The 60,948-nt window shown below is 36.1% G+C and overlaps 1 protein-coding gene across 1 annotated transcript; it reads right to left on the bottom strand.

Moving 5' to 3' along the window:
• Positions 1-4,326: 4,326 nt before the first annotated feature.
• On the bottom strand, positions 4,327-12,017 carry LOC149945885 (uncharacterized). Its single transcript, XM_090170629.1, has 4 exons — positions 11,939-12,017; positions 11,705-11,847; positions 11,403-11,645; positions 4,327-4,347 (listed from the first exon to the last, which is right to left on the bottom strand). The coding sequence occupies exons 1-4, from the start codon at positions 11,988-11,990 to the stop codon at positions 4,327-4,329; spliced, it is 459 nt and encodes a 152-aa protein (XP_090026755.1). The 5' UTR covers positions 11,991-12,017.
• Positions 12,018-60,948: the final 48,931 nt, after the last annotated feature.

Below are 60,948 nucleotides of genomic sequence, written 5' to 3'. Positions count from 1 at the left end.
AATAGATAAGGGAAGCAAAGAGGCGCAAGTCCAAAATCGAGTAAAATTAAATGAGTAAAATAATAAAATTGAATTAGATTAATAACCATGTCAGGTATTTGGAATTTAGGCCCTGAACATTGAGTTAAAATTTCAAAGCTCTATTGCTAACCGTTCTCGAGTTTTATGGAACATGACATACGTATAATTAATAAAAGGACAAACTTTTAAGACTTCCAGGGTGACAACAGTTCCTATGTTTCCTATAATACCCTATATTTTAAATCAAAAGTCTGAAGAAATTAAAATTGTTGATATTTTACCCTTAGAAGTCTTTAAAACGTCCTAGTTTTTAATGATGCTTATTTCCAACACTGTTCGCCGATAGTTTTAGAGTATTTATATCAGTTATCAACTTTATTTTGAAGGTTATACCCATTTCAAACAATTTTGGCAACCGTGTTCTCTTATTACATAATTAATGTTCTCCTATATTTACTTTTTATCCGAATTTTCTTCCTTTATTTCACTGATAAATTTCTTATAATTCCGTTAAAAGGATTTTAAAATATTCTGTGGTCACTCTGGACTTATGGCTATAGATACCAAGACTATTTATTTATACTCAGGGAGAATGACTATGTCAAGACAATATTCGCGTAACACCCATTCCACTCTTTGTGCCTCTCGCTATGCACCTTCCTTTGAAATAAATCAAATCGTCCCGGTTTTTCATTGGTTTTATAAAAATTTACGTATCCTGTCGCGATTGAAACAGTCGCTGGTGACGTTTTGTCTTGCCCCCGTTACGACACGAGGAAAAGGAGCCCAACGTAATCTCAACATATCCATTCTTCCTAAATATAAATAATTACATTCTTAATAATACTTAATTAAAAACAATAAAACCAAAAGCGTTACCAACGAAATTACTGAACAAAATGTACTCTCCGACTCACGCAAATCAATGTCATTGATTCAATGATAGAATCAATTTTTGGTTGAAGTTTTTGTAAATTAAGAAAACGTTATCGTAGTTTAAAAACATCGTAACTTGAACTTTTAAAGGTGTGGTTTCATTTCTTCTGGTCGAAAGAGGGTTCAAACATAATTATTTTTCCCCATGTAAGTGACGGTCCTCTCGCTCTCCCGATCTCGCGTACCATCGCTATCAATGGAGGGTTGTAATGTTCCGCATTTCTTAACACTTACGGAACATTTATTTTAGGTAAAAATAAACTTAATGGTTTAAAGGCAAAAATATTTAATAAACACTAAACGGGGATAAAATACAGAAAAATACAAAAAGGGTATCATAAGCCGAGTAGAACTTCACAGATTGGCATTCAAGTTCTGACTGGGGATAAAAGGAGAGTCGGGGAACTATAAAACATTCCCTAACTATATTGTATATACACACGGCAATTATCTATTGAAGAAGAACTGAAACCGAATCCTTCTGAAGATGTTACATTATCCGACGTTCGTGACAGTAACAAAAACAAAATAAGAAAAATAACACAAAAAAATATATTTTAACGGCATAGTGTGAGCTCCGAAGGGCAAGGAAGAACCACCACAATTCGGCTATACAAAGGGACGACTTAGCGGGGTATTTTTGGGGAAACAAACAGAGGATTTTATTTTGTTAAAAAAGGGGACTGCTACAGGGTTACGAAGATGAAAAGCAAACCCTATCTCGTCGCTATCAATCAATCTGACTATTCTAATTTGATGAAAGATGTAATTTATTTTTTAAGTCGAAACTTAATTTTTCAAGTTAGATTGTTTTTCTTTCAACAAAATCCAAAATATTTGAAGATAGTCATGGTGAACTTTGTGTTCAATATGCCGATTAAAACGTTTCACACCTTTGGATTGGCTTAAACATAAAAGATTGCTACACTCTCACGTGCCAAATCTTCAATTTAGGTGCGCTTTTACCGATTGTTCAACGACACTTAATAACTATGCGTCTCTTAAAAGTCACGTCTACAGAATTCATAAAATTGAAAAAAACTTTGTTGCCGAAGTTAATGTAAACAATGATGATGATAATATTGCATCTTATGATAGTGATAATTTTGCAATCAATGACAATGATTCCCAGCCCATTTGTGAAAATAATGCCGATAAACATTTAGGGATATTGGAAAGAAAAGCAGCTCATATGATGTTAGAACTTCGAGAGAAGCACAAACTACCATTAGTTGTATCTTCTAATATTGCCAAAAGCTTATCCGAATTATTAGAGGAATGTGTGTCAGTAGAAGGAAAGTGAGGGCGAGGCTCCGATCCTAGGATCGAGGATCGAGGATCCAGGATTTTAGGGCTGAAATGGGGGTAAAATCGTCGAAAAGTCAATGTATTTATGATATTTCTCGCGACGATTTGTTTTCCCGTATATCAACATATTGTGTCCAGGCCAACTTGTTCATTTATCTACGCTTATCTCGAAAGATACTTGAACGTATATCTTATCGCATTTTATCGTACGGAATAAGTTGAAATGATGTAAAAAGTTATAACCTAGGCGGCGCGCGTGCGCGGATTACCCGGGGGACGCGGTTAATTTGAATTTAAGAGTTTTTTGACGTCATGGAATATGGGACGCGGTTAACGTGCGCGGATTGGGGCGCGGTTAATTTGAATTTAAAACATGGATTTGAGTGTTTTGACGTCATGAAATATTTGTTAAAATGACGTAGAATGGAAATATTTTTAAACTTCATTTTAATATCATTGTAGTACTTAAATATGCTTGACACTTGAACCTTTCTCACGAGTATTTCAAACGAATATCTAAAGTTTAAGTATGAGAAACGTATCGTTCTCAAGTATTGTAATTGTACACGTGATTCCGTATGAGGACCGGGTAAATTCCTATATACGTAACGCGATACACTTCAAAATGCGTATACGTAGAATGGAATTAATTTTAAACTCCATTTTAATAAATAAGATATCGAAGATAAATAATTTCAGAGTATAAAAAGGGAAAACCGTATAATAGTAAGACCATATTTAGAAAGTTCACCATCTGAATTGTATTGGAAGTGACTCCGAGGAACCTTAAAATGTAAGTAGGAATACTAAGTGATAATTCTTAACTTTGTCTTAATGTATTTATTTTATAGGAATTGTTCATTTCCTGTGTCTGCTGACAAAGGGTTAATCGTTTATGCAGATGAAACCATCCACTGCGGTCTATTAGATTTAACAAAGGGTATCAAACTAACAGAAGCGGAACTGCAAGAGCTATGGACAAAGAAAGATGCCATTGAAGCTTATTTCAATAACGAAGCTGAAACTTCGTGGGTTTTCACAGGTTCTGAAACCAAACGGTTTTCGGTTCATAGATTTGCCGAACAAAAGGTTTTAGATGTTAGACAAATGTACCATGGTTATGGAGTAAACTATGGAAAACTGTTACCGACTAAAGAGGGGGTAGCTTTCGCTCAATCTTCTTGGTTGAATTTCCTCGACCAGTACGAGTCGATTCAGAAGTGTTTAAAGAAAATCAAAGAAATAAAGGAGGCGATGACTAACGTTGTAATTAAACAATTACACGAAGCTCTGAAGAAAGCGTGTAATGGCTGTCAAATTGATCATCCATCTCAACTCCAGCATGATTGTATCATGACGGATTATTCTAAGCGTGTAGATTTGCATTTTTATGAAATAATTATGTCGGTAGATTGTGAAAATATTATTGAAATGTTTACTATTCGCTGTGAATTGTCGAAAGAAATTTTAAATAATATAATGTCACTAATAATATGCAATGCTAAAAACCTGTTAAAAAACTAATAAAATTGATTGCACTAATGTTCCGATTCTCATTTACCATTATGGATTTAAGCTTACAACATCCAATGAATGGGCTTGTAGCCGGGTCCACCCAATGCGGAAAGTCATTCCTGGTGGGACGGTTGATTCAATATAAGAAGACCTGTATATCCCCTCCTCCGGAGAGGATAATATGGTGTTATACCGAGTATCAACCGAAACTATTTCAATCAATATTAGAACACACACCTTCAGTCGAGTTTCACGAAGGGTTACTCGATGTTAATATATTAAACCCGCAAATAAGGAATTTAGTTATTTTAGACGATTTGTTATGCGAGATATCTAATAATAAAGATGTAACTAATTTATTTATTCGCGGATCTCATCACAGAAACTCCTCCGTACTAATTTTAATGCAAAACCTTTATTACCCCGGAAAAGAAATAAGAACATTAAATTTAAATGCTCATTATCTATTTATTTTTAAATCACCACGAGATAAATCAACAATTTATCATCTCGCGAGGCAGATATCTCCAACCAATAGCAAATACGTTATTGATGCGTTTCAACAAACTACGTCACGGAAGTTTGGGTATTTATTAGTTGACTTGAAACATCACACCCCAGATCAGTATTTACTACGTACAGGTTTAATACCGGGTGAAGAATCGGCTGTCTTTATTCCAAAATGAAGTGTATTATAGAAGGGAATTTTTTTTTGGGTTAATCGAGAGTGGATTATTAAAGAATTAGCTTACGTAGTATTAGAAACTGAAGAATCGGAAGTGTTTACTTTCAAATCTCCATGCCCTTTCAAAGAGCTTTCAAACGAAGATAAAAGACAATGCAGATGGATATCTCATAACATTTGTCACCTTCGATGGGATGACGGCGAACGTCCTTACAGAACGAGACGTGACATTTGCAATCAGATAGCGGAAAAAGCTGCAGTATTATCGACACTCCTCGGTGTTCCAGTAACTAACATCGAAGATACCGGTTGTCCTAAATTATCAGAACTAGAAGACGTTGATTTAGACCATCCTTTTCATTCCGAAACTGTTCATTGCGCTTTAAGAAAGGCTAAGAAAATCTCTAAATGGATGTCTCAAAACGAGTTAAGAAAAACATAGACTTTCTACGTTTCCTAACATCCTGTAATCTAAATCAAAGAAAGACAGCTATTAAATACGCTAGCAAGGAAGCTATATTGGCTCTCGTTGAATGTTGTATAAATGTATTGCACGGAACAATTGAACTGTCAGAACGTCATCTTAAGCGGTTAAAGAAACATAGCGCGGTTATACGAAACGTGTCGAAGAAGAACCCTATATCAAAACGACGAAAGATACTGGTACAAAAGGGTGGTTTTCTTCCATTTTTATTAGCGCCACTGCTACCTATCGTTAGCTCAGTCGCCGGAAGTGCAATAAGCCGAGCTATAAACCGATGATGGCTCGAAAAATCATTCTAGTACCTGAAGATGTAATGGAGAGATTAAAAAACACTACACCTTCCAAAACAGAAGAAACACCTGAACTTCAAAAAGAGAAGACACTCGATGATGAAATGAAATCTATTCTAGATAATCCAGATTTAAACGAATCAGAGAAATTAGCATTATACAATCAAACTCTCCAACGACGGTTAACTTACGTACGTAAAGAGCAAATCTCTCCCGTTATTGAAAACTCTGAACGACCTAAAACTTGGTTCGCGCAAATATCTTATTCTCTACCTGCAACTTATGTTAGTGATGCGATTTCATTATACCGAGCGACTACGGAAGATCCGAGATATATTAGATGGACTAACTCGGGAGAGCTTTCTATTCGAGGACAAGTGATTGGAGGATCTAATATAATCGATCTTTTGTATGACGCTGTGAGAAAAACGCCTGGAACAGTGATTGATCCTATAGGAGTTACTGAGTTTTACGAGGGCATTCATAAGTCAAATATTTCAAAACGTTTAATTAAAAATCCTGTAAGATTGACACTGTTAGAAACATTCGCTGTATTTCATACACCACCAAGTAGTTCAATGTTATCATCATCTTCACCTAGTCCTCTAAGACCTTGGATACATACTAAATAAAATATATTAACCTGATAATGTTGTTCTCATTTCATAGTATAAGCCTACAATGGAAGGTTGTACAGAAACGGTCTCTTTGGGACTTTTAGCCTATTTATCACAATCATTTTCAAAATCACCGAAAATTATCACAGCTGTATTAATTATCATAGTTATTATAATATTAGAATTATTTAATTTCCTTTTTTGGCGTTACATGCCATTACATCAAAATATTACCCGATATGGAGAAAGAACTTGAGAAAATCTATACTAATCCCGCAGACCCAGGGTCATTCGCTGGAGTTCGAACGCTCTATAATTCAGCTCGACATAAAGGTTTAAAGGTTTCATTGGAAAAAGTAAAACAATTTCTAATAAAGCAGGATACATATACGCTGCATAAACCTGCTTGAAGACGATTCAAACGAAATCGAACTATTGTTTATGGAATTGACGAACAGTGGCAAGCGGACTTGGCAGATTTTCAGAAGCTGTCTAAATATTATTCAGGATCTCGCTACGTATTATGTATTATTGACATATTTAGCAAATACGCTATGGCTGTAGCGGTTAAAAATAAGAAAGGTGTAACAATTTTAGAAGCGTTACGTAACGTTTTTGAAAAAGGCCGTCAACCGAAAAGAATTCAAAGTGATCATGGAAACGAATTTGTCTGTCAAGAAGTGCAGAGTGAATTACAACGAAGGAACATTAAATTTTTCGCTTCCCGATCGGAAATGAAAGCGTCCATTATTGAAAGATTCATTAGAAGTTTTAAATCTCGTTTATATCGCTATTTCACGCAGAATAACACCCTTAAATATATCGACGTTTTAGATGATATTATAAACGCTTATAACAATAGTTATCACAGATCAATTAAATGTAAACCCGCGGAAGTTACTCTAGATAACTCTGCTAAAATATGGAAAAATCTTTACGGTTCGGTAAATTTTTCTCCTCCGTTAACATACGCGTTTGAAATTGGAGATATTTGTAGAATAAGTAGAAATTTATCAATTTTCGATAAGAAATATAACCCGAATTTTACTACAGAATTGTTTAAAATAGCTGAGAGACTACCACGTGACCCACCGGTATATAAGCTGATGGATTTAAATTCTAACCCCATTTTAGGAGTATTCTATCGAGAAGAGGTTCAGATTGTTGGTCGAGATTTAAAAGACTGTTACTTCATAATCGAAAAAGTAATAAAAAAGAGGAAAAAATCGGACGGCCGCGTAGAACTGTATGTCAAGTGGCAAGATTACGACCCTACATTTAATTCTTGGATACAAGAAGTGGATTTAAAATGAGTTTTTACGTAACGCTCCCTTCAGATTCCTCGTCATTATATTACCAAGATAATAGCGTTGGTAAATTTCGAACGTATTTAGCTGAACCGTTAAGATTTGAGGAACAGTACGAAGTTGGGTTAGCGGAAATAAGCTATCCTCGGACATGGCATAACGTTCGAAAACCTAATCTATTGGTTATTAAAGACCCTCTCGAATATGATAAAATGACTGATAACCCTCTAGTTAAAGACCCTCTCGAATATGATAAAATAATTGAAGTTCCCGCGGGTTTTTATAAAACTCCGGAAGAACTATTACATGTTATGAACGTCCACAACCAAGAAGAAGAACAAGTTACATTCGCTTATTTAAATTATTCTAATCGAATTAAAGTTAAATTGCAACCGAAAATCAGAGCTGTGATTGGCCCCGATCTATCGATTTTACTAGGTTTTAAGGATTGAAGAGATAATGATTTCACCATTTTAAATTCAATTATAACCCCCTACCCAGTTGATATGAACGCTGGGTTACATTCCTTATTCGTTTATTCTGATCTGGTTGAAAATAGCGTTGTTGGGGATAGTTTAGCACCTCTATTAAGAATCATAAGCGTCGAAGAGAAAGCCGAGTCTAATGGGAAAACAACTACAAAAATATTTTCACAACCTCATTACCTACCAGTCGTGTGTAATAATATTAAGACTATAGAGATTAATATAACAGATGATTTAGGTGAGCCAATACAGTTTCATAGTGGAAAAGCTCACGTTGTATTACATTTTAAACCCCGTAAAATGTGGACTTCACTATAAACCTTTAATCATTCAGGACACACCTTCATTCTAGCTTAAGAGAGCGAACAGTTAACATCATGAGGTCTGAATATTCACCTTCAAGAACTGATTATGAAAGTTACTATTTAAACCAGGTTGGTTTCGGTGGAATACCTGTATATAGAGGTTTAGCCGTGCAAAGAGGACATGGACTAGGAAATATATTATCTTCAGCGTTTAGATTCGCGGTACCTTTACTGAAGAAAGGCGCTTCTTACTTGGGAAAAAAACTTTTAAGTACCGGAGCGAAAGTAGCGACCGATGTTGTTAGCGGAGTCCCAATTAAAACAGCGCTTAAATCGCATTCTATTAACACTGGAAGGGAAACTTTAGCTTCAGCAGCTGATGAAGCCATGAGACTAACATCTTCAGCTACGGATCATATTAAAAGAATGACCAGTTCCGGAAATAAAAGGAAACGAACTCAGTCGAAAAGCGCCATTTCAACAGCAGGCAGGATAGCGAAAGGACGGTTCCCTAAACGTTCCGATATATTCTCATAATGTCCCTTTTACACCCGCACACAGTTGAGTGTATAAATTCCGAGCTAGATTTGTTTCAAGTACCTATGACACAATCTTCGATTATTGGTGGAGAATGGGTTGAGTATAATCCAATATCAAATATAGTTGATAACGCATCAATTACATTTTCTATCAACGGTAACTCTGAAACGTATATAGACCTTTCACAAACTTTGCTGCACGTTCGAGTTAAGGTAACTAAAGATAATGGTCAACTACCGCAACCCGCGGTTCCAGGTGTTGCTGCCGGAACTCCAGCTGACAATATCGCCCCCGATAATTTGTTTCTTCATTCGCTTTTTAGCGACGTCCACGTATTTCTTAATGAAAGATCAGTAACACCTTCCAGTCAAAATTACGCTTATAAAAGTATGATACAAACTTTATTAACGTTCGGAGATTCTGCGAAAAAAAGTTATTTAACGAGTTCACTTTTCTATCGGGATACGCCTGGAAAGTTCGATTCATTTTTCGATAACGATGGTTTCTCTAAACGAGCGAGTTTAGCGCAAAAAGGGCCGATTGACTTGTTAGGCGTAGTCCATACTGATTTATGTCAACAACCACGCTTTTTATTAAATATGGTTGATTTGAAATTTAAATTCGATAAAAATAGAGCAGCTTTTTGCGTTCATTCCGACGTAAAATGTAAAGTGGAGATTTTATCAGCTTCCCTTTATCTGAGGAAAGTTAAAGTGATACCGGAACTGTCGCTCGCTCAAGCCAAGGCGTTACAATATGGAACCGCTAAATATCCTGTAACTCGTTCGGAGTGCACTTCATTTTCTATACCCGCTGGTCTTATGGCTAGTGTGCAAGATCATTTATTTACCGGACAAGCACCTAAGAAAGTTGTTATCGGGTTTGTGGAACAAAAAGCGTTTCTAGGAGATTTGAAAAAATCCCCGTACAACTTTCAACATTTCGATTTATCAAGCATTGGATTGTACATTGACGGTAGCAGCGTCCCTCATAATTCGTTATCTCTAAACTTTGAGGAAAATCAATATATTCAAGCGTATTGCAATCTTTTCATTCAAACTAATAAGTGGAACGTAGATGAAGGGAATCAGATAAGTCGGGAAGATTATCGTAACGGAAATTGTTTATTCGCGTACAATTTAACCTCGGATCTTAATAACAACGCTAATCACTTGCATCTTGTAAAAAGCAGTAACCTGAGATTAGAATTAAAATTTGCAAAACCGTTATCGGAGACGATTTCCATTCTAATTTACGCTAAGTTTCAAAACTTGATTGAAATTGATAAAAATCGAACCGTGAGTTTCGATTACAGTAATTAATGGATTCGCTACAGATAACTAAAATTCTTGAAAAAGATTTAAGTACTAAAAGTATATTTCAAGGCGTGTTCGCGGCTGACAAGCTACCTAAATACGTATAAATATTCCCTTCTCTATTTATTGTAAATACCGATACGAGTGCTGAACCTGGAGAACACTGGGTTCTAATATATTTTTCTAAACATAAAAATTGTGAATTCATGGATTCCTTTGGAAACCCACCAGATTATTTTAAATTTAATGATTTTATTGAACGAAACAGTAAAACTGTAACTTTTAATTCTAATCAATTACAGAGTAATTCTAGTAATACGTGTGGAGCATTCTGTATCTATTTTGCTATAAACAGGTGTAAAGGAATAGAAATGTATAACATTGTGTCTAGGTTTAAGAAAGATAAATATGTAAACGATAAAATGATTAAAGAGTTTATGTGTAAAATGTATCCAATAAAATAATTTTTTACAATTTATAGCAATAGCAGTTTTTTTATATATATACATAAATACAAGCATTCATTATAATTTTTCAATATCTTTATGACCGTGCGCTAATGTACGAACCCCGCAGGGTAGAATGTATATCTTATCATCATTTGGTGATAAACAAAGTTTTCTAGTATTTAAAGTAAATAGTTCATGCTTGAAACTAGCTATACGCATCATCTCGGCTGGCATGGTTTCTTGATTAAAAAGACAACGTTCATAGTCTTCGTGGCGGATGACGTTTCTAATAACGTTCATGGCAACGCCCTTACAAACCTTTTTATGCTTTAAAATTTACTCTAAAGATTTCCCCAATCGCAACTCCTTTTCTATCTCTTCAGCGGTCTTAGACTCCCCGTACAATTTAATAGAATAAAGCTTTGGACGAAGTCCTACAAAGCTTTGAATTAACTGCGAATTTGTCTCGTCTTTAAAATAACCGAGAGCTTTTTTATTCTGATTAGAATGAAGGAAATGCGAAGGTGGATAATCAGAGAAGTCAAAGCGGTTTTTATGAACTTCAAAGTCTTTATAAACATCATCCGTCTTAATGTTGTACGTTAAACTGGCTGTAAATATTTTATATATTAGTACTATTTAAATAAAAAATGCATATTAAATTAAATTACCAGTGTCTGTAAATAATAGTGATGCTTTGTCCCCGTACGTATTTTTTATGAATCCATAATGGAACCGATACATGAGCTCCTTTGATAAATCTAGAATGGTGAATCCGGTAAATATAGGCCGGTTAAGAACAATTTTAGCTCTCTTCTTATGAGCGCCGGCTAACTCTTCATTAAAGATGGTAAAGTGTTCAAACTGCGGGGAACTTGTAACTTTTAACATTCTTTCTGGTTTATGAATCAACTCGAAATTTATATGCTTCCGTAAATTTTCCATTGTTTTTCTAAAGAATTAAATGAAGTAAGGGAAAAAACAGCAATAAATTATTTAAATTGATTTACCCGAAAACAGAGTTAACCATTAGTTTCCAGAAATTCTTTTCAAATGAACTCTTGGATAATTTCCTCTGTTCAGTGTTGAATCTAACATATTTTTCTAACCATTTTCCTTGAGTGAAGGTTAGAGCTCGATGAACCTTGGTTATTTTCAAACCTAATTCTACATAATATTTTAAATTGCAGTAATGTACTATGTATTTCTCTTTATTATTTAAATTAGGAAGAAGTTTTGGTAGACTTTGATTCTCCTTAATATTTAATTTTCCTAAGAGATCTTTGGAGTATGGAGATAGCATATCATGTGTAATAACTTTAGATTCCGCCGCTACTGGGAGATCGTTATGTAAGTCATGCAACTCTGGAGGATATTCAAGATCCACCTGCAAAGGAAACAATTCTTTAAAAATATAATTCAATAATTATAACACTTGTTATTTACCTCTAAAATGTATCCGTTTTCAACGTTATTGGGAATACTCAGAATATTTTCACAGAGTGTTTGCAAATCATCCTCCTGAACCCACTGGAAGTCGCCTAGCGGTAGTGGTTCACACATAACAGCACCGTACAAATTATTAGCATCTTCAATTAAATTAAGTTAATTAATATAATTAAAATTAAAATAATTAAAATAAAAAAAAATATATATATATTTTTTTAAAATGTAAATTACCTAAATAGCATATATAACTGCTCTCTTTAGACGAATCATATGTGTCGGCCATATATTTGTTATTCGCTTCAGAATAACGAGTTGAGATCATTGAAACACCGCCTCGAATCCCTAAAAATTCAATGTAAATACAATAATATTTAAAATATCCAAAAGCGTTACCCTTTTCAATAAATAAGTGTTGATCTACAGGGTCTTTTTTTTTGCTCGGAAAAGTGTTTTTTTTTTCAAAAACTATTTATAGTACCGATTTCAAATTTGGAAGGTCAATTCTCTATACCGGGGGACATCAGTTTGAGAAATTTGAGCGTTTTCGGTAATGTTTTTCACCAATTTTGAAAAATTATTTTTCGACCACTAGGTGCGAGATAAAAAATTTCTATTATAAAGTTGTAGGCCGTCATCGAAAACCCTTAAAAATTGTTCACTCGACGAAAAACAATTTATTTATCAGTGAAAATTCGAGCTTGAAAAATTTACAAGTTGGTGAAGCCAAATTACGATTGTTTGAAACGATAATTGAAACCGAATTACCTAATCCAGTTGAAACTTTGGTTAAAAAAACGACCGGATTTAAAAAACACGAGGCTATAGGTCAATCCTAAACATGCATTGGGTATTTAAAGGAAAACTTTGGGAGATTATTATCAGTGTTTGATAATATTTCGAACAATGCCTCGTTATTCAGTAGCTGAGCGTACCGAGATAGTTGCCATTTACTATGGAGAAGCAGCGCAAAACCTTAGAAGAGTGACTGAAATCTTCGCAGAAAGACATCCAAATGGAGCACCATCTGTAAATACAGTAAGACGAGCAATTCACGATTTCAATCAATTTGGTAACTTGCAACCTAGGTTTCGCGGATTGGGTCAACCGGATTTAGACTTCGAGAACAATGTACTCGCGTACTTTGTGGCATATCCTCGTCACAGTTGCGCTAACGCCGCTGCTGATTTGGGTTGTTCTGCAAATCGTGTGTGGAAAATTCTTCGTAAGAATCGCTATCACCCATACAGAGCTACGCTCCACCAAGGACTAATTGACGGAGACCATCAAAGACGTTATGAATTTAGCAACTGGTTACTAAATGCTGTCCAAGAAGATAGACAATTTTTGCGCCATGTTTTGTTCTCCGACGAAGCGTCATTTTCTAGAGATGGGCCCTTTAATCATCAAAACAGCCATCTTTGGTCTGACATCAACCCACATTGGGGTTTTGAATATCATCACCAGGTTCAATTTGAACGGGTCAATGTTTGGGTTGGACTTGTTGGAAACCGTTTGATTGGTCCCTTTTTCCTGCCGACGAACCTCAACGGCCAAAGGTATTTACATTTTCTACAGAACGAACTGAGTGATGCAATCGACGACCTTCCATTGGCTGAAAGACGTCAGTTGTGGTTTCAGCAAGATGGCGCCCCTCCGCATTTTTCCCGGCAAGTAACTGAGCACCTCAACAACGAGTTTCCTGAAAGGTGGATAGGGAGAAATGGCCCAGTGCATTGGCCAGCAAGGTCACCTGACCTAACACCGCTGGATTATTTTCTCTGGGGATTCGTTAAAGCAAAGGTATACGCCACGCCCATTGAAACGGGTGGAACTCATTAGACGAATAATCAGTGCTTGCCGAGACGTCACACCAGAAATGGTAGAGAAAGCGTTTGAGAACTTAATTGTCCGCGCACAAACCTGTGTTGCAGCCAATGGTGATATTATTGAAAATGTTTTGTAAAAATTTATGTGAATAAAATATCTGCATTTAAAAACCAAACGTGTACATTTTTTCAAGTGTGAAAACTCTACTACGTTTGTATTAGACTTGTTCCCTTTTCAATTATCGTTTCAAACAATCGTAATTTGGCTTCACCAACTTGTAAATTTTTCAAGCTCGAATTTTCACTGATAAATAAGTTGTTTTTCGTCGAGTGAACAATTTTTAAGGGTTTTCGATGACGGCCTACAACTTTATAATAGAAATTTTTTATCTCGCACCTAGTGGTCGAAAAATAATTTTTCAAAATTGGTGAAAAACATTACCGAAAACGCTCAAATTTCTCAAACTGATGTCCCCCGGTATAGAGAATTGACCTTCCAAATTTGAAATCGGTACTATAAATAGTTTTTGAAAAAAAAAAACTTTTCCGAGCAAAAAAAAAGACCCTGTATATCAAGTATGAGATCGAGGCGAACATCGGTCATCTTCAAAGCTGCTTGCCAGGCTAAACCTGGTGCGGTGTAAGCGTGAGCGGGATCTAGTTTATAATGAGTTATAGATAATGTTCTAAAATTTTCCAAAACGTCGGCTAAGAGCAACGCATCGCTTTTCACATAGAGGTCGGTGTATTCTCCTACGAAAACCAAGTTTAAGAGATTTGAAATATTTATACTATAGTAATTTTACCTAATGTTTGAATATTAAACGCTGTCCAAACATTTTGGGCGTGTAAATAATCAGATTCTAAAATATTTTGATTTTTCAATGAACTGAAAAACGCTTCTCTAGGTGGCAGCATCGTCTCGTCAAATTTCTTTTCATCGTCCATATACTCGTACGGGTAGACTCTCTTCCGCAAAAGCAGTTGAACTTTCTCACTTTCAAAATATTTCTTAACAATCTGAAATTTACTGGCTCCTTCCAAAACGAGATTAGATACTAGAGCATCGAGGCTATCGCTTAGAAATCGATAAGAGTCTAAAAACCGAAATCTCCCTAAAAAACAATAAAATTAATGTTAAGGTTAAAAACACAATAAAATATATTTACCTAGTTTGAGTGAAATATAATTTTCGCTTGTGGAAGGAATACAGTCAAGTGTCTGTTCCTTAAAATGACCAATCTCCTGACATATAAGATGTAAATCGTATCTGTGAAGATTTATTATTATTATTAGGTTTATTTCCTGGATAATTATCTTAATAAATTCACCTGCTAAGGTTATGAAGGAAAATAGGGATAAATTCTGGAACTTTCTTTTGAAGATTACAGAGGTTATGCGCTGGCCCCCTATATTTACCGCTGAAATGACAATGATCTCGAACAGCGGGCATATTTCCCTGATTTAGCTGTTTCTGACAAATGTAGCAATGCGTAGCAGCTTGAAACTGTTCATCCTCAATCCAGGGTAATAATCATTGGTACATTGGTCTCAATGAGTTCCATCAACTCCTTCTCTAATTCTAGAATAGACTCCAGAAATCTTCGAGTTGCATCTTGACCTCGATAGCAATCGGTTCGAACAGGTACACCTATAAGTCTTCTCTTATAATATATCTAAAAGGGAATTTTGCCAAATAACTTACCGTTAGGTCCAACAAGCACCCACGAATACGCGCAGCTGATGTGCATGTTTACTTTGCTGGTATTTAAATCGGGATCTAGATCACATCCTTGAACTCTTGGTAGGATTGCTTCAAAATCGGCGTAAAATACATACTGCACCTAATAATTTCATTTCATTAAGAGTTAAATTAAATAATTTTTATTTTTACTTTTTCCGTCCACTCATATTTATCAAAATAAAGCGTCTTCTTCTTGGTAGGGAAAACTGTTTTTTGGACGCCGTGGGTGACGCATTCTTCGATATGCGCATCACGTCGCTGTTCAGCGTTGTTTCCGCTGAATCGGTGAAGACACATTCTAATGCAGAAAATAATTAGTAGATTGCAAACTAATATATTGGAAACTAAATTACCTGCAATAATAACTTGTATTTCTGTGTTTTGTTAGATGCTGTAGCAGTTTTCCTAGGTCTCGTATAAGACAGTAATGTCTATTCCCATCGTCAATATCTTTAGTTTCGTCGGTGATGTATAGCAAATCAACCTCCCTTTCATTACAACACTTGTTGGCGCTTACGTAAAGGGGGAATATGTCTCCCGAAAAGCCGAACACAGATATTGATAAATTATTCATTAATTCAAATTTTTTAAGTTCCGTAGCGTTTAATTTGAAAGGAAAAGATAAATCACTGGTATCAAGTTCGTTTTCATAAGGTGTATATTTGGAAACACTGTTAGGGTGATGAAACTTAGAAACTGGGTGAAGTTTAGCTAGAATTGACCGGAGAAAACATTTCTCATCATTTTCGTTTCTAATATTAAGAATCGCGTGACGTCGAGATAGTTTTTCAGATAGTTCCATATACGATGACCCCCGCAACGGTTGGTAAGATGCTACATTTAATTCTACATACAGAACACGGTCAATTACCCAACCCGATCCTATCAAAAATATAAATTTTAGTACATACTTGTCGCTTCAAAGTTTTCCGCTGCTGACTGTATTGTTTCAATACAGTCATTCAGCTGGTCTTCAATTACATCGAGCGTTAATGTTGTTTGCATAGTGCTCCGGAAATAGGGTCTCACTTCCGCACTTTGCTCTTCACCTCCCAAAGGTCTCATATAAATCGATCTTACGAGTAAGAACCACTTAATTCCACGTTTACTAGCAAGTCTTTCCATTAGAAATTTACTAAAAGCAGCTCGATAACGTCCAATAAACATAGCCGCATCAATATCATAGTCCTCGCCATTGTAACGGATAGACGCTAGCGTATCATTTAGGGCCTGGACCATACTTGGGGATGCTGGCGGCGTTTCATCAAGTATTGGTGAGGCAGGAACAGGTGATGGTGTTTGGCTGTTGGGTAAAGCTGATGCAGATGGTTGGATAGATTGCAGTTGAATGTCTTGAAGCAGACTAGGTGATGGTGTACGGGAAGATGCTGGTGACGGTGTGCGAGACAGGTCCATGGGTTCAGAAGGGCCGGGTGCGTTCAAGTCATGAGTTCGCTGATGTTTCTTAAAATATTCCAATCTAGCAACAGTCTTACCACATACTTCACAGACAAACTTATGTCTATCGCCGAGTACTTCTCTAACATGCCGATTTAAATTTGATTTGATAGAAAAACGTTTCGCGCACGTAGGACATGTATACTGAGTTTTAGGCATATTGAATATAGCTACCGCAGTTAACCGTGGAATGACATCCCACAACCCTATACAACCCCTTTTGTAGCATGTTCAAGTATCATTTGAGAACGAAAGTTTCTCATACTTAAACTTTAGATATTCGTTTAAAGTAATACTCGTGATATAGGTTCAAGTGTTAAGCATATTTAAGTACTACAATGCTATTAAAATGAAGTTTAAAAATATTTCCATTCTACTTTAACAACGAATATTCAATGACGTCAAAACACTCTTAAATTCAAATTAACCGCGTCCCCCGGGTAATCCGCGCACGCGCGCCGTCTAGGTTATCACTTTTTACATCATTTCAACTTATTCCGTACGATAAAACGCGATAAGATATACGTTCAAGTATCTTTCGAGATAAGCGTAGATAAATGAACAAGTTGGCCTGGACACAATATGTTGATATACGGGAAAACAAATCGTCGCGAGAAATATCATAAATACATTGACTTTTCGACGATTTTACCCCCATTTCAGCCCTAAAATCCTGGATCCTCGATCCTCGATCCTAGGATCGGAGCCTCGCCCTCACTTTCCTTCTACTTGTGTCACTTTGTTTAAACTTTAACCCGGAAAACCCCAACTTGGAGCTTCAAAACCAAGGGGATGAGCAAAGTCAAAAAATATCTCAATCTGTGCTAGGAGTGATTAAAAGTAATTATTTACTTGAGAAATATTGTAAAGAAAATTTAAATCTAGTGGAGCCAGTTGAGTATATATTGGGGACTAAAAGAATTAACAACAAAGTTTTTAAAAGATCTTTAAGTTATGTTCCTCTGTTACCAGTTTTAAAACATCTACTTTCACATTCGGATGTGTGGTCTGAGATAAAAGGACAAATGCGGATCTCAGTATCTTATTGATTATAATGATGGGCTAATTTTTAAAACACACGAGCTCTTTAAAAGTGATCCCGCTATGCTTAGACTTAATTTTTTTGGGGGCAAAGAGGGGAATACATTAAGTTACATTAATTTATTTCGTGCTTGGGAATTTGAGTCCATCTTATAGGAGTAAACTTAGTTGCATAAAGCTAGCTTTAGCTGTTAGATATACATTTATTAAAGAGTACGGATTTTGCAAAATTTTAAAACCACTTTTAGACGATCTGGAAATTCTTCAGTCCACCGGGTTTGAAATTAATGGTAAAATAATTAAAGGTGCAATTGTTTCAATTTTTGGGGACAATCTTTCCAGCCACTTCGTTGGAGGTTTTATGCAAAGTTTTTCCGCGGGAAGGATCTGTCGCTTTTGCATGATAAAAAAGAAAACATTTCACATTGTTTTGAAGAAAAAGATATGGTTTAAAGAAAAGAGGCGGTTCATTCGTTTGCCCATTTGCAATTTTACCACATTTTAAAGTGACCGAGTCGTTACCACCCGACATAATGCACGACTTTTACGAAGGGGTAGTACCTAATATACTTAAGCTAATTTTATATCATATGATCGATTGTGAAAAAATTTCTCTCGACGAAATAAATGATAAAAAAGAAAACTTTCCATATAGAGATTTACACAGTAAAAACAAGAGTGTCCCAATAACGAGAAAGGTTTTAGTTAGTAATGGAAATCTTGTGGGCACGGCTGCTAAAATAAAACCCTTCTATATTTTTTTCCTTTGCTTTTTGGGTCTTTTATACCAGCGAATGATAACTATTGGGATTTATTTCTAAAACTTATAGAAATAGGTGAAATAATAACAGCCCCTGTTATAAGTAAAAATTGGCTCTCTTACCTTTATAATAGAATTGTAGATTTTTTAAACATGTTAAAAGCATTACCAAATGCACTATTTAACTCATTACCCAAGGTTAATCATGCACTACGGACCTTTGATTCGTTTGTGATGTTTGCGATTTGAGGCAAAACACCAGTATTTTAAAACAATTGCTATAATATCTCGTAACTGCAAAAACATTTGTTCTACATTAACCAAAAGGCACCAGTACCTTCAATGCTGGAAGCAAAGCAGTGATTTTGGGTTGAAAACTGGGGATTATGTTAAAAATACACAATTGCCCTTCACTAAACATCCAGACGGACTAAAGAAATATTTACGAAAATATTTTAGCTGCGAAGCTGAAGTAGGACAAGTGGGAACAGTTTTATGTAAAAATTCCGTAACGTACATAGAAGGTTATATTTTTGTCATTAAGTCATTCCGATTTTCTTGAAAGTGTACTTCATTGTTGAAATTAATACCAAATGGCACATTTGTGGCAGAATTCTTTACTGTTCTAAGTTTTTAAAATCTCATAATGCTTACGTTGTAAATGAAAAATGCGAGAGTTGGCATTCCCTTCACCCAGGTGAAGAAATAGATACTTGGCCCTTACAGATGTATTCTCTTAATGGGGAATTTGTGGTAGTTTTAAACCACAAACTGTGTAATAAAGATTAAATAAAACTTTCTATATGCAGATGGTTGTGCTTTTATCTCATGTAACATGTAAAGAAAAAAAGGAAATTTAATTGTGAAGAAACTTGCTCAGTTCAAGATTTCATTGACAATTTACAAAAAACGTTCAATTGCACCATTAAATCAATTCAAGTGTTTGATAAAGAGTTTGAAGATTGGCTGGACGTGGATTTGAAACCTGATGGTCTTCCAGAAGGGAAATCACGACTTTATTTAATTGTTGGTGAAGAAAAAAGACGAAAGTAATTAAACAGTAAATATTCCTAAAAATCAAATAATTCCAATAGCTATACATTTTTAAGGAACACCGATCAATCCATCGAAAAAGTATTGGATGAGAGTGCCTCTACAGCTGAAGATTTGCCCCAAAATGTTCCAAGTACATCTTCTGGAGAGTTGGAATTAGACCACAGTTTATATATTAAAAGAAGATTGCCAACATTTTACGCAATCCCTAGCCTTTCACATGCAGTATTGGATCTCATAAAGAGGAAAGATTCTAAAGTATTTTCCAGAATATATACTGATAAAATCATCAACGTTTAGTTCGAAGATGCCAACAGGTATTTATGGTAATGTATAATACTTCGAAGTTTTTGTTTTTTATGTCTTCAGTTAATTTTAATTTTTATACCCAAGGTATCCATCTTCTAGAGAATATGACAATATTTGCCAACAACTTATAATGAAACACCCTTTTCTAAGGGACAGGCTAGTTGGCTCAATTGGATATGTAGGTTTTCGAATAATATTTGACCTACAAAAAATATTTAGTATTGTATGTATAAAGTATTTTTCAATTTTAATTTTTCTGTTAAGGTAACTTGGAGAACCTCATTAGAAAATAAATTTGGACATGAACGTTTAAAAAACAAGCACGTCCCGGAAATTGCAAAAAATAGTGGAAAATTTCAACGTTAGCGACCACGTGTAGAAATAGATGCCGAAACCCTAGCCAAGAAAATGAAAGAAATTTCAATACCAAAATCACAAATATTAACTCCTATGGTGAGATTTAAAGAACATTGGTCTCATTTTTGTTTTATTAACTTAATAAAATTTCAGCTTGTTTCTCAATCAGCTGAAGATTCTGATTCTATTAAGTGTCACATCAAAGCTTTGAATAAAGAGTTAGAAAATACCAAACCAAATGAAAACCTAGTAGAAGAAAAAATGTGCCGAACGGCCTCCTACAGGCAAAAGTATGCCCTTCAACACAGCACCGATCAAGTGACTGGGATTTTTCTAGTTCTAATAAAGAAAAATGAAGTTTGCCATTCAGTAATGTCACTGAACATTTCAAATGGTAATTTATATTTATTTATTTAGCTTGTGAAAGAAATAAACCGTTTACTGAACATCAGACCATCAGCGGAGAAACTTCTAGCACATCACTTCAAGCCAATCAGTAAAAAAATATTGCAAATGTCACTTAAAAGGAGAGTAAAAACCGTTCAAATTATGCACGAGTTACTTAAGGCTAGTAAAGACACTTTGTCGATTGATGCCTTTGAAGGAAACTAAGCGTTGACCAAGCTTATTAAATTGTGCCAAGCAAAACTAATTATATTAACACAATAAATTATATATTATTTAGTTTCATACAAATATATATATATATATTAGATATTATGTATTACATGTTATTGTTTTAAAACATTCATTATTTTTAGATCGAGAGCTTGACACGGCTTAACTTTTATTTCCAACAATTTTTAATGAAAGCGTAAATTCATGGTTCTTGTTTAAAGTGATAATATTTTTTTAATGCATGAAGTTTTATATTTTATAAAATTTATATTTTTATATTTCCTACAGGATCCAATTGTTAATACACCGACAAAAGTGTTTCAAAATGAAAACATGAGAGAATTATTCAGTTCTCCCTTGGAGGTGAAAATTGACGGGGTGTCATTTGACGTCAACTGTATCAGAATGGCAGTCGCATCCTTGTTTTCTGGATACTATACTTTTCAACTCGAGTATCCGACTTCGTTGAGAAAAACAATGGGGTATTTCCAGAAAGTGGTGTTCAAATTTCTTACAACGGATGTTTCGTCGCCGGTATTAAGCATTGTCAATAGACTTGCAGAATAACTAAGTGCTTTAGAATACACTTTAAATTACTTTAAAGAATAAAGTTAAAAGTTCAATAAAAATTATTTTCTAAACTATGAACTTATTAATGCTGTAAGCTTATTTGTTCCCTTTCTAGCACATAAACAATTAAACATATTTGTCACCTCCAATTCACCATTAATTAAAATGATTCACGCACGCCTGTACGCGTTAATGTGAAGCTCAATTGTCGTTATATTGAACGACATATCGCTTAAATTTGAACAGCAATTCAGGTACATTTGATCGCTAAAAGCCTTAAATTTGAATGTCAGAATGCTTAAATTTGAGCGCCTAAAGACTTACATTTGAATGTTAAATCATGCGTTGAGTTTGCAAGTTCTCTCCCCACTGGTTTAAGGGGTTTTCCCCCGAGTTCTTCAGTTTCCCCTTCCCATAAAAAACTTGTAGAGGTTATCGGTAATAGTTAGTGTAGGGAGCTGTTGGCTCGATCTCGTGGTATCAGGGCTTGCCACCACATACGCATTGTAAACCGGCCACCTGAATTAAAGGCTTCAAAAGTCGCTTGATGACTTAGGCCTAAGGTGGTGCCTTGGGTATAAGCCTAGCTGATTATTATTATTATAATTATTACATTTGAACGCCATTTCAGGTAAACATTATCGACCCAAGAATTAAATTTGAACGCTAAAGACCTACATTTGAACGCTGGAACGCTTAAATTTAAGCGCCTAAAGACTTACATTTGAATGTTAAGTCACGCACATTTGAACGCCATTTCAGGTAAACATTATCGACCCAAGACTTAAATTTGAACGCTAAAGACCTACATTTGAACGCTAAAGACCTACATTTGAACGCTGGAACGCTTAAATTTGAGCGCCTAAAGACTTACATTTGAATGTTAAATCATACACATTTGAACGCCATTTCAGGTAAACATTATCGACCCAAGACTTAAATTTGAACGCTAAAGACCTACATTTGAACGCTGGAACGCTTAAATTTGAGCGCCTAAAGACTAACATTTGAATGTTAAATCATGCACATTTGAACGCCATTTCAGGTAAACATTATCGACCCAAGACTTAAATTTGAACGCTAAAGACCTACATATGAACGCTGGAACGCTTAAATTTGAGCGCCTAAAGACTTACATTTGAATGTTAAATCATGCACATTTGGACGCCATTTCAGGTAAACATTATCGACCCAAGACTTAAATTTGAACGCTAAAGACCTACATTTGAACGCTGGAACGCTTAAATTTAAGCGCCTAAAGACTTACATTTGAATGTTAAGTCACGCACATTTGAACGCCATTTCAGGTAAACATTATCGACCCAAGACTTAAATTTGAACGCTAAAGACCTACATTTGAACGCTAAAGACCTACATTTGAACGCTGGAACGCTTAAATTTGAGCGCCTAAAGACTTACATTTGAATGTTAAATCATACACATTTGAACGCCATTTCAGGTAAACATTATCGACCCAAGACTTAAATTTGAACGCTAAAGACCTACATTTGAACGCTGGAACGCTTAAATTTGAGCGCCTAAAGACTAACATTTGAATGTTAAATCATGCACATTTGAACGCCATTTCAGGTAAACATTATCGACCCAAGACTTAAATTTGAACGCTAAAGACCTACATATGAACGCTGGAACGCTTAAATTTGAGCGCCTAAAGACTTACATTTGAATGTTAAATCATGCACATTTGGACGCCATTTCAGGTAAACATTATCGACCCAAGACTTAAATTTGAACGCTAAAGACCTACATTTGATAGCTGGAACGCTTAAATTTGAGCGCCTAAAGACTTACATTTGAATGTTAAATCATGCACATTTGAACGCCATTTCAGGTAAACATTATCGACCCAAGACTTAAATTTGAACGCTAAAGACCTACATATGAACGCTGGAACGCTTAAATCTGAGCGCCTAAAGACTTACATTTGAATGTTAAATCATGCACATTTGAACGCCATTTCAGGTAAACATTATCGACCCAAGACTTAAATTTGAACGCTAAAGACCTACATATGAACGCTGGAACGCTTAAATTTGAGCGCCTAAAGACTAACATTTGAATGTTAAATCATGCACATTTGAACGCCATTTCAGGTAAACATTATCGACCCAAGACTTAAATTTGAACGCTAAAGACCTACATTTGAACGCTGGAACTCTTAAATTTGAGCGCCTAAAGACTTACATTTGAATGTTAAATCATGCACATTTGAACGCCATTTCAGGTAAACATTATCGACCCAAGACTTAAATTTGAACGCTAAAGACCTACATTTGAACGCTTGAACGCTTAAATTTGAGCGCCTAAAGACTTACATTTGAATGTTAAATCATGCACATTTGGACGCCATTTCAGGTAAACATTATCGACCCAAGACTTAAATTTGAACGCTAAAGACCTACATTTGATAGCTGGAACGCTTAAATTTGAGCGCCTAAAGACTTACATTTGAATGTTAAATCATGCACATTTGAACGCCATTTCAGGTAAACATTATCGAGCCAAGACTTAAATTTCAACGCTAAAGACCTACATTTGAACGCTGGAACGCTTAAATTTGAGCGCCTAAAGACTTACATTTGAATGTTAAATCATGCACATTTGAACGCCATTTCAGGTAAACATTATCGACCCAAGACTTAAATTTGAACGCTAAAGACCTACATTTGAACGCTGGAACGCTTAAATTTGAGCGCCTAAAGACTTACATTTGAATGTTAAATCATGCACATTTGGACGCCATTTCAGGTAAACATTATCGACCCAAGACTTAAATTTGAACGCTAAAGACCTACATTTGATAGCTGGAACGCTTAAATTTGAGCGCCTAAAGACTTACATTTGAATGTTAAATCATGCACATTTGAACGCCATTTCAGGTAAACATTATCGACCCAAGACTTAAATTTGAACGCTAAAGACCTACATTTGAACGCTGGAACTCTTAAATTTGAGCGCCTAAAGACTTACATTTGAATGTTAAATCATGCACATTTGAACGCCATTTCAGGTAAACATTATCGACCCAAGACTTAAATTTGAACGCTAAAGACCTACATTTGAACGCTGGAACGCTTAAATTTGAGCGCCTAAAGACTTACATTTGAATGTTAAATCATGCACATTTGAACGCCATTTCAGGTAAACATTATCGACCCAAGACTTAAATTTGAACGCTAAAGACCTACATTTGAACGCTGGAACGCTTAAATTTGAGCGCCTAAAGACTTACATTTGAATGTTAAATCATGCACATTTGAACGCCATTTCAGGTAAACATTATCGACCCAAGACTTAAATTTGAACGCTAAAGACCTACATTTGAACGCTGGAACGCTTAAATTTGAGCGCCTAAAGACTTACATTTGAATGTTAAATCATGCACATTTGGACGCCATTTCAGGTAAACATTATCGACCCAAGACTTAAATTTGAACGCTAAAGACCTACATTTGATAGCTGGAACGCTTAAATTTGAGCGCCTAAAGACTTACATTTGAATGTTAAATCATGCACATTTGAACGCCATTTCAGGTAAACATTATCGAGCCAAGACTTAAATTTCAACGCTAAAGACCTACATTTGAACGCTGGAACGCTTAAATTTGAGCGCCTAAAGACTTACATTTGAATGTTAAATCATGCACATTTGAACGCCATTTCAGGTAAACATTATCGACCCAAGACTTAAATTTGAACGCTTAAGACCTACATTTGATCGCTAAAGACCTACATTTGAATGCTGGAACGCTTAAATTTGAGCGCCTAAAGACTTACATTTGAATGTTAAATCATACACATTTGAACGCCATTTCAGGTAAACATTATCGACCCAAGACTTAAATTTGAACGCTAAAGACCTACATTTGAACGCTGGAACTCTTAAATTTGAGCGCCTAAAGACTTACATTTGAATGTTAAATCATGCACATTTGAACGCCATTTCAGGTAAACATTATCGACCCAAGACTTAAATTTCAACGCTAAAGACCTACATTTGAACGCTGGAACGCTTTAATTTGAGCGCCTAAAGACTTACATTTGAATGTTAAATCATGCACATTTGAACGCCATTTCAGGTAAACATTATCGACCCAAGACTTAAATTTCAACGCTAAAGACCTACATTTGAATGCTGGAACGCTTAAGTTTGATCGCCTTAAGACTTACATTTGAATGTTAAATCATGCACATTTGAACGCCATTTCAGGTAAATATTATCGACCCAAGACTTAAATTTGAACGCTAAAGACCTACATTTGAACGCTGGAACCCTTAAATTTGAGCGCCTAAAGACTTACATTTGAATGTTAAGTCACGCACATTTGAACGCCATTTCAGGTAAACATTATGTAAATGTTTACCTGAAATGGCGTTCAAATGTGCATGATTTAACATTCAAATGTAAGTCTTTAGGCGCTCAAATTTAAGCGTTCCAGCGTTCAAATGTAAGTCTTTAGGCGCTCAAATTGAAGCATTCCAGCCTTCAAATGTAGGTCTTTAGCGTTCAAATGTAGTTCTTTAGCGTTCAAATGCGGGTCTTTAGCGTTCAGATTTAAGTCTTGGGTCGATAATGTTTACCTGAAATGGCGTTCAAATGTGCATGATTTAACATTCAAATGTGAGTCTTTAGGCGCTTAAATTTAAGCGTTCCAGCGTTCAAATGTAGGTCTTTAGCGTTCAAATTTAAGTCTTGGGTCGATAATGCTTACCTGAAATGGCGTTCAAATGTGCATGATTTAACATTCAAATGTAAGTCTTAAGGCGCTCAAATTTAAGCGTTCAAGCGTTCAAATGTAGGTCTTTAGCGTTCAAATGTAGGTCTTAAGCGTTCAAATTTAAGTCTTGGGTCGATAATGTTTACCTGAAATGGCGTTCAAATGTGCATGATTTAACATTCAAATGTGAGTCTTTAGGCGCTTAAATTTAAGCGTTCCAGCGTTCAAATGTAGGTCTTTAGCGTTCAAATTTAAGTCTTGGGTCGATAATGTTTACCTGAAATGGCGTTCAAATGTGCATGATTTAACATTCAAATGTAAGTCTTTAGGCGCTCAAATTTAAGCGTTCCAGCGTTCAAATGTAGGTCTTTAGCGTTCAAATGAAGGTCTTTAGCGTTCAAATTTAAGTCTTGGGTCGATAATGTTTACCTGAAATGGCGTTCAGATGTGCATGATTTAACATTCAAATGTAAGTCTTTAGGCGCTCAAATTTAAGCGGTCCAGCGTTCAAATGTAGGTCTTAAGCTAAAGACCTACATTTGAACGCTAAGGACCTACATTTGAACGCTGGAACGCTTCAATTTGAGCGCCTAAAGACTTACATTTGAACGCTGGAACGCTTCAATTTGAGCGCCTAAAGACTTACATTTGAACGCTGGAACGCTTAAATTTGAGCGCCTAAAGACTTACATTTGAATGTTAAATCACGCACATTTGAACGCCATTTCAGGTAAACATTATCGACCCAAGACTTAAATTTGAACGCTAAAGACCTACATTTGAACGCTGGAACGCTTTAATTTGAGCGCCTAAAGACTTACATTTGAATGTTAAATCACGCACATTTGAACGCCATTTCAGGTAAACATTATCGACCCAAGACTTAAATTTGAACGCTAAAGACCTACATTTGAACGCTGGAACGCTTTAATTTGAGCGCCTAAAGACTTACATTTGAATGTTAAATCACGCACATTTGAACGTCATTTCAGTTAAACATTATCGACCCAAGACTTAAATTTGAACGCTAAAGACCTACATTTGAACGCTGGAACGCTTAAATTTGAGCGCCTTAAGACTTACATTTGAAAGTTAAATCATGCACATTTGAACGCCATTTCAGGTAAACATTATCGACCCAAGACTTAAATTTGAACGCTTAAGACCTACATTTGAACGCTAAAGACCTACATTTGAACGCTTGAACGCTTAAATTTGAGCGCCTTAAGACTTACATTTGAATGTTAAATCATGCACATTTGAACGCCATTTCAGGTAAACATTATCGACCCAAGACCTAAATTTGAACGCTAAAGACCTACATTTGAACGCTAAAGACCAACATTTTAACGCTAAAGACCTACACTTGAACGCTGAAACGCTTTAATTTGAGCGCCTAAAGACTTAAATTTGAATGTTAAATCATGCACATTTAAACGCCATTTCAGGTAAACATTATCGACCCAAGACTTAAATTTGAACGCTAAAGACCTACATTTGAACGCTAAAGACCAACATTTGAACGCTAAAGACCTACATTTGAACGCTGGAACGCTTAAATTTGAGCGCCTAAAGACTTACATTTGAATGTTAAATCACGCACATTTGAACGCCATTTCAGGTAAGCATTATCGACCCAAGACTTAAATTTGAACGCTAAAGACCTACATTTGAACGCTAAAGACCAACATTTTAACGCTAAAGACCTACACTTGAACGCTGAAACGCTTTAATTTGAGCGCCTAAAGACTTAAATTTGAATGTTAAATCATGCACATTTAAACGCCATTTCAGGTAAACATTATCGACCCAAGACTTAAATTTGAACGCTAAAGACCTACATTTGAACGCTAAAGACCTACATTTGAACGCTAAAGACCTACATTTGAACGCTGGAACGCTTAAATTTGAGCGCCTAAAGACTTACATTTGAATGTTAAATCACGCACATTTGAACGCCATTTCAGGTAAGCATTATCGACCCAAGACTTAAATTTGAACGCTAAAGACCTACATTTGAACGCTGGAACGCTTAAATTTGAGCGCCTTAAGACTTACATTTGAAAGTTAAATCATGCACATTTGAACGCCATTTCAGGTAAACATTATCGACCCAAGACTTAAATTTGAACGCTTAAGACCTACATTTGAACGCTAAAGACCTACATTTGAACGCTTGAACGCTTAAATTTTAGCGCCTTAAGACTTACATTTGAATGTTAAATCATGCACATTTGAACGCCATTTCAGGTAAACATTATCGACCCAAGACTTAAATTTGAACGCTAAAGACCTACATTTGAACGCTGGAACGCTTAAATTTGAGCGCCTAAAGACTTACATTTTAATGTTAAATCACGCACATTTGAACGCCATTTCAGGTAAGCATTATCGACCCAAGACTTAAATTTGAACGCTAAAGACCTACATTTGAACGCTCGAACTCTTAAATTTGAGCGCCTAAAGACTTACATTTGAATGTTAAATCATGCACATTTGAACGCCATTTCAGGTAAACATTATCGACCCAAGACTTAAATTTGAACGCTAAAGACCTACATTTGAATGCTAAAGACCTAAATTTGAACGCTTAAGACCTACATTTGAACGCTGGAACGCTTAAATTTAAGCGCCTAAAGACTCACATTTGAATGTTAAATCATGCACATTTGAACGCCATTTCAGGTAAACATTATCGACCCAAGACTTAAATTTGAACACTAAAGACCCACATTTGAACGCTAAAGACCCACATTTGAACGCTAAAGACCCACATTTGAACGCTAAAGACCTACATTTGAATGCTAAAGACCTAAATTTGAACGCTTAAGACCTACATTTGAACGCTGGAACGCTTTAATTTGAGCGCCTAAAGACTTACATTTGAATGTTAAATCATGCACATTTAAACGCCATTTCAGGTAAACATTATCGACCCAAGACTTAAATTTGAACGCTAAAGACCCACATTTGAACGCTAAAGACCTACATTTGAACGCTGAAACGCTTTAATTTGAGCGCCTAAAGACTTAAATTTGAATGTTAAATCATGCACATTTAAACGCCATTTCAGGTAAACATTATCGACCCAAGACTTAAATTTGAACGCTAAAGACCTACATTTGAACGCTGGAACGCTTAAATTTGAGCGTCTAAAGTCTTACATTTGAATGTTAAATCACGCACATTTGAACGCCATTTCAGGTAAACATTATCGACCCAAGACTTAAATTTGAACGCTAAAGACCTACATTTGAACGCTGGAACGCTTAAATTTGAGCGCCTTAAGACTTACATTTGAAAGTTAAATCAAGCACATTTGAACGCCATTTCAGGTAAACATTATCGACCCAAGACTTAAATTTGAACGCTTAAGACCTACATTTGAACGCTAAAGACCTACATTTGAACGCTTGAACGCTTAAATTTGAGCGCCTTAAGACTTACATTTGAATGTTAAATCATGCACATTTGAACGCCATTTCAGGTAAACATTATCGACCCAAGACTTAAATTTGAACACTAAAGACCCACATTTGAACGCTAAAGACCCACATTTGAACGCTAAAGACCCACATTTGAACGCTAAAGACCTACATTTGAATGCTAAAGACCTAAATTTGAACGCTTAAGACCTACATTTGAACGCTGGAACGCTTTAATTTGAGCGCCTAAAGACTTACATTTGAATGTTAAATCATGCACATTTAAACGCCATTTCAGGTAAACATTATCGACCCAAGACTTAAATTTGAACGCTAAAGACCCACATTTGAACGCTAAAGACCTACATTTGAACGCTGAAACGCTTTAATTTGAGCGCCTAAAGACTTAAATTTGAATGTTAAATCATGCACATTTAAACGCCATTTCAGGTAAACATTATCGACCCAAGACTTAAATTTGAACGCTAAAGACCTACATTTGAACGCTAAAGACCTACATTTGAACGCTGGAACGCTTAAATTTGAGCGTCTAAAGTCTTACATTTGAATGTTAAATCACGCACATTTGAACGCCATTTCAGGTAAACATTATCGACCCAAGACTTAAATTTGAACGCTAAAGACCTACATTTGAACGCTGGAACGCTTAAATTTGAGCGCCTTAAGACTTACATTTGAAAGTTAAATCAAGCACATTTGAACGCCATTTCAGGTAAACATTATCGACCCAAGACTTAAATTTGAACGCTTAAGACCTACATTTGAACGCTAAAGACCTACATTTGAACGCTTGAACGCTTAAATTTGAGCGCCTTAAGACTTACATTTGAATGTTAAATCATGCACATTTGAACGCCATTTCAGGTAAACATTATCGACCCAAGACTTAAATTTGAACGCTAAAGACCTACATTTGAACGCTGGAACGCTTAAATTTGAGCGCCTAAAGACTTACATTTTAATGTTAAATCACGCACATTTGAACGCCATTTCAGGTAAGCATTATCGACCCAAGACTTAAATTTGAACGCTAAAGACCTACATTTGAACGCTGGAACGCTTAAATTTGAGCGCCTAAAGACTTACATTTGAAAGTTAAATCATGCACATTTGAACGCCATTTCAGGTAAACATTATCGACCCAAGACTTAAATTTGAACGCTTGAGACCTACATTTGAACGCTAAAGACCTACATTTGAACGATGGAACGCTTAAATTTGAGCGCCTTAAGACTTACATTTGAATGTTAAATCATACACATTTGAACGCCATTTCAGGTAAACATTATCGACCCAAGACTTAAATTTGAACGCTAAAGACCTAAATTTGAACGCTGGAACGCTTAAATTTAAGCGCCTAAAGACTCACATTTGAATGTTAAATCATGCACATTTGAACGCCATTTCAGGTAAACATTATCGACCCAAGACTTAAATTTGAACGCTAAAGACCCACATTTGAACGCTAAAGACCTACATTTGAATGCTAAAGACCTAAATTTGAACACTTAAGACCTACATTTGAACGCTGAAACGCTTTAATTTAGCGCCTAAAGACTTAAATTTGAATGTTAAATCATGCACATTTAAACGCCATTTCAGGTAAACATTATCGACCCAAGACTTAAATTTGAACGCTAAAGACCTACATTTGAACGCTAAAGACCTACATTTGAACGCTGGAACGCTTAAATTTGAGCGTCTAAAGTCTTACATTTGAATGTTAAATCACGCACATTTGAACGCCATTTCAGGTAAACATTATCGACCCAAGACTTAAATTTGAACGCTAAAGACCTACATTTGAACGCTGGAACGCTTAAATTTGAGCGCCTAAAGACTTACATTTGAAAGTTAAATCATGCACATTTGAACGCCATTTCAGGTAAACATTATCGACCCAAGACTTAAATTTGAACGCTTGAGACCTACATTTGAACGCTAAAGACCTACATTTGAACGATGGAACGCTTAAATTTGAGCGCCTTAAGACTTACATTTGAATGTTAAATCATGCACATTTGAACGCCATTTCAGGTAAACATTATCGACCCAAGACTTAAATTTCAACGCTAAAGACCTACATTTGAACGCTGGAACTCTTAATTTTGAGCGCCTCAAGACTTACATTCGAATGTTAAGTCACGCACATTTGAACGCCATTTCAGGTAAACATTATCGACCCAAGACTTAAATTTGAACACTATAGACCTACATTTGAACGCTGGAACGCTTTAATTTGAGTGCCTAAAGACTTACATTTGAATGTTAAATCATGCAAATTTAAACGCCATTTCAGGTAAACATTATCGACCCAAGACTTAAATTTGAACCCTAAAGACCTACATTTGAATGCTAAAGACCTAAATTTGAACGCTTAAGACCTACATTTGAACGCTGGATCGCTTTAATTTGAGCGCCTAAAGCCTTACATTTGAATGTTAAATCATGCACATTTAAACGCCATTTCAGGTAAACATTATCGACCCAAGACTTAAATTTCAACGCTAAAGACCTACATTTGAACGCTAAAGACCAACATTTTAACGCTAAAGACCTACATTTGAAGGCTGGAATGCTTCAATTTGAGCGCCTAAAGACTTACATTTGAATATTAAGTCACGCACATTTGAACGCCATTTCAGGTAAACATTATCGACCCAAGACTTAAATTTGAACGCTAAAGACCTAAATTTGAACGCTGGAACGCTTAAATTTAAGCGCCTAAAGACTCACATTTGAATGTTAAATCATGCACATTTGAACGCCATTTCAGGTAAACATTATCGACCCAAGACTTAAATTTGAACGCTAAAGACCCACATTTGAACGCTAAAGACCTACATTTGAATGCTAAAGACCTACATTTGAACGCTGAAACGCTTTAATTTAGCGCCTAAAGACTTAAATTTGAATGTTAAATCATGCACATTTAAACGCCATTTCAGGTAAACATTATCGACCCAAGACTTAAATTTGAACGCTAAAGACCTACATTTGAACGCTAAAGACCTACATTTGAACGCTGGAACGCTTAAATTTGAGCGTCTAAAGTCTTACATTTGAATGTTAAATCACGCACATTTGAACGCCATTTCAGGTAAACATTATCGACCCAAGATTTAAATTTGAACGCTAAAGACCTACATTTGAACGCTAAAGACCTACATTTGAACGCTAAAGACCTACATTTGAACGCTAAAGACCTACATTTGAACGCTGGAACGCTTAAATTTGAGCGTCTAAAGTCTTACATTTGAATGTTAAATCACGCACATTTGAACGCCATTTCAGGTAAACATTATCGACCCAAGACTTAAATTTGAACGCTAAAGACCTACATTTGAACGCTGGAACGCTTTTATTTGAGCGCCTAAAGACTTACATTTGAATGTTAAATCACGCACATTTGAACGTCATTTCAGTTAAACATTATCGACCCAAGACTTAAATTTGAATGCTAAAGACCTACATTTGAATGCTAAAGACCTACATTTGAACGCTAAAGACCTACATTTGAACGCTGGAACGCTTAAATTTGAGCGCCTAAAGACTTACATTTTAATGTTAAATCACGCACATTTGAACGCCATTTCAGGTAAGCATTATCGACCCAAGACTTAAATTTGAACGCTAAAGACCTACATTTGAACGCTGGAACGCTTAAATTTGAGCGCCTTAAGACTTACATTTGAAAGTTAAATCAAGCACATTTGAACGCCATTTCAGGTAAACATTATCGACCCAAGACTTAAATTTGAACGCTTAAGACCTACATTTGAACGCTAAAGACCTACATTTGAACGCTTGAACGCTTAAATTTGAGCGCCTTAAGACTTACATTTGAATGTTAAATCATGCACATTTGAACGCCATTTCAGGTAAACATTATCGACCCAAGACTTAAATTTGAACGCTAAAGACCTACATTTGAACGCTGGAACGCTTAAATTTGAGCGCCTAAAGACTTACATTTTAATGTTAAATCACGCACATTTGAACGCCATTTCAGGTAAGCATTATCGACCCAAGACTTAAATTTGAACGCTAAAGACCTTTATTTGAACGCTGGAACGCTTAAATTTGAGCGCCTAAAGACTTACATTTGAAAGTTAAATCATGCACATTTGAACGCCATTTCAGGTAAACATTATCGACCCAAGACTTAAATTTGAACGCTTGAGACCTACATTTGAACGCTAAAGACCTACATTTGAACGCTGGAACGCTTAAATTTGAGCGCCTAAAGACTTACATTTGAAAGTTAAATCATGCACATTTGAACGCCATTTCAGGTAAACATTATCGACCCAAGACTTAAATTTCAACGCTAAAGACCTACATTTGAACGCTGGAACGCTTAAGTTTGATCGCCTTAAGACTTACATTTGAATGTTAAATCATGCACATTTGAACGCCATTTCAGGTAAATATTATCGACCCAAGACTTAAATTTGAACTCTAAAGACCTACATTTGAACACTGGAACCCTTAAATTTGAGCGCCTAAAGACTTACATTTGAATGTTAAGTCACGCACATTTGAACGCCATTTCAGGTAAACATTATGTAAATGTTTACCTGAAATGGCGTTCAAATGTGCATGATTTAACATTCAAATGTAAGTCTTTAGGCGCTCAAATTTAAGCGTTCCAGCGTTCAAATGTAAGTCTTTAGGCGCTAAAATTGAAGCGTTCCAGCGTTCAAATGTAGGTCTTTAGCGTTCAAATGTAGTTCTTTAGCGTTCAAATGTTGGTCTTTAGCGTTCAAATGTGGGTCTTTAGCGTTCAGATTTAAGTCTTGGGTCGATAATGTTTACCTGAAATGGCGTTCAAATGTGCATGATTTAACATTCAAATGTGAGTCTTTAGGCGCTTAAATTTAAGCGTTCCAGCGTTCAAATGTAGGTTTTAGCGTTCAAATTTAAGTCTTGGGTCGATAATGCTTACCTGAAATGGCGTTCAAATGTGCGTGATTTAACATTCAAATGTAAGTCTTTAGGCGCTCAAATTTAAGCGTTCCAGCGTTCAAATGTAGGTCTTTAGCGTTCAAATTTAAGTCTTGGGTCGATAATGTTTACCTGAAATGGCGTTCAAATGTGCATGATTTAACATTCAAATGTAAGTCTTAAGGCGCTCAAATTTAAGCGTTCAAGCGTTCAAATGTAGGTCTTTAGCGTTCAAATGTAGGTCTTAAGCGTTCAAATTTAAGTCTTGGGTCGATAATGTTTACCTGAAATGGCGTTCAAATGTGCATGATTTAACTTTCAAATGTAAGTCTTTAGGCGCTCAAATTAAAGCGTTCCAGCGTTCAAATGTAGGTCTTTAGCGTTCAAATTTAAGTCTTGGGTCGATAATGCTTACCTGAAATGGCGTTCAGATGTGCATGATTTAACATTCAAATGTAAGTCTTTAGGCGCTCAAATTTAAGCGTTCCAGCGTTCAAATGTAGGTCTTTAGCGTTCAAATGAAGGTCTTTAGCGTTCAAATTTAAGTCTTGGGTCGATAATGTTTACCTGAAATGGCGTTCAAATGTGCATGATTTAACATTCAAATGTAAGTCTTTAGGCGCTCAAATTTAAGCGGTCCAGCGTTCAAATGTAGGTCTTAAGCTAAAGACCTACATTTGAACGCTAAGGACCTACATTTGAACGCTGGAACGCTTCAATTTGAGCGCCTAAAGACTTACATTTGAACGCTGGAACGCTTAAATTTGAGCGCCTAAAGACTTACATTTGAATGTTAAATCATGCACATTTGAACGCCATTTCAGGTTAAACATTATCGACCCAAGACTTAAATTTCAACGCTAAAGACCTACATTTGAACGCTGGAACGCTTAAATTTGAGCGCCTAAAGACTTACATTTGAATGTTAAATCATGCACATTTGAACGCCATTTCAGGTAAACATTATCGACCCAAGATTTAAATTTGAACGCTAAAGACCTACATTTGAACGCTAAAGACCTACATTTGAACGCTAAAGACCTACATTTGAACGCTGGAACGCTTAAATTTGAGCGTCTAAAGTCTTACATTTGAATGTTAAATCACGCACATTTGAACGCCATTTCAGGTAAACATTATCGACCCAAGACTTAAATTTGAACGCTAAAGACCTACATTTGAACGCTGGAACGCTTTAATTTGAGCGCCTTAAGACTTACATTTGAAAGTTAAATCATGCACATTTGAACGCCATTTCAGGTAAACATTATCGACCCAAGACTTAAATTTGAACGCTTAAGACCTACATTTGAACGCTAAAGACCTACATTTGAACGCTTGAACGCTTAAATTTTAGCGCCTTAAGACTTACATTTGAATGTTAAATCATGCACATTTGAACGCCATTTCAGGTAAACATTATCGACCCAAGACTTAAATTTGAACGCTAAAGACCTACATTTGAACGCTGGAACGCTTAAATTTGAGCGCCTAAAGACTTACATTTTAATGTTAAATCACGCACATTTGAACGCCATTTCAGGTAAGCATTATCGACCCAAGACTTAAATTTGAACGCTAAAGACCTACATTTGAACGCTGGAACGCTTAAATTTGAGCGCCTAAAGACTTACATTTGAAAGTTAAATCATGCACATTTGAACGCCATTTCAGGTAAACATTATCGACCCAAGACTTAAATTTGAACGCTTGAGACCTACATTTGAACGCTAAAGACCTACATTTGAACGATGGAACGCTTAAATTTGAGCGCCTTAAGACTTACATTTGAATGTTAAATCATGCACATTTGAACGCCATTTCAGGTAAACATTATCGACCCAAGACTTAAATTTCAACGCTAAAGACCTACATTTGAACGCTGGAACTCTTAATTTTGAGCGCCTCAAGACTTACATTCGAATGTTAAGTCACGCACATTTGAACGCCATTTCAGGTAAACATTATCGACCCAAGACTTAAATTTGAACGCTAAAGACCTACATTTGAACGCTGGAACGCTTTAATTTGAGCGCCTAAAGACTTACATTTGAATGTTAAATCATGCAAATTTAAACGCCATTTCAGGTAAACATTATCGACCCAAGACTTAAATTTGAACGCTTAAGACCTACATTTGAACGCTAAAGACCTACATTTGAACGCTGGAACGCTTAAATTTGAGCGCCTAAAGACTTACATTTGAATGTTAAATCATACACATTTGAACGCCATTTCAGGTAAACATTATCGACCCAAGACTTAAATTTGAACGCTAAAGACCTACATTTGAATGCTAAAGACCTAAATTTGCACGCTTAAGACCTACATTTGAACGCTGGAACGCTTAAATTTGAGCGTCTAAAGTCTTACATTTGAATGTTAAATCACGCACATTTGAACGCCATTTCAGGTAAACATTATCGACCCAAGACTTAAATTTGAACGCTAAAGACCTACATTTGAACGCTGGAACGCTTTAATTTGAGCGCCTACAGACTTACATTTGAATGTTAAATCACGCACATTTGAACGTCATTTCAGTTAAATATTATCGACCCAAGACTTAAATTTGAATGCTAAAGACCTACATTTGAATGCTAAAGAACTACATTTGAACGCTAAAGACCTACATTTGAACGCTGGAACGCTTAAATTTGAGCGCCTAAAGACTTACATTTTAATGTTAAATCACGCACATTTGAACGCCATTTCAGGTAAGCATTATCGACCCAAGACTTAAATTTGAACGCTAAAGACCTACATTTGAACGCTGGAACGCTTAAATTTGAGCGCCTTAAGACTTACATTTGAAAGTTAAATCAAGCACATTTGAACGCCATTTCAGGTAAACATTATCGACCCAAGACTTAAATTTGAACGCTTAAGACCTACATTTGAACGCTAAAGACCTACATTTGAACGCTTGAACGCTTAAATTTGAGCGCCTTAAGACTTACATTCGAATGTTAAATCATGCACATTTGAACGCCATTTCAGGTAAACATTATCGACCCAAGACTTAAATTTGAACGCTAAAGACCTACATTTGAACGCTGGAACGCTTTAATTTGAGCGCCTAAAGACTTACATTTGAATGTTAAATCATGCACATTTAAACGCCATTTCAGGTAAACATTATCGACCCAAGACTTAAATTTGAACGCTAAAGACCTACATTTGAATGCTAAAGACCTAAATTTGAACGCTTAAGACCTACATTTGAACGCTGGAACGCTTAAATTTAAGCGCCTAAAGACTCACATTTGAATGTTAAATCATGCACATTTGAACGCCATTTCAGGTAAACATTATCGACCCAAGACTTAAATTTGAACACTAAAGACCCACATTTGAACGCTTAAGACCCACATTTGAACGCTAAAGACCTACATTTGAATGCTAAAGACCTAAATTTGAACGCTTAAGACCTACATTTGAACGCTGGAACGCTTTAATTTGAGCGCCTAAAGACTTACATTTGAATGTTAAATCATGCACATTTAAACGCCATTTCAGGTAAACATTATCGACCCAAGACTTAAATTTCAACGCTAAAGACCTACATTTGAACGCTAAAGACCAACATTTTAACGCTAAAGACCTACATTTGAAGGCTGGAATGCTTCAATTTGAGCGCCTAAAGACTTACATTTGAATATTAAGTCACGCACATTTGAACGCCATTTCAGGTAAACATTATCGACCCAAGACTTAAATTTGAACACTAAAGACCCACATTTGAACGCTTAAGACCCACATTTGAACGCTAAAGACCTACATTTGAATGCTAAAGACCTAAATTTGAACACTTAAGACCTACATTTGAACGCTGAAACGCTTTAATTTGAGCGCCTAAAGACTTAAATTTGAATGTTAAATCACGCACATTTGAACGCCATTTCAGGTAAACATTATCGACCCAAGATTTAAATTTGAACGCTAAAGACCTACATTTGAACGCTAAAGACCTATATTTGAACGCTGGAACGCTTAAATTTGAGCGTCTAAAGTCTTACATTTGAATGTTAAATCACGCACATTTGAACGCCATTTCAGGTAAACATTATCGACCCAAGACTTAAATTTGAACGCTAAAGACCTACATTTGAACGCTGGAACGCTTTAATTTGAGCGCCTAAAGACTTACATTTGAATGTTAAATCACGCACATTTGAACGCCATTTCAGTTAAACATTATCGACCCAAGACTTAAATTTGAACGCTAAAGACCTACATTTGAATGCTAAAGACCTAAATTTGAACGCTTAAGACCTACATTTGAACGCTGGAACGCTTTAATTTGAGCGCCTAAAGACTTACATTTGAATATTAAGTCACGCACATTTGAACGCCATTTCAGGTAAACATTATCGACCCAAGACTTAAATTTGAACACTAAAGACCCACATTTGAACGCTTAAGACCCACATTTGAACGCTAAAGACCTACATTTGAATGCTAAAGACCTAAATTTGAACACTTAAGACCTACATTTGAACGCTGAAACGCTTTAATTTGAGCGCCTAAAGACTTAAATTTGAATGTTAAATCATGCACATTTAAACGCCATTTCAGGTAAACATTATCGACCCAAGACTTAAATTTGAACGCTAAAGACCTACATTTGAACGCTGGAACGCTTAAATTTGAGCGCCTAAAGACTTACATTTGAATGTTAAATCACGCACATTTGAACGCCATTTCAGTTAAACATTATCGACCCAAGACTTAAATTTGAACGCTAAAGACCTACATTTGAACGCTAAAGACCTACATTTGAACGCTGGAACGCTTAAATTTGAGCGTCTAAAGTCTTACATTTGAATGTTAAATCACGCACATTTGAACGCCATTTCAGGTAAACATTATCGACCCAAGATTTAAATTTGAACGCTAAAGACCTACATTTGAACGCTAAAGACCTATATTTGAACGCTGGAACGCTTAAATTTGAGCGTCTAAAGTCTTACATTTGAATGTTAAATCACGCACATTTGAACGCCATTTCAGGTAAACATTATCGACCCAAGACTTAAATTTGAACGCTAAAGACCTACATTTGAACGCTGGAACGCTTTAATTTGAGCGCCTAAAGACTTACATTTGAATGTTAAATCATGCACATTTAAACGCCATTTCAGGTAAACATTATCGACCCAAGACTTAAATTTGAACGCTAAAGACCTACATTTGAACGCTGGAACGCTTAAATTTGAGCGCCTAAAGACTTACATTTGAATGTTAAATCACGCACATTTGAACGCCATTTCAGTTAAACATTATCGACCCAAGACTTAAATTTGAACGCTAAAGACCTACATTTGAATGCTAAAGACCTAAATTTGAACGCTTAAGACCTACATTTGAACGCTGGAACGCTTTAATTTGAGCGCCTAAAGACTTACATTTGAATGTTAAATCATGCACATTTAAACGCCATTTCAGGTAAACATTATCGACCCAAGACTTAAATTTGAACGCTTAAGACCTACATTTGAACGCTGGAACGCTTAAATTTGAGCGCCTAAAGACTTACATTTGAATGTTAAATCACGCACATTTGAACGCCATTTCAGGTAAACATTATCGACCCAAGACTTAAATTTGAACGCTAAAGACCTACATTTTTACGCTAAAGACCTACATTTGAAGGCTGGAACGCTTAAATTTGAGCGCCTAAAGACTTACATTTTAATGTTAAATCACGCACATTTGAACGCCATTTCAGGTAAGCATTATCGACCCAAGACTTAAATTTGAACGCTAAAGACCTTTATTTGAACGCTGGAACGCTTAAATTTGAGCGCCTAAAGACTTACATTTGAAAGTTAAATCGTGCACATTTGAACGCCATTTCAGGTTAACATTATCGACCCAAGACTTAAATTTGAACGCTTGAGACCTACATTTGAACGCTAAAGACCTACATTTGAACGATGGAACGCTTAAATTTGAGCGCCTTAAGACTTACATTTGAATGTTAAATCATGCACATTTGAACGCCATTTCAGGTAAACATTATCGACCCAAGACTTAAATTTCAACGCTAAAGACCTACATTTGAACGCTGGAACTCTTAATTTTGAGCGCCTCAAGACTTACATTCGAATGTTAAGTCACGCACATTTGAACGCCATTTCAGGTAAACATTATCGACCCAAGACTTAAATTTGAACGCTAAAGACCTACATTTGAACGCTGGAACGCTTTAATTTGAGCGCCTAAAGACTTACATTTGAATGTTAAATCATGCAAATTTAAACGCCATTTCAGGTAAACATTATCGACCCAAGACTTAAATTTGAACGCTTAAGACCTACATTTGAACGCTAAAGACCTACATTTGAACGCTGGAACGCTTAAATTTGAGCGCCTAAAGACTTACATTTGAATGTTAAATCATACACATTTGAACGCCATTTCAGGTAAACATTATCGACCCAAGACTTAAATTTGAACGCTAAAGACCTACATTTGAACGCTGGAACTCTTAAATTTGAGCGCCTAAAGACTTACATTTGAATGTTAAATCATGCACATTTGAACGCCATTTCAGGTAAACATTATCGACCCAAGACTTAAATTTGAACGCTAAAGACCTACATTTTTACGCTAAAGACCTACATTTGAAGGCTGGAATGCTTCAATTTGAGCGCCTAAAGACTTACATTTGAATATTAAGTCACGCACATTTGAACGCCATTTCAGGTAAACATTATCGACCCAAGACTTAAATTTGAACGCTAAAGACCTAAATTTGAACGCTGGAACGCTTAAATTTAAGCGCCTAAAGACTCACATTTGAATGTTAAATCATGCACATTTGAACGCCATTTCAGGTAAACATTATCGACCCAAGACTTAAATTTGAACGCTAAAGACCCACATTTGAATGCTAAAGACCTACATTTGAACGCTAAAGACCTACATTTGAACGCTAAAGACCTACATTTGAACGCTGAAACGCTTTAATTTGAGCGCCTAAAGACTTAAATTTGAATGTTAAATCATGCACATTTAAACGCCATTTCAGGTAAACATTATCGACCCAAGACTTAAATTTGAATGCTTAAGACCTACATTTGAATGCTAAAGACCTACATTTGAACGCTAAAGACCTACATTTGAACGCTGGAACGCTTAAATTTGAGCGCCTAAAGACTTACATTTGAATGTTAAATCACGCACATTTGAACGCCATTTCAGGTAAGCATTATCGACCCAAGACTTAAATTTGAACGCTAAAGACCTACATTTGAACGCTGGAACGCTTAAATTTGAGCGCCTTAAGACTTACATTTGAAAGTTAAATCATGCACATTTGAACGCCATTTCAGGTCAACATTATCGACCCAAGACTTAAATTTGAACGCTTAAGACCTACATTTGAACGCTAAAGACCTACATTTGAACGCTTGAACGCTTAAATTTGAGCGCCTTAAGACTTACATTTGAATGTTAAATCATGCACATTTGAACGCCATTTCAGGTAAACATTATCGACCCAAGACTTAAATTTGAACGCTAAAGACCTACATTTGAACGCTGGAACGCTTAAATTTGAGCGCCTAAAGACTTACATTTTAATGTTAAATCACGCACATTTGAACGCCATTTCAGGTAAGCATTATCGACCCAAGACTTAAATTTGAACGCTAAAGACCTACATTTGAACGCTGGAACGCTTAAATTTGAGCGCCTAAAGACTTACATTTGAAAGTTAAATCATGCACATTTGAACGCCATTTCAGGTAAACATTATCGACCCAAGACTTAAATTTGAACGCTTGAGACCTACATTTGAACGCTAAAGACCTACATTTGAAAGATGGAACGCTTAAATTTGAGCGCCTTAAGACTTACATTTGAATGTTAAATCATGCACATTTGAACGCCATTTCAGGTAAACATTATCGACCCAAGACTTAAATTTCAACGCTAAAGACCTACATTTGAACGCTGGAACGCTTAAATTTGAGCGCCTAAAGACTTACATTTTAATGTTAAATCACGCACATTTGAACGCCATTTCAGGTAAGCATTATCGACCCAAGACTTAAATTTGAACGCTAAAGACCTACATTTGAACGCTTAAGACCTACATTTGAACGCTGGAACGCTTTAATTTGAGCGCCTAAAGACTTACATTTGAATGTTAAATCATGCACATTTAAACGCCATTTCAGGTAAACATTATCGACCCAAGACTTAAATTTGAACGCTAAAGACCTACATTTGAACGCTGGAACGCTTAAATTTGAGCGCCTAAAGACTTACATTTTAATGTTAAATCACGCACATTTGAACGCCATTTCAGGTAAGCATTATCGACCCAAGACTTAAATTTGAACGCTAAAGACCTAAATTTGAACGCTTAAGACCTACATTTGAACGCTGGAACGCTTTAATTTGAGCGCCTAAAGACTTACATTTTAATGTTAAATCACGCACATTTGAACGCCATTTCAGGTAAGCATTATCGACCCAAGACTTAAATTTGAACGCTAAAGACCTAAATTTGAACGCTTAAGACCTACATTTGAACGCTGGAACGCTTTAATTTGAGCGCCTAAAGACTTACATTTGAATGTTAAATCATGCACATTTAAACGCCATTTCAGGTAAACATTATCGACCCAAGACTTAAATTTGAACGCTAAAGACCTAAATTTGAACGCTTAAGACCTACATTTGAACGCTGGAACGCTTTAATTTGAGCGCCTAAAGACTTACATTTTAATGTTAAATCACGCACATTTAAACGCCATTTCAGGTAAACATTATCGACCCAAGACTTAAATTTGAACGCTAAAGACCTACATTTGAACGCTGGAACGCTTAAATTTGAGCGCCTAAAGACTTACATTTGAATGTTAAATCACGCACATTTGAACGCCATTTCAGTTAAACATTATCGACCCAAGACTTAAATTTGAACGCTAAAGACCTACATTTGAATGCTAAAGACCTAAATTTGAACGCTTAAGACCTACATTTGAACGCTGGAACGCTTTAATTTGAGCGCCTAAAGACTTACATTTGAATGTTAAATCATGCACATTTAAACGCCATTTCAGGTAAACATTATCGACCCAAGACTTAAATTTGAACGCTTAAGACCTACATTTGAACGCTGGAACGCTTAAATTTGAGCGCCTAAAGACTTACATTTGAATGTTAAATCACGCACATTTGAACGCCATTTCAGGTAAACATTATCGACCCAAGACTTAAATTTGAACGCTAAAGACCTACATTTTTACGCTAAAGACCTACATTTGAAGGCTGGAACGCTTAAATTTGAGCGCCTAAAGACTTACATTTTAATGTTAAATCACGCACATTTGAACGCCATTTCAGGTAAGCATTATCGACCCAAGACTTAAATTTGAACGCTAAAGACCTTTATTTGAACGCTGGAACGCTTAAATTTGAGCGCCTAAAGACTTACATTTGAAAGTTAAATCGTGCACATTTGAACGCCATTTCAGGTTAGCATTATCGACCCAAGACTTAAATTTGAACGCTTGAGACCTACATTTGAACGCTAAAGACCTACATTTGAACGATGGAACGCTTAAATTTGAGCGCCTTAAGACTTACATTTGAATGTTAAATCATGCACATTTGAACGCCATTTCAGGTAAACATTATCGACCCAAGACTTAAATTTCAACGCTAAAGACCTACATTTGAACGCTGGAACTCTTAATTTTGAGCGCCTCAAGACTTACATTCGAATGTTAAGTCACGCACATTTGAACGCCATTTCAGGTAAACATTATCGACCCAAGACTTAAATTTGAACGCTAAAGACCTACATTTGAACGCTGGAACGCTTTAATTTGAGCGCCTAAAGACTTACATTTGAATGTTAAATCATGCAAATTTAAACGCCATTTCAGGTAAACATTATCGACCCAAGACTTAAATTTGAACGCTTAAGACCTACATTTGAACGCTAAAGACCTACATTTGAACGCTGGAACGCTTAAATTTGAGCGCCTAAAGACTTACATTTGAATGTTAAATCATACACATTTGAACGCCATTTCAGGTAAACATTATCGACCCAAGACTTAAATTTGAACGCTAAAGACCTACATTTGAACGCTGGAACTCTTAAATTTGAGCGCCTAAAGACTTACATTTGAATGTTAAATCATGCACATTTGAACGCCATTTCAGGTAAACATTATCGACCCAAGACTTAAATTTGAACGCTAAAGACCTACATTTTTACGCTAAAGACCTACATTTGAAGGCTGGAATGCTTCAATTTGAGCGCCTAAAGACTTACATTTGAATATTAAGTCACGCACATTTGAACGCCATTTCAGGTAAACATTATCGACCCAAGACTTAAATTTGAACGCTAAAGACCTAAATTTGAACGCTGGAACGCTTAAATTTAAGCGCCTAAAGACTCACATTTGAATGTTAAATCAAGCACATTTGAACGCCATTTCAGGTAAACATTATCGACCCAAGACTTAAATTTGAACGCTAAAGACCCACATTTGAATGCTAAAGACCTACATTTGAACGCTAAAGACCTACATTTGAACGCTAAAGACCTACATTTGAACGCTGAAACGCTTTAATTTGAGCGCCTAAAGACTTAAATTTGAATGTTAAATCATGCACATTTAAACGCCATTTCAGGTAAACATTATCGACCCAAGACTTAAATTTGAATGCTTAAGACCTACATTTGAATGCTAAAGACCTACATTTGAACGCTAAAGACCTACATTTGAACGCTGGAACGCTTAAATTTGAGCGCCTAAAGACTTACATTTGAATGTTAAATCACGCACATTTGAACGCCATTTCAGGTAAGCATTATCGACCCAAGACTTAAATTTGAACGCTAAAGACCTACATTTGAACGCTGGAACGCTTAAATTTGAGCGCCTTAAGACTTACATTTGAAAGTTAAATCATGCACATTTGAACGCCATTTCAGGTCAACATTATCGACCCAAGACTTAAATTTGAACGCTTAAGACCTACATTTGAACGCTAAAGACCTACATTTGAACGCTTGAACGCTTAAATTTGAGCGCCTTAAGACTTACATTTGAATGTTAAATCATGCACATTTGAACGCCATTTCAGGTAAACATTATCGACCCAAGACTTAAATTTGAACGCTAAAGACCTACATTTGAACGCTGGAACGCTTAAATTTGAGCGCCTAAAGACTTACATTTTAATGTTAAATCACGCACATTTGAACGCCATTTCAGGTAAGCATTATCGACCCAAGACTTAAATTTGAACGCTAAAGACCTACATTTGAACGCTGGAACGCTTAAATTTGAGCGCCTAAAGACTTACATTTGAAAGTTAAATCATGCACATTTGAACGCCATTTCAGGTAAACATTATCGACCCAAGACTTAAATTTGAACGCTTGAGACCTACATTTGAACGCTAAAGACCTACATTTGAAAGATGGAACGCTTAAATTTGAGCGCCTTAAGACTTACATTTGAATGTTAAATCATGCACATTTGAACGCCATTTCAGGTAAACATTATCGACCCAAGACTTAAATTTCAACGCTAAAGACCTACATTTGAACGCTGGAACGCTTAAATTTGAGCGCCTAAAGACTTACATTTTAATGTTAAATCACGCACATTTGAACGCCATTTCAGGTAAGCATTATCGACCCAAGACTTAAATTTGAACGCTAAAGACCTACATTTGAACGCTGGAACGCTTAAATTTGAGCGCCTAAAGACTTACATTTGAAAGTTAAATCATGCACATTTGAACGCCATTTCAGGTAAACATTATCGACCCAAGACTTAAATTTGAACGCTTGAGACCTACATTTGAACGCTAAAGACCTACATTTGAAAGATGGAACGCTTAAATTTGAGCGCCTTAAGACTTACATTTGAAAGTTAAATCATGCACGTTTGAACGCCATTTCAGGTAAACATTATCGACCCAAGACTTAAATTTGAACGCTTAAGACCTACATTTGAACGCTAAAGACCTACATTTGAACGCTTGAACGCTTAAATTTGAGCGCCTTAAGACTTACATTTGAATGTTAAATCATGCACATTTGAACGCCATTTCAGGTAAACATTATCGACCCAAGACTTAAATTTGAACGCTAAAGACCTACATTTGAACGCTGGAACGCTTAAATTTAAGCGCCTCAAGACTCACATTTGAATGTTAAATCATGCACATTTGAACGCCATTTCAGGTAAACAATATCGACCCAAGACTTAAATTTGAACGCTAAAGACCCACATTTGAACGCTAAAGACCTACATTTGAATGCTAAAGACCTAAATTTGAACACTTAAGACCTACACTTGAACGCTGGAACGCTTTAATTTGAGCGCCTAAAGACTTACATTTGAATGTTAAATCATGCACATTTAAACGCCATTTCAGGTAAACATTATCGACCCAAGACTTAAATTTCAACGCTAAAGACCTACATTTGAACGCTTAAGACCAACATTTTAACGCTAAAGACCTACATTTGAAGGCTGGAATGCTTCAATTTGAGCGCCTAAAGACTTACATTTGAATATTAAGTGACGCACATTTGAACGCCATTTCAGGTAAACATTATCGACCCAAGACTTAAATTTGAACGCTAAAGACCTAAATTTGAACGCTGGAACGCTTAAATTTAAGCGCCTAAAGACTCACATTTGAATGTTAAATCATGCACATTTGAACGCCATTTCAGGTAAACATTATCGACCCAAGACTTAAATTTCAACGCTAAAGACCTACATTTGAACGCTTAAGACCAACATTTTAACGCTAAAGACCTACATTTGAACGCTGGAACGCTTAAATTTGAGCGCCTAAAGACTTACATTTGAATGTTAAATCACGCACATTTGAACGCCATTTCAGGTAAGCATTATCGACCCAAGACTTAAATTTGAACGCTAAAGACCTACATTTGAACGCTGGAACGCTTAAATTTGAGCGCCTTAAGACTTACATTTGAAAGTTAAATCATGCACATTTGAACGCCATTTCAGGTAAACATTATCGACCCAAGACTTAAATTTGAACGCTAAAGACCTACATTTGAACGCTAAAGACCTACATTTGAACGCTTGAACGCTGAAATTTGAGCGCCTTAAGACTTACATTTGAATGTTAAATCATGCACATTTGAACGCCATTTCAGGTAAACATTATCGACCCAAGACTTAAATTTGAACGCTAAAGACCTACATTTGAACGCTGGAACGCTTAAATTTGAGCGCCTAAAGACTTACATTTGAATGTTAAATCACGCACATTTGAACGCCATTTCAGGTAAACATTATCGACCCAAGACTTAAATTTGAACGCTAAAGACCTACATTTGAACGCTGGAACGCTTAAATTTGAGCGCCTAAAGACTTACATTTGAATGTTAAATCACGCACATTTGAACGCCATTTCAGGTAAACATTATCGACCCAAGACTTAAATTTGAACGCTAAAGACCTAAATTTGAACGCTGGAACGCTTAAATTTGAGCGCCTAAAGACTTACATTTGAATGTTAAATCACGCACATTTGAACGCCATTTCAGGTAAACATTATCGACCCAAGACTTAAATTTGAACGCTAAAGACCTACATTTGAACGCTAAATACCTACATTTGAACGCTGGAACGCTTAAATTTGAGCGCCTAAAGACTTACATTTGAATGTTAAATCACGCACATTTGAACGCCATTTCAGGTAAACATTATCGACCCAAGACTTAAATTTGAACGCTAAAGACCTAAATTTGAACGCTGGAACGCTTAAATTTAAGCGCCTAAAGACTCACATTTGAATGTTAAATCATGCACATTTGAACGCCATTTCAGGTAAACATTATCGACCCAAGACTTAAATTTCAACGCTAAAGACCTACATTTGAACGCTTAAGACCAACATTTTAACGCTAAAGACCTACATTTGAACGCTGGAACGCTTAAATTTGAGCGCCTAAAGACTTACATTTGAATGTTAAATCACGCACATTTGAACGCCATTTCAGGTAAGCATTATCGACCCAAGACTTAAATTTGAACGCTAAAGACCTACATTTGAACGCTAAAGACCTACATTTGAACGCTGGAACGCTTAAATTTGAGCGCCTTAAGACTTACATTTGAAAGTTAAATCATGCACATTTGAACGCCATTTCAGGTAAACATTATCGACCCAAGACTTAAATTTGAACGCTTAAGACCTACATTTGAACGCTAAAGACCTACATTTGAACGCTTGAACGCTGAAATTTGAGCGCCTTAAGACTTACATTTGAATGTTAAATCATGCACATTTGAACGCCATTTCAGGTAAACATTATCGACCCAAGACTTAAATTTGAACGCTAAAGACCTACATTTGAACGCTGGAACGCTTAAATTTGAGCGCCTAAAGACTTACATTTTAATGTTAAATCACGCACATTTGAACGCCATTTCAGGTAAGCATTATCGACCCAAGACTTAAATTTGAACGCTAAAGACCTACATTTGAACGCTGGAACGCTTAAATTTGAGCGCCTAAAGACTTACATTTGAAAGTTAAATCATGCACATTTGAACGCCATTTCAGGTAAACATTATCGACCCAAGACGTAAATTTGAACGCTTGAGACCTACATTTGAATGCTAAAGACCTAAATTTGAACGCTTAAGACCTACATTTGAACGCTGGAACGCTTAAATTTGAGCGCCTTAAGACTTACATTTGAAAGTTAAATCATGCACATTTGAACGCCATTTCAGGTAAACATTATCGACCCAAGACTTAAATTTGAACGCTTAAGACCTACATTTGAACGCTAAAGACCTACATTTGAACGCTTGAACGCTGAAATTTGAGCGCCTTAAGACTTACATTTGAATGTTAAATCATGCACATTTGAACGCCATTTCAGGTAAACATTATCGACCCAAGACTTAAATTTGAACGCTAAAGACCTACATTTGAACGCTGGAACGCTTAAATTTGAGCGCCTAAAGACTTACATTTTAATGTTAAATCACGCACATTTGAACGCCATTTCAGGTAAGCATTATCGACCCAAGACTTAAATTTGAACGCTAAAGACCTACATTTGAACGCTGGAACGCTTAAATTTGAGCGCCTAAAGACTTACATTTGAAAGTTAAATCATGCACATTTGAACGCCATTTCAGGTAAACATTATCGACCCAAGACGTAAATTTGAACGCTTGAGACCTACATTTGAACGCTAAAGACCTACATTTGAAAGATGGAACGCTTAAATTTGAGCGCCTTAAGACTTACATTTGAATGTTAAATCATGCACATTTGAACGCCATTTCAGGTAAACATTATCGTCCCAAGACTTAAATTTCAACGCTAAAGACCTACATTTGAACGCTGGAACGCTTAAATTTGAGCGCCTTAAGACTTACATTTGAAAGTTAAATCATGCACATTTGAACGCCATTTCAGGTAAACATTATCGACCCAAGACTTAAATTTGAACGCTTAAGACCTACATTTGAACGCTAAAGACCTACATTTGAAGGCTGGAATGCTTCAATTTGAGCGCCTAAAGACTTACATTTGAATATTAAGTCACGCACATTTGAACGCCATTTCAGGTAAACATTATCGACCCAAGACTTAAATTTGAACGCTAAAGACCTACATTTGAACGCTGGAACGCTTAAATTTAAGCGCCTAAAGACTCACATTTGAATGTTAAATCATGCACATTTAAACGCCATTTCAGGTAAACATTATCGACCCAAGACTTAAATTTGAACGCAAAAGACCTACATTTGAACGCTGGAACGCTTTAGTTTGAGCGCCTTAAGACTTACATTTGAATATTAAATCATGCACATTTAAACGCCATTTCAGGTAAACATTATCGACCCAAGACTTAAATTTCAACGCTAAAGACCTACATTTGAACGCTAAAGACCAACATTTTAACGCTAAAGACCTACATTTGAAGGCTGGAATGCTTCAATTTGAGCGCCTAAAGACTTACATTTGAATATTAAGTCACGCACATTTGAACGCCATTTCAGGTAAACATTATCGACCCAAGACTTAAATTTGAACGCTAAAGACCTACATTTGAACGCTGGAACGCTTAAATTTAAGCGCCTAAAGACTCACATTTGAATGTTAAATCATGCACATTTGAACGCCATTTCAGGTAAACATTATCGACCCAAGACTTAAATTTGAACGCTAAAGACCCACATTTGAACGCTAAAGACCTACATTTGAACGCTAAAGACCTACATTTGAACGCTGGAACGCTTCAATTTGAGCGCCTAAAGACTTACATTTGAATGTTAAATCACGCACATTTGAACGCCATTTCAGGTAAACATTATCGACCCAAGACTTAAATTTGAACGCTAAAGACCTACATTTGAACGCTGGAACGCTTAAATTTGATCGCCTTAAGACTTACATTTGAATGTTAAATCATGCACATTTGAACGCCATTTCAGGTAAACATTATCGACCCAAGACTTAAATTTGAACGCTAAAGACCTACATTTGAACGCAGGAACGCTTTAATTTGAGCGCCTAAAGACTTACATTTGAATGTTAAATCATGCACATTTAAACGCCATTTCAGGTAAACATTATGGACCCAAGACTTAAATTTGAACGCTAAAGACCTACATTTGAACGCTGGAACGCTTAAATTTGAGCGCCTAAAGACTTACATTTGAATGTTAAATCATGCACATTTAAACGCCATTTCAGGTAAACTTTATTGACCCAAGACTTAAATTTGAACGCTAAAGACCCACATTTGAACGCTAAAGACCTACATTCGAACGCTAAAGACCTACATTTGAACGCTAAAGACCTACATTTGAACGCTGGAACGCTTCAATTTGAGCGCCTAAAGACTTACATTTGAATGTTAAATCACGCACATTTGAACGCCATTTCAGTTAAACATTATCGACCCAAGACTTAAATTTGAACGCTTAAGACCTACATTTGAACGCTGGAACTCTTAAATTTGAGCGCCTAAAGACTTACATTTGAATGTTAAGTCACGCACATTTGAACGCCATTTCAGGTAAACATTATCGACCCAAGACTTAAATTTGAACGCTAAAGACCCACATTTGTACGCTGGAACGCTTAAATTTGAGCGCCTAAAGACTTACATTTGAATGTTAATTCACGCACATTTGAACGCCATTTCAGGTAAACATTATCGACCCAAGACTTAAATTTGAACGCTAAAGACCTACATTTGAACGCTAAAGACCAACATTTTAACGCTAAAGACCTACATTTGAAGGCTGGAATGCTTCAATTTGAGCGCCTAAAGACTTACATTTGAATGTTAAGTCACGCACATTTGAACGCCATTTCAGGTAAACATTATCGACCCAAGACTTAAATTTGAACGCTAAAGACCCACATTTGTACGCTGGAACGCTTAAATTTGAGCGCCTAAAGACTTACATTTGAATGTTAATTCACGCACATTTGAACGCCATTTCAGGTAAACATTATCGTCCCAAGACTTAAATTTCAACGCTAAAGACCCACATTTGTACGCTGGAACGCTTAAATTTGAGCGCCTAAAGACTTACATTTGAATGTTAAATCACGCACATTTGAACGCCATTTCAGGTAAACATTATCGACCCAAGACTTAAATTTGAACGCTAAAGACCAACATTTGAACGCTAAAGACCTACATTTGAACGCTGGAACGCTTAAATTTGAGCGCCTAAAGACTTACATTTGAATGTTAAGTCACGCATATTTGAACGCCATTTCAGGTAAACATTATTGACCCAAGACTTAAATTTGAACGCTAAAGACCTACATTTGAACGCTAAAGACCAACATTTTAACGCTAAAGACCTACATTTGAAGGCTGGAACGCTTAAATTTGAGCGCCTAAAGACTTACATTTGAATATTAAATCATGCACATTTCAACGCCATTTCAGGTAAACATTATCGACCCAAGACTTAAATTTGAACGCTAAAGACCTTCATTTGTACGCTGGAACGCTTAAATTTGAGCGCCTAAAGACTTACATTTGAATGTTAAATCATGCACATTTAAACGCCATTTCAGGTAAAAATTATTGACCCAAGACTTAAATTTGAACGCTAAAGACCTACATTTGAACGCTAAAGACCTACATTTGAACGCTGGAACGCTTAAATTTGAGCGCCTAAAGACTTACATTTGAATGTTAAGTCACGCATATTTGAACGCCATTTCAGGTAAACATTATCGACCCAAGACTTAAATTTGAACGCTAAAGACCTACATTTGAACGCTAAAGACCAACATTTTAACGCTAAAGACCTACATTTGAAGGCTGGAATGCTTCAATTTGAGCGCCTAAAGACTTACATTTGAATATTAAGTCACGCACATTTGAACGCCATTTCAGGTAAACATTATTGACCCAAGACTTAAATTTGAACGCTAAAGATCTACATTTGAACGCTAAAGACCAACATTTTAACGCTAAAGACCTACATTTGAAGGCTGGAATGCTTCAATTTGAGCGCCTAAAGACTTACATTTGAATATTAAGTCACGCACATTTGAACGCCATTTCAGGTAAACATTATTGACCCAAGACTTAAATTTGAACGCTAAAGACCTACATTTGAACGCTAAAGACCAACATTTTAACGCTAAAGACCTACATTTGAAGGCTGGAATGCTTCAATTTGAGCGCCTAAAGACTTACATTTGAATATTAAGTCACGCATATTTGAACGCCATTTCAGGTAAACATTATTGACCCAAGACTTAAATTTGAACGCTAAAGACCTACATTTGAACGCTAAAGACCAACATTTTAACGCTAAAGACCTACATTTGAAGGCTGGAATGCTTCAATTTGAGCGCCTAAAGACTTACATTTGAATATTAAGTCACGCACATTTGAACGCCATTTCAGGTAAACATTATCGACCCAAGACTTAAATTTGAACGCTAAAGACCTACATTTGAACGCTGGAACGCTTAAATTTAAGCGCCTAAAGACTCACATTTGAATGTTAAATCATGCACATTTGAACGCCATTTCAGGTAAACATTATCGACCCAAGACTTAAATTTGAACGCTAAAGACCTACATTTGAACGCTGAAACGCTTTAATTTGAGCGCCTAAAGACTTAAATTTGAATGTTAAATCATGCACATTTAAACGCCATTTCAGGTAAACATTATCGACCCAAGACTAAAATTTGAACGCTAAAGACCTACATTTGAACGCTAAAGACCTACATTTGAACGCTGGAACGCTTAAATTTGAGCGCCTAAAGACTTACATTTGAAAGTTAAATCATGCACATTTAAACGCCATTTCAGGTAAACATTATCGACCCAAGACTTAAATTTGAACGCTAAAGACCTACATTTGAACGCTGAAACGCTTTAATTTGAGCGCCTAAAGACTTACATTTGAAAGTTAAATCATGCACATTTAAACGCCATTTCAGGTAAACATTATCGACCCAAGACTAAAATTTGAACGCTAAAGACCTACATTTGAACGCTAAAGACCTACATTTGAACGCTGGAACGCTTAAATTTGAGCGCCTAAAGACTTACATTTGAAAGTTAAATCATGCACATTTAAACGCCATTTCAGGTAAACATTATCGACCCAAGACTTAAATTTCAACGCTAAAGACCTACATTTGAACGCTGGAACGCTTAAATTTGATCGCCTTAAGACTTACATTTGAATGTTAAATCATGCACATTTGAACGCCATTTCAGGTAAACATTATCGACCCAAGACTTAAATTTCAACGCTAAAGACCTACATTTGAACGCTGGAACGCTTAAATTTGATCGCCTTAAGACTTACATTTGAATGTTAAATCATGCACATTTGAACGCCATTTCAGGTAAACATTATCGACCCAAGACTTAAATTTGAACGCTAAAGACCTACATTTGAACGCTGAAACGCTTTAATTTGAGCGCCTAAAGACTTAAATTTGAATGTTAAATCATGCACATTTAAACGCCATTTCAGGTAAACATTATCGACCCAAGACTAAAATTTGAACGCTAAAGACCTACATTTGAACGCTAAAGACCTACATTTGAACGCTGGAACGCTTAAATTTGAGCGCCTAAAGACTTACATTTGAAAGTTAAATCATGCACATTTAAACGCCATTTCAGGTAAACATTATCGACCCAAGACTTAAATTTCAACGCTAAAGACCTACATTTGAACGCTAAAGACCTACATTTGAACGCTGGAACGCTTAAATTTGATCGCCTTAAGACTTACATTTGAATGTTAAATCATGCACATTTGAACGCCATTTCAGGTAAACATTATCGACCCAAGACTAAAATTTGAACGCTAAAGACCTACATTTGAACGCTAAAGACCTACATTTGAACGCTGGAACGCTTAAATTTGATCGCCTTAAGACTTACATTTGAATGTTAAATCATGCACATTTGAACGCCATTTCAGGTAAACATTATCGACCCAAGACTTAAATTTGAACGCTAAAGACCTACATTTGAACGCTGAAACGCTTTAATTTGAGCGCCTAAAGACTTAAATTTGAATGTTAAATCATGCACATTTAAACGCCATTTCAGGTAAACATTATCGACCCAAGACTTAAATTTGAACGCTAAAGACCTACATTTGATAGCTGGAACGCTTAAATTTGAGCGCCTAAAGACTTACATTTGAAAGTTAAATCATGCACATTTAAACGCCACTTCAGGTAAACATTATCGACCCAAGACTTAAATTTCAACGCTAAAGACCTACATTTGAACGCTGGAACGCTTAAATTTGATCGCCTTAAGACTTACATTTGAATGTTAAATCATGCACATTTGAACGCCATTTCAGGTAAACATTATCGACCCAAGACTTAAATTTCAACGCTAAAGACCTACATTTGAACGCTGGAACTCTTAAATTGGAGCGCCTAAAGACTTACATTTGAATGTTAAATCATGCACATTTGAACGCCATTTCAGGTAAACATTATCGACCCAAGACTTAAATTTGAACGCTAAAGACCTACATTTGAACGCTGGAACCCTTAAATTTGAGCGCCTAAAGACTTACATTTGAATGTTAAGTCACGCACATTTGAACGCCATTTCAGGTAAACATTATCGACCCAAGACTTAAATTTGAACGCAAAAGACCTACATTTGAACGCTGGAACGCTTTAGTTTGAGCGCCTTAAGACTTACATTTGAATATTAAATCATGCACATTTAAACGCCATTTCAGGTAAACATTATCGACCCAAGACTTAAATTTCAACGCTAAAGACCTACATTTGAACGCTAAAGACCAACATTTGAAGGCTGGAATGCTTCAATTTGAGCGCCTAAAGACTTACATTTGAATATTAAGTCACGCACATTTGAACGCCATTTCAGGTAAACATTATCGACCCAAGACTTAAATTTGAACGCTAAAGACCTACATTTGAACGCTGGAACGCTTAAATTTAAGCGCCTAAAGACTCACATTTGAATGTTAAATCATGCACATTTGAACGCCATTTCAGGTAAACATTATCGACCCAAGACTTAAATTTGAACGCTAAAGACCCACATTTGAAGGCTAAAGACCTACATTTGAACGCTAAAGACCTACATTTGAACGCTGGAACGCTTCAATTTGAGCGCCTAAAGACTTACATTTGAATGTTAAATCACGCACATTTGAACGCCATTTCAGGTAAACATTATCGACCCAAGACTTAAATTTGAACGCTAAAGACCTACATTTGAACGCTAAAGACCTACATTTGAAGGCTGGAATGCTTCAATTTGAGCGCCTAAAGACTTACATTTGAATATTAAGTCACGCACATTTGAACGCCATTTCAGGTAAACATTATCGACCCAAGACTTAAATTTGAACGCTAAAGACCTACATTTGAACGCTGGAACGCTTAAATTTAAGCGCCTAAAGACTCACATTTGAATGTTAAATCATGCACATTTGAACGCCATTTCAGGTAAACATTATCGACCCAAGACTTAAATTTGAACGCTAAAGACCCACATTTGAAGGCTAAAGACCTACATTTGAACGCTAAAGACCTACATTTGAACGCTGGAACGCTTCAATTTGAGCGCCTAAAGACTTACATTTGAATGTTAAATCACGCACATTTGAACGCCATTTCAGGTAAACATTATCGACCCAAGACTTAAATTTGAACGCTAAAGACCTACATTTGAACGCTAAAGACCTACATTTGAACGCTAAAGACCTACATTTGAACGCTGGAACGCTTCAATTTGAGCGCCTAAAGACTTACATTTGAATGTTAAATCACGCACATTTGAACGCCATTTCAGGTAAACATTATCGACCCAAGACTTAAATTTGAACGCTAAAGACCTACATTTGAACGCTGGAACGCTTCAATTTGAGCGCCTAAAGACTTACATTTGAATGTTAAATCACGCACATTTGAACGCCATTTCAGGTAAACATTATCGACCCAAGACTTAAATTTGAACGCTAAAGACCTACATTTGAACGCTGGAACGCTTTAATTTGAGCACCGAAAGACTTACATTTGAATGTTAAATCATGCACATTTAAACGCCATTTCAGGTAAACATTATTGACCCAAGACTTAAATTTGAACGCTAAAGACCTACATTTGAACGCTAAAGACCTACATTTGAACGCTGGAACGCTTAAATTTGAGCGCCTAAAGACTTACATTTGAATGTTAAGTCACGCATATTTGAACGCCATTTCAGGTAAACATTATCGACCCAAGACTTAAATTTGAACGCTAAAGACCTACATTTGAACGCTAAAGACCAACATTTTAACGCTAAAGACCTACATTTGAAGGCTGGAACGCTTAAATTTGAGCGCCTAAAGACTTACATTTGAATATTAAATCATGCACATTTCAACGCCATTTCAGGTAAACATTATCGACCCAAGACTTAAATTTGAACGCTAAAGACCTTCATTTGTACGCTGGAACGCTTAAATTTGAGCGCCTAAAGACTTACATTTGAATGTTAAATCATGCACATTTAAACGCCATTTCAGGTAAAAATTATTGACCCAAGACTTAAATTTGAACGCTAAAGACCTACATTTGAACGCTAAAGACCTACATTTGAACGCTGGAACGCTTAAATTTGAGCGCCTAAAGACTTACATTTGAATGTTAAGTCACGCATATTTGAACGCCATTTCAGGTAAACATTATCGACCCAAGACTTAAATTTGAACGCTAAAGACCTACATTTGAACGCTAAAGACCAACATTTTAACGCTAAAGACCTACATTTGAAGGCTGGAATGCTTCAATTTGAGCGCCTAAAGACTTACATTTGAATATTAAGTCACGCACATTTGAACGCCATTTCAGGTAAACATTATTGACCCAAGACTTAAATTTGAACGCTAAAGACCTACATTTGAACGCTAAAGACCAACATTTTAACGCTAAAGACCTACATTTGAAGGCTGGAATGCTTCAATTTGAGCGCCTAAAGACTTACATTTGAATATTAAGTCACGCACATTTGAACGCCATTTCAGGTAAACATTATTGACCCAAGACTTAAATTTGAACGCTAAAGACCTACATTTGAACGCTAAAGACCAACATTTTAACGCTAAAGACCTACATTTGAAGGCTGGAATGCTTCAATTTGAGCGCCTAAAGACTTACATTTGAATATTAAGTCACGCATATTTGAACGCCATTTCAGGTAAACATTATTGACCCAAGACTTAAATTTGAACGCTAAAGACCTACATTTGAACGCTAAAGACCAACATTTTAACGCTAAAGACCTACATTTGAAGGCTGGAATGCTTCAATTTGAGCGCCTAAAGACTTACATTTGAATATTAAGTCACGCACATTTGAACGCCATTTCAGGTAAACATTATCGACCCAAGACTTAAATTTGAACGCTAAAGACCTACATTTGAACGCTGGAACGCTTAAATTTAAGCGCCTAAAGACTCACATTTGAATGTTAAATCATGCACATTTGAACGCCATTTCAGGTAAACATTATCGACCCAAGACTTAAATTTGAACGCTAAAGACCTACATTTGAACGCTGAAACGCTTTAATTTGAGCGCCTAAAGACTTAAATTTGAATGTTAAATCATGCACATTTAAACGCCATTTCAGGTAAACATTATCGACCCAAGACTAAAATTTGAACGCTAAAGACCTACATTTGAACGCTAAAGACCTACATTTGAACGCTGGAACGCTTAAATTTGAGCGCCTAAAGACTTACATTTGAAAGTTAAATCATGCACATTTAAACGCCATTTCAGGTAAACATTATCGACCCAAGACTTAAATTTGAACGCTAAAGACCTACATTTGAACGCTGAAACGCTTTAATTTGAGCGCCTAAAGACTTACATTTGAAAGTTAAATCATGCACATTTAAACGCCATTTCAGGTAAACATTATCGACCCAAGACTAAAATTTGAACGCTAAAGACCTACATTTGAACGCTAAAGACCTACATTTGAACGCTGGAACGCTTAAATTTGAGCGCCTAAAGACTTACATTTGAAAGTTAAATCATGCACATTTAAACGCCATTTCAGGTAAACATTATCGACCCAAGACTTAAATTTCAACGCTAAAGACCTACATTTGAACGCTGGAACGCTTAAATTTGATCGCCTTAAGACTTACATTTGAATGTTAAATCATGCACATTTGAACGCCATTTCAGGTAAACATTATCGACCCAAGACTTAAATTTCAACGCTAAAGACCTACATTTGAACGCTGGAACGCTTAAATTTGATCGCCTTAAGACTTACATTTGAATGTTAAATCATGCACATTTGAACGCCATTTCAGGTAAACATTATCGACCCAAGACTTAAATTTGAACGCTAAAGACCTACATTTGAACGCTGAAACGCTTTAATTTGAGCGCCTAAAGACTTACATTTGAATGTTAAATCATGCAAATTTAAACGCCATTTCAGGTAAACATTATCGACCCAAGACTTAAATTTGAACGCTTAAGACCTACATTTGAACGCTAAAGACCTACATTTGAACGCTGGAACGCTTAAATTTGAGCGCCTAAAGACTTACATTTGAATGTTAAATCATACACATTTGAACGCCATTTCAGGTAAACATTATCGACCCAAGACTAAAATTTGAACGCTAAAGACCTACATTTGAACGCTAAAGACCTACATTTGAACGCTGGAACGCTTAAATTTGAGCGCCTAAAGACTTACATTTGAAAGTTAAATCATGCACATTTAAACGCCATTTCAGGTAAACATTATCGACCCAAGACTTAAATTTCAACGCTAAAGACCTACATTTGAACGCTAAAGACCTACATTTGAACGCTGGAACGCTTAAATTTGATCGCCTTAAGACTTACATTTGAATGTTAAATCATGCACATTTGAACGCCATTTCAGGTAAACATTATCGACCCAAGACTAAAATTTGAACGCTAAAGACCTACATTTGAACGCTAAAGACCTACATTTGAACGCTGGAACGCTTAAATTTGATCGCCTTAAGACTTACATTTGAATGTTAAATCATGCACATTTGAACGCCATTTCAGGTAAACATTATCGACCCAAGACTTAAATTTGAACGCTAAAGACCTACATTTGAACGCTGAAACGCTTTAATTTGAGCGCCTAAAGACTTAAATTTGAATGTTAAATCATGCACATTTAAACGCCATTTCAGGTAAACATTATCGACCCAAGACTTAAATTTGAACGCTAAAGACCTACATTTGATAGCTGGAACGCTTAAATTTGAGCGCCTAAAGACTTACATTTGAAAGTTAAATCATGCACATTTAAACGCCACTTCAGGTAAACATTATCGACCCAAGACTTAAATTTCAACGCTAAAGACCTACATTTGAACGCTGGAACGCTTAAATTTGATCGCCTTAAGACTTACATTTGAATGTTAAATCATGCACATTTGAACGCCATTTCAGGTAAACATTATCGACCCAAGACTTAAATTTCAACGCTAAAGACCTACATTTGAACGCTGGAACTCTTAAATTGGAGCGCCTAAAGACTTACATTTGAATGTTAAATCATGCACATTTGAACGCCATTTCAGGTAAACATTATCGACCCAAGACTTAAATTTGAACGCTAAAGACCTACATTTGAACGCTGGAACCCTTAAATTTGAGCGCCTAAAGACTTACATTTGAATGTTAAGTCACGCACATTTGAACGCCATTTCAGGTAAACATTATCGACCCAAGACTTAAATTTGAACGCAAAAGACCTACATTTGAACGCTGGAACGCTTTAGTTTGAGCGCCTTAAGACTTACA

This window comes from Leiobunum rupestre, chromosome 4 (genome assembly GCF_980474605.1).
Source record: "Leiobunum rupestre chromosome 4, qqLeiRupe1.1.hap1, whole genome shotgun sequence".
Classification (NCBI taxonomy): domain Eukaryota; kingdom Metazoa; phylum Arthropoda; class Arachnida; order Opiliones; family Sclerosomatidae; genus Leiobunum; species Leiobunum rupestre.
The sequence above is the reverse complement of the archived record's forward strand: the minus strand, read 5'-3'. Positions and strand labels throughout refer to the sequence as shown.

Excerpts from the sequence above, each read along its gene's own strand:
- LOC149945885 (XM_090170629.1), bottom strand. The coding sequence starts at position 11,990 with ATGGCCGACACATATGATTCGTCTAAAGAGAGCAGTTATATATGCTAT. Across the intron at positions 11,646-11,704 it reads AAAACGGATACATTTTAGAG|GTGGATCTTGAATATCCTCC; the intron begins GTAAATAACAAG and ends TTTCCTTTGCAG. Across the intron at positions 4,348-11,402 it reads TAGGTTTGAAAATAACCAAG|TTTGTTGAAACGCATCAATA; the intron begins GTTCATCGAGCT and ends TCCGTGACGTAG.